This window comes from Arvicanthis niloticus, chromosome 8 (assembly GCF_011762505.2).
Source record: "Arvicanthis niloticus isolate mArvNil1 chromosome 8, mArvNil1.pat.X, whole genome shotgun sequence".
Classification (NCBI taxonomy): Eukaryota; Metazoa; Chordata; class Mammalia; order Rodentia; family Muridae; genus Arvicanthis; species Arvicanthis niloticus.
In genome coordinates this window covers 88,171,696-88,234,701 of record NC_047665.1, presented here as the reverse complement: position 1 = coordinate 88,234,701, position 63,006 = coordinate 88,171,696, and the positions used below count along the sequence as shown (strand labels likewise).

General features: G+C 37.8%; 3 pseudogenes; 1 reads left to right on the top strand and 2 right to left on the bottom strand.

Annotated features, from left to right (window-relative positions):
- Positions 1-9,244: 9,244 nt before the first annotated feature.
- On the bottom strand, positions 9,245-10,180 carry LOC117714254 (vomeronasal type-1 receptor 51-like; annotated as a pseudogene).
- A 736-nt stretch (positions 10,181-10,916) lies between these two features.
- On the bottom strand, positions 10,917-11,677 carry LOC117713449 (proteasome subunit alpha type-1 pseudogene; annotated as a pseudogene).
- Positions 11,678-42,220: 30,543 nt separating this feature from the next.
- LOC117713448 (olfactory receptor 7E24-like) lies at positions 42,221-43,114 on the top strand (annotated as a pseudogene).
- The last annotated feature ends 19,892 nt before the right edge of the window (positions 43,115-63,006 follow it).

Genomic DNA, 63,006 nt, shown 5'->3' with positions numbered 1-63,006 from the left:
CAAAGTAACATATAAAGGCAGACCTATAAGAATTACACCATACTTCTCACCAGAGACTATAAAAGCCAGAAGATCCTGGACTGATATTATACAGAACCTAAGAGAACACAAATGCCAGCCCAGACTACTATACCCAGCAAAACTGTCAATCAATATTGATGGAGAAACCAAAATACTCCATGACAAATCCAAATTTACACAATATCTTACCACAAATCCAGCCCTTCAAAGGATAATTGATGGAAAACTCCAACACAAGGAGGGAAACTACAACCTAGAAAAAGCAAGAAAATAGTCTTCCAACAACCCTAAAAGAAGGTAGCTATAGAAACATAACTCAACTGCCAATAACAAAAATAACAGGAAACAACATTGATTTTTTCCTTAATATCTCTTAATATCAATGGACTCAATTCTCCAATAAAAAGACATAGACTATCAGATTGGGTACATAAACAGGACCCAACATTTTGCTGCATACAGGAAATGCACCTTTGTGAAAAAGACAGACACTACCTCAGAATAAAAGGTTGGAAAACAATCTTCCAAGCAAATGGCCCCAAGAAACAAGCTGGAGTAGCAATTCTAGTATCAAATAAAATCATTTTTCAACCAAAGGTCATCAATAAAGATAAAGAAGGACACTTCAATTAATGAAAGAAAAAAATGTGCCAAGAGAAACTTGCAATTTTGAACATCTATGCTCCAAATGCAAGGGCACCCGCATACATAAAAGAAACATTACTGAAGCGTAAAGCATACATTGCACCTCACACAATAATAGTGGGAGATTTCAACACCCCACTTTCAGCAATGGACAAATCATGGAAACAGAAGCTAAACTGAGACACAATGAAACAAACAGAAGTTATGAACCAAATGGACTTAACTGACATCTATAGAATATTTCATCCTAAAGCAAAAGTGTATACCTTTTTCTCAGCAACTCATGGTACCATCTCCAAAATAGACCATATAATTGGTCACAAAACAGGCCTCAACAGATACAAAAAGATTGAAATAATCCCTTGTACCGAATCAGACCACCATAGACTTAGTCTTGTCTTTGACTTGGACAAAAACAACGGAAATCCCACATACACTTGGCAACTGAACAATGCTCTACTCAATGATAACTTGGTCAAGGAAAAGATAAAGAAACTAAAGACTTTCTACATTTAAATGAAAATAAGGACACATCATATCAAATTGTGGGACTCCATGAAAGCAGTACTAAGAGAAAAAGTCATTCCTCAAAGTGCACACAAAAAGAAAATGGAAAGAGCATACATTAATAACTTGACAGCACACCTTAAAGAGTTAGAACAAAAAGAAGCTAATATACCCAAGAGGAGTAGATGGCAGGAAATAATCAAACTCAGGGCTGAAATCAACCAAGTTGAAACAGAAACAACTATACAAAATATCAAAAAAACCAGGAGCTGGTTCTTTGAGAAAATCAACAAGATAGACAAACCCTTAGCCAGACTAACCAAAGGGCACAGAGAGGGTACTCAAATTAATAAAATCAGAACTGAAAAGGGAGACATAAGAACTGAAACAGAGCATATGAAAAAAATCATCAAATCTTACTACAAAGGCCTATACTCAACAAAATTGGAAAATCTGGATGAAATGGACAATTTTCTAGATAGATACCAGGTACCAAAGTTAAACAAGGGGGAGATAAACCATCTAAACAGTCACATAACCCCTAAAGAAATAGAAGCACTCATTAAAAACCTCCCAACCAAAAAAAAAAAAAGGCTGGGACCAGCTGGTTTTAGTGCAGAATTCTATCAGACCTTCCAGGAAGACCTAATACCAATTCTCTTCAAACTATTCCACAGAATAGAAACAGAAGGAACAATACCTAATTCGTTCTATGAAGCTACAATTACGCCCATACCTAAGCCTCACAAAGATCCAACAAAGAAAGTGAACTACAGACCAATCTCTCTTATGAATATTGATGCGAAAAAACTCACTAAATTCTCGCAAACCAAATCTAACAACACATCAAAGCAATCATCCATCATGATCAAGTAGGCTTTATCCCAGGAATGCAGGGATGGTTAAATATTCAGAAATCCATCAATGTAATCCACTACATAAATAAACTCAGAAAACCACATGATCATCTCACTAGATGCTGAGAAAGCATTTGACAAAATTCAACATCCCTTCATGTTAAAAGTATTGGAAAGATTAGGAATTCAAGGTCCATACCTAAACATAGTAAAAGCAATATACAGCAAGCAGTAGCCAACATCAAACTCAACAGAGAGAAACTTGAAGAAATCCCACTAAGATCAGGGACCAGACAAGGCTGCCAATTCTCACCCTACCTATTCAATATAGTAATGGAAGTCCTAGCTAGAGCAATTAGACAACAAAAGGAAGTCAAAGGAATACAAATAGGAAAAGAAGGAGTCAAAATTTCACTATTTACAGATGATATGAGAGTATGTTAAGTGACTCTAAAACTTCCACCAGAGAACTCCTAAACCTGATAAACAAATTCAGGAAAGTGGATATAAAATCAACTCAAACAAATCAGTAGCCTTCCTATACTTGAAAGATAAACAGGCTGAGAATGAAATTAGGGAAATGACACCCTTCACAATAGTTACAAATAATATAAAATATCGTGGAGTGAATCTAACTAAGCAAGTGAAAGATCTGTATGACAAGAAGTACAAGTCTTTCAAGAAAGAAATCGAAGAAGATCTCAGAAGATGGAAAGATCTCCCATGCTCCTGGGTAGGCAGAGTTAATTTAGTAAAAATGGCCATCTTGCCAAAAGCAATCTATAGATTCAATGCAATCCCCATCAAAATTCCAAATCAATTCTCCATAGAGATAGAAAGAGCAATTTGCATATTTATTTGGAACAACAAAAAACCCAGGATAGTGAGAACTCTTCTCAACAACAAACTTATGGGGGAATCACCATCCCTGACCTCAACCTATACTACAGGGCAATAGTAATAAAAACTGCATGGTATTGGTACAGAGACAGGCATGAAGATCAATGGAATAGAACTGAAGATCCAGAAATGAGCCCACATACCTACGGTTACTTGATCTTTGACAAAGGAGCTAAAACCATCCAGTGGAAAACGGACAGCATTTTCAGCAAATGGTGCTGGTTCAACTGGAGGTCAACATGTAGAAGGATGCAAATCAATCCATTCATATCTCCTTTTACAAAGCTCGAATCCAAGTGGATAAAAGACCTTAACTTAAAAGCAGATACACTGAAACTAGTAGAAGAGAAGGTAGAACAGACCCTCAGGAAAAGTTCCTGAACAGAACACCAATGGCTTATGCTCTAAGATCAAGAATTGACAAATGGGACCTCATAAAATTGTAAAGCTTCTGTAAGGCAAAAGACATTGTCAATGAGACAAAATGGCAATCAACAGATTGGGAAAAGATCTTAACCAATCCTACATCCGATAGAGGGCTAATATCCAAGATATATAAAGAACTCAAGAAATTATACTCCAGACAACCATATAACCCAATTAAAAAATGGAGTACAGAGCTAAACAAAGAATTCTCAACATAGGAAACTTGAATGGCTGAGAAGCACCTTAAGAAATGCTCCACATCCTTAGTCATCAGGAAAATGCAAATCAAAAGAATCCTGAGATACCACCTCACACCAATCAGAATGGATAAGATCAAACACTCAAGTGATAGTAGATGCTGGTGAGGATGTGGAGAAAGAGGAACACTCCTCCATTGTTGGTGAGATTGCAAGCTGCTACAACCACTCTAGAAATCAGTCTGGTGGTTCCTCAGAAAACTGGACATAGCATTACCTGAGCATCAAGCTATAGCACTCCTGGGCAGTATATACCCAGAAGATGCTCCAACATATAATATGGACATATGCTCCACTATGTTCATAGCAGCCTTATTTATAATAGCCAGAAACTGGAAAGAACCAAGATGTCCCTCAACAGAGGAATGGATACAAAAAATGTGGTACATCTACACAATGGAGTGTTATTCAGCTATTAAAAATAATGAATTCAAGAAATTTTTAGGTAAATGGATGGATCTAGAAATTATCATCTTGAGTGTGTTAACCCAATCCCAAAAGAACTCGCAGGGTATTTACTCACTGTTAAGCAGATGATAGCCCAAAAGCTTGGATTAGTGAAGACTCAACCCACAGACCACATGAAGCTCATGAAGAAGGAAGACCAAGAGGGGATGCCTTAGTTCTACTTAGAACAAGTAACAAAAATGCTCAAGGGAGCAAATATGGAAAAAAACATGGGACAAAATCTGAAGGAGGGGCCATCAGGAGACCATTTTACCTGGATATTCATCCCATGTACAGCCACCTAAGCTAAAAACTGTTGTGGATGGATGGAAGTGCATAATGTGAGGAACATGATATAGCTGTCTCCTTAGAGGTCTGCCAAAGACTAACAAACTCAGAGGACCATGCTCACAGTTAACCACTGATATGATCAGAGGTTTCCCAATGGAGAATTTAGAGAGAGGACTGAAGGAGCAGAAAGGGTTTGTGATCCCAGGAGGAAAGCAACAATACCAAACAACCAGAGCCCCCAGGGTCTAAACCACCAGCCTGGGAACACATAGGGAGGGACCCAAGACTCCAGCTGTATATGTAGGGGAGGATGGCCTTGTTGGACATAGGCGAGAGAGGAATTTCTTGGTCCCATAAAAAAATAAACACAGAGTGGGGGGGAATGTGAGGGTGGAAAGGGGATAGTGGGGGTGGGGAGGGGATAGTGGGGGGTAGGTGCGGTCACTGCCTCATAGAAGCATGAGAAGGTGGATGGGATAGGAGGTTTCTGGGTGGTGGGAGGAAGTGGGGTAAGGGGATAAATCTGAAATGTAAATATTACAACCAATTTTAAAAAGGGGAAAAAAAGAAAAGTTGTTACAACCAACATCTTTAAAGAAATATCAGCCTCCTAGGTGGAAAAAAATCTTTTTTTCTTGATACTAAAACTTGCTCTGAGAATTGTATATTGCAGAATACACACCCTTGGTGTATTTCCTCATCAAGCATACTGAGCAGACCTGCCCAAACCTTCAATGTCCTGGAATTCCATCTGGATTCAGTGAAGACACAGCATCAGAGGCTTATCAATTTACTCTTCCCCCCACCCCTCTTCTAATATCTCCATGCCCGTAATCAGCTTGAAGAAGTTAAAGAAGAGTCAGCGCCCTGATTCCCTGGGCTTGGGGACTAATGTGGTTAATAATGGTCTGTCTTTCTAGGGGAAAGTAGTGGTTTTTTTGGAACAGGGATGATTACCTAGGACTTATTGCATAGCCATAACCTATTGGTAGAAATCTGTATAATTATTATCAAGATGAAGTTATAATTTCTTAAATGGTACAAAATTTATTTTGATTTCAAATTTAAGGTTTTCATTGGTATGAGCTTCTTATTAATATAAAAGTCAGATGAATATTAATACTCTCATGGACATTGTGCCTGTATAACACATTTAGGAATACAAGGCCTAGACCCAGTCCTTCTTTAACTTTTTTAACTGATTTGGGATGGTTAACCTATGAGTTAAGGGACTATAGCAAATTCATGGCTTTGAGTTTATTGTTAGGAGGTTTCCCATATTTTATTTAGAAATAGCTGAGAGGAGTGAACAGACAACAGTCCAGGTTACCTTACATGGATAGTTGGTTTTCAAAACATCAGAAGTCCATAGAAATGATGCTACAAATATTTATGTATTAATGTCCATTCTGATTAGAGACCTGTCTGCTCCTGACAGCTTCCTGTCATGGATTCTAAGAAGAAATTGAGCATCCTTGGTGTTACTCCAGTTGTGTGGTGACAGCCACTAGGCAAGAATTGCCTCTCTCCATCTACAGACAAATTACTGTCCAGAAAAGGACACACATGCAGAATAGTCGACTGATTATATCTGCTTAGACAGAGTAATCAGCCCTTAATAATCCTGCATCACTAAGGTCTGTCAGATGACTCTGGGCCAGAAGGCTGAAGATTTGATGCTCCAAATTTCGGTAGTATAGGGGCTTTTCAGGTGTTCAGTGGTCTCTATAAATTGGCTAAGTTTTAGAAGCAATGTTTAGTCCTTCCCAAAATTTCAGTTAACTCAGTCATTCTGGATTTCTGATGGGGTTGAAGACCTATAGTCTCATAGCCAATCCTGGCTATTTACTTTCAGAGAAAAGATCTGAGTAGATGGTTTTCAGCTGACATTCATTCTAAAGTCAAAAAAAAAGCCAGGATCAAAAGTAAGTGTTTTAGTTAGAAGAGATGACAGAGGTTCTGGTTAGTCAACAAAATGATGGACTGGGTATTAGGACTATCTTGTACCTCACTGGTACAACTAGGAATAAGAATGCTCTAATTGTATTTTGAGAGAAAAGTTTTACTTTAACAGGAAGAGTGATATTAGGAGGAGCTAAGTGGGAAGGAGTACTGAGAGGAAGAGTTGGAGTAAGGAAAGAAGATGAAGGAGAGGAGAAGCTAGGTGATGAGAGAGAGAAAGAGAGGGGGGCATGGAGGCAGATGTTCACATGTCTCCACCAGTCAAAGATAGTTTTTATATCTAGGTTGGGTATTGGGTTATGCTTCTGATTGAGCATTACCAAACTTATAAATCCTTTGATTAACATTTTTAAAAATTGTATAAAAGCAAAAAGGAAAGGGGGGCATAAGACAGGGTTTTTCTAGGGAGGGGAAATGGGGAAAGGGGATCGCATCTTAAATGTAAATATAATATAAAATAAAATTTTAAAAAAACATAGTAAATGTAAGATACAGCAAGCCAGTAGTCATTATCAACCTAAATGGAGAGAAATTTGAAGCAATCCCACTAAAATCAGAAACTAGACATGGCTACCGACTCTCTCCCTACCTATTAAATACAGTACTGGAAGTCCTAGCCATAGTAATTAGACAACAAAAGGATGTCAAAAAATACAAATTTGAATGAAAGATGTAAAAATTTCACTATTTGCAGATGATATTGTAGTACACTTAAGTGGCCATAAAACTTCCACTGCAGAACTCCTAAACCTGATAAACAATTTCAGTAAAGTGGCTGGATATAAAATCAAGTCAAACAACTTAGTAGCTTTCTTCTATTCAAAGGATAAACAGGCTGAGAAAAAATTAGAGAAATTACACCCTTCACAATAGTCACATGCAATACAAAATAACTTTGTGTGGATCTAACCAAGCAAGTGAAATATCTGTATATCAAGAATTTCAAGTCTCTGAAGAAAGAAATTGAAGAAGATCTCAGAAGATGGAAAAAACTTCCATGCTCCTGGATTGGCAAGATTAATTTAGTAAAAATGGCCATCTTGCCAAAAGTAATCTACCAATTCAATGGACTCCTCATCAAAATTCCAAACTTAATTCTTCATAGAGATAGAAAGAGCAATTTGCAAATACATTGGAAATAAAAAAACCCAGGATACAGAAAACTATATTCAACAATAAAAGAACTTCTGGGGGAATCACCATCCCTGAATTCAAACTGTACTACAGACCAGTAGTGATAAAAATTGCCTGGTATTGGTACAGAAACAAGCAGGAAGATCAATGGAATAGAATTGAAGACCCAGAAAAGAAGCCACACACCTATGGTCACTTGATCTTTGACAAAGGAGGTAAAACCATCCAGTGGAAAAAGGTCAGCATTTTCCACAAATGGTGCTGGTTCAACTGGAGGTTATCTGTAGGCCGCTGACCCAACTCGGCTGGTCAAGATGGCACTGGCTTCTGGGCTTCTGGTATGATCTACAAGTAAACAAGTGCACTGCACATGCGATCACCCTTGGGCCAACTCAGTTTTGGTGCCAACCCCTCCCGAGTGGGCTATGCAAATGAAGCACTGCAATTTCGACCAATCGCACACCTCCACGTGCTTTCCCCGCCCAGGGCTGAGGGTATATAAGCAGCTCACCCTGGGCACTCGGGGTTCCCTGGAAGAATGATGAAGCGCTTCTACAATAAAGGCTGTTGAGAAGGATCCAGTTGTTCACATCTTCCTTGCTGGTCAAGTGGGACACGACAGTTAGCAGGTAGAGAAATGCAAATCAATCCTGTTTTATCACAAAGCTCAAGTCCAAGTGGATAAAGGACCTTCACATAAAACCAGATACACTGAAATTAATAGAAGAGATGGTGGGGAAGATCGTAGAATAGCTGGGCATGGAGGAAAAGTTCCTAAACAGAACACCAATGGCTAAGATCAAGAATTGACAAATGGTGCAGTCACTGCCTCATAGAAGCATGAGGAGGGCGATGGGATAGGAGGTTTCTGGGTGGTGGGAGGAAATAGGGTAAGGGGATAAAATCTGAAACATAAATACTACAACCAATTTTAACAACTGAAAAAAAAGTTGTGAGAACCAACATCTTTAAAAAAAAATGCCAGCCCCCTGGGGGGGAAATTTTTTTTCTTTTTCTTGATACTAAAACTTGTTCTGAGAATTGTATATTGCAGAATACACAGCCTTGGTGTATCTACTCATCAGGCATACTGAGCAGACCTGCCCAAACCTCTGATGTCCTGGAATTCCATCTGGATTCAGTGAAGACACAGCGTCAGAGGCTTATCAACTTACTCTTCCCCCCACCCCTCTTCTAAAATCTCAATGCCCTTAATCAGCTTGAAGAAGTTAAAGAAGAGTCAGCGCCCCTATTCCCTGAGCTTGGGGACTAATGTGGTTAATAATGGTCTGTCTATCTAGGGGGAAAAAAAGAATTGACAAATGGGACCTCATAAAATTGCAAAGTTTCTGTAAGGCAAAGGACACTGTCAATAGGACAAAATGGCAACCAACAGATTGGGAAATGATCTGTACCAACCCTACATCCAATAGAAGGCTAGTACCCAAAATATACAAAGAACTCAAGAAATTAGACACCAGACTACCAAATAACCCCATTAAAAATGGGGTACAGATCTAAACAAAGATTTCACAACTGAGAAAACTCAAATGGTTGAGAAGTAACTAAAGAAATGCTTAATATTCTTAGTCATTTGAGAAATGCAAATCAAAACAACCCTAAGATTTCACCTCACACCAGTCAGAATGGCTCAGATCAAAAAGTCAGGTGATAGCAAATGCTGGCAAGGATGTGGAGAAACAGCAACACTCCTTCATTGTTGGTGGGATTGCAAGCTAGTACAACCACTCTGGAAATCAGTCTGGCTGTTCCTCAGAAAATTTGACATAGCATTACCTGAGAACCAAGCTATACTACTCCTGGGCATATACTGAAAAGATAATAAAAGAATTTTATTACTGTTCATCAGTATAAATGGGCAGAGAGTGGCGTAAAATGTTGCTGAGATTGCAATAATTGCCCCCAAACTTGGCAATCTTTCCTGTGTACAAAAGCTATCATAAATGGTAAAGAAGTTGTTCAACAAATGAAAGAACACAAAGCAGTTCATAAGCAACAGGATTGTGTGCATGGCTTTGTGTTCAGGAAACCGCTGGGAGGAGAGGCTTGGGTTGTGGAGATGCTGGGTTCTCTTGTGGTGCTGGTAGAGAAGTGTCACCATGTAGAAGCTGGTCCACATGATAATGGCCAGAAAGAGCAAGTCTCTTATTATGATAATGCTCAGGAATAATCCTGGATTGGGGTACTTGAGTGGAAGACTTCCACAGTAAACATGAGAATGTCCATAATCAACATCAGTGTAGTTGGTTTTCGCTATCAGGGTCTCAAAGAGTTGCACATATATGACCAAATTGATGAACCAGGAAAACAGTGAAGAGCAAAAAGTCCATGTCCAGAGTTTAGGCTTAAGCCCTGCCCATGTAGAATTACTGGGAGTGATGGTGATGGCTTGGAATGCACTTAGAATAGACGTGGTCGAGATGGACATAGCCCGGGTAACTCTGTAGATATATGCAACAGCCTTACAGCCAGCATCATCCAGAAACTGTGTACTCTGAAGGATGACATGATATATGGTATCAATGCGAATAAGATTGCCAACATATTGACTATCATCAGGTGCAGGAAAATGGGATCAATAGGTCGGCTAAAGCTAGCTTTGACCAAGAATTTGTACACATACAGCATGAAGAGCAATGAGTTCCCTATGACACCTACACAGAGCTGGGATATGAAGAAAATTCCCAAGAGGGTGTTGCTTGTAAACATCATCTCAGTCAGGCCTTCAGTGAAAATGAATCAGGTTGAAGTATAAAGCTACTTACATACTGATATTTATGGGAACTGATAGAAAGTATTGAAGCAGATAGACTCAAAGCAAAAATCTTTTGAGTGCTGTTATATTAAGAAGCAGAATGTTAATGACCTGAAAGGCAAACTTGCATATTATAAAGAGTTTTTATTCAGTAGATCACAGTGTATAATTTTTAAAAAGTATATATATATATATATATATATATATATATATATATATATATATATATATATATATATGTAGCTATATTCAGACACACCAGAAAAGGGCATCCAATCCCATTGCAGATGGTTGTGAGCAACTAAGAGGTTGCTGGGAATTGAAATCAAGATGTTTGGAAGAACAGCCAGTGCTCTTAATTTCTGAGCCATCTCTCCAGGCCACATTGCATATAAATATATATTTTCATGTTGAACAATTTTATTTCACAGTGGTCTTTAAAACTGCAAAGACACTTTCTTTATATAAAAACATTGGTATAGATACCTATACTTCCTAGGAAATGATTATGTAGACCTTTTCAATGAAAATAGACCCCATTTAAAGGTTTCAGTGAATTTGGTTAAAGAAACCTAACATCTGGACTGATTTCTAAAACATACCACACAATACTCTGCAGCTGTTGGTTTAAAATACAGATGATTGTCACCAGCATATGTCCCTGTATCCTCAAGTCCTTATACCCTTTAGCACTTACTGTTCCATTGTTTCCTCATCTTTTTCTGCAGACTGTGAAGGCTGTGCTTTTCTCTGTGGTCTTTCTTCAAGAACATCCAGGAATGAAGACACATCATCCTCATAGATTATAAATTCCAACAATTCCAATGGAAACATTCTTTGTGGTCAGGTCCTGCTCTACAGGGAGTGTTTCTCTTAAGGCATTCTGACCATGTTTAACCAGTTCATCCAAATTGTACTCCATAAATTCAGACATAAGTCTCTCCATGTAAGTATGAGCTGATTAAGAACAGGCTCTGATAGACATATCTCTGCAGTTAAAATAGTTAGCAAATGGACATGTTTGGAAAATGTGAGGACCCATATCATCATAACCAGCAATAAGCAGCCCAACACTACATGATCTTTGGCCATATCAGTGTGTTGGGATCTGGGTCTTGCTTCAGTTAGAGAAAAAAGCGAGATGCAGGAAGTGGTCTGTCAAATAAAAATCTGGAATCAGACACTCCTGGCATATAAAGTTACATAACAGTCTGGCATCAGCAGTTAGACCTGCAATTGAGATACCAATATGATTATCAACATGGAGAATTTTCTTCTGGTGAGAACAAGCTCTGACTGTGTCCTCTTCAGTGCAACCAACACTGTATCTGTTTTTGACTTCATACTATCTGTTGCTGAACCTTGCTTAACAGCTTCTATTGCAGATTCAATTTGATGAATCCTGCCCTGATGGATCCAATCAGTGACATCACATCATGCCTGTTGAGAAACATCTGCCATGAAGTCACAAGCAGACACAGCAGCAGACATAAGAACACAGCTCCAATTTCACACTGTATATATTTAAAACTCCATTTGAAAGTTCTAATCTTTCCAAAGTAGACAGTAACATACATGTATGAACACTTTTGGAGGTTCAGTTGCACTCTTAAACTCACCCAAGCTATTTAACTTTAAATTCACAACAGAAATAAGGGATCACTCAATGGCAAAGAGCACCAGCTGCTCTTCCAGGAACACAGCAGAATCTAGCACTCACTTGGAAGCTTAACACTGTACATTCATTTCCAGGGGATCTGATACTTTTTCCTGCCTCTGTGGAACCAGACATGCACACACATAACAAATGTACATGCTCACACACTTTACATATATACATGCAAGCCAAATATTGTACACATAAAAAGAAAAATTAAATTAAAAAACAATTTTCAAAGGAAGATTTTTCAATTGGGATTTGTTTCTTAGCCCAACTCTTGGGTCATTTGGGGGGCTCACTTCCTATGTAAAGCTTCTGTGATTCAGAACACAAAGAGCTGGTTGATGCAATACATAGCCCAATGTTGAGTACATTCTCAGAAAAATTTATTTTCCTGTCACTCTTTCATTATTTGTAAAGGAATGAAGAGAATTTCAGATCATCGTGTTATGTGAAATAAAGCATTCTCAAACAGATAAACATGACATATATCATCAAATATGGAATCTGGAGGAGAAATTCAAACACCAATTTCTTAGCTATATGTGAGAAATGGAAGTAACAGAGTAATACAGTAGAGAATTATTGGCAAATGTCATGAAAGTCATGCTTGCTCGTGTAATCAAATTCATAGTACAATATACAGATAAGATATGTATTTGTCAACAAGGTCTCATAAAGCATCAATGAATCAACAACAATAAACACAAAATTGGACTGAATACACTAAATGTATAATGTTTTCTATTGCATTTCAAATATGTCATAAATCATCACCAAAATATTACATTCTGGTGACCTGTTAGTATGTCCATATTTTAACAAAGATACAAATACATCAGAGGTAATTGATGGGTAAAGTGTAAATGCTAATGAGCACATAGCTCCAGTGCCCAAAGGAAATTAGAAATGTAAACTTTACTACACTGTGTGTGCTATATGAGATTTAACTCTAATGAAACTATAGATAGTTTAGGTGGAAATAGAAGGGTAAAGGGCATGGGGAGATAACTTCAACAGAAGCAAATGAATAGATGAATAAGCAAATAAAAGTAGAAAAATAATGAAAATATTATGAACTAAAGACAAAGATTTGTAAGAAAAACAAGAAAGATACAATTTAGTTTTCAGGAAAGAAAAATAGGAGTAAAAGAAATCTGAAGGAAAAACATCCAAAGTCTAAGACAGGGTAGATTGGAAAAGAGGATCAGTGTGAAGCTTCTCATACCTTACTCTGGTTCTGAGCACTGAGCACTGGGAGCTCTGAGGACAGTGTGAATCTCATGGATGGGATGAGTCTTGGAAAGGCTGCTTACCAGGAGGCCTGGCTAAATCAAGGCCTGGATGACAGGACCCTTCCTCCCAGTGGACATGAACCAGCTTTTCACCCATGGCGGCAATGAATTTGTTTACTGAGCATTACTTAGATGTACCCAGAGGAAAAAACCACTCTCCCAGATAACTTTAACATACTAAGTGTAAAATATATTTTTGAAGCTGTGCATTTTCCCAGTATTTACCATATCAGAAAGTGAACTTGAGGACTGAGGAAGTCATTAAAAGTTTTAAGACAGTGGTGGGAATTATTACAACTGTTAAAACAAAAGCTAAACTCCAAGAAGGGCTACAGAGAACACTCAAACTCTTCCAGTGGAGACCACTGTGCCTTCTGCTCTTAAGGTGTGTTTTAAGATTCCATAGAGAATACGATAGCATATTTGGAGTTATTTTGACCACATAGTGCATGGATTAGTCATGGTATTACATCTTGGCTCAACAATATAGTTGGACTCTAAGATTTCTCAGTTTTGCAAACCACACACTAGTCAATCTGCCATCCAAATATTATGCTTATACCCACAGACAAGTCTTAGTTCATCCCAGATCACAAAAACTTCTTATCAGAGGTCAATATTTAATATGGAGACTGACAAGTGTTCAAAGCGCTTGGAATAACTGGCCATTAAGTCTGGATACCTAATTATGACATCTATTATATCTTTTTTGAGACCCAAGAACATTGCAAGGAGAGAGCAATGATTTCAAAGTTCCAAAGGAACAATATCATGAAACACTGTCTACTTGTTATGACAAGGCAGTGACAACCATGAATATCCAATAGTGGTGTTCAACTACTCAAGACATGAATACAGACAAGACAGCAAAAAAGGAGAAGTGGATGGATGTGGTGGGTCCCTTTATTCCCAGGTTCTGGTGATACCTTATTTTCATGGAGAGGCTTTCTAGGAGGTTGAACTAGTAACTTTCCCAAGGAATATGGGATGTTCCTCAGGTAGACTGTGGTGTTGGGATCCCTAGTAAGATAGAAAAGAGGAAGCCTTGCAGAAAAAAGGAGTCCTCTCTTTTTGTGCTGAGCTCAGGGGAGCTATGTGAACATGGTAGCTTCAACCGTAACAATAAATCACCACAATCAAGTAGGTTTCATCCTATGGATGCAGGAATTATTCAATATATAAAAATTCATTAACATAATCCACTACATAAACAAACTCAAAGAAAAAATCACATGATCATTTTATTAGAGGCTGAAAAATCATTTGACAAAAAATCTAATATCTCATCATGTGAAAAGTCTTGGAAAGATCATGAATTCAAGGTCCATACCTAAACGTAGTAAAAGTGATATACAATAAACCAGCAATATACAGTAAAATGGAACACCAATGGTTTATGCTTTAAGATCAAGAATCACCTCCTTCTGGTCTGGGCCCAGGAACTGAGCAGGTCCAAGACTACAGCTCTGCCCCCAATCTCTAAGAACCCAGAGGAAGCAGGGATCCCAGGTGCTCTAAGCAGTATCTTAGGAAAGCAGACAGCAAGGCCCACCCCAAACAGGGTGTAACTGGGACCCACAAGGACCAAGGAAGTCACTCCCAGCCCGGAACCCTGGTTCCCTTTCGTCTGGGCCAGAGCACTGAGCAGATCTTGGGTGGCAGCTCTGGCCCCAATCTCTAAGAACCCAGAAAAAACAGGGCTCCCAGAGCTCTAACCTGGGCAGCATCCTGTCTACTCTTGAGCACTGAGCAAATTTTGGGCCTCAGCATTTACACCAGTAGTTACACCCACCCCACAAAATTCTGATACAACCAAGATAATAGGAAAGACAGGCTCCAGTCAGGGACAGGGCAGGTAGCACTAAGGAGATACAGATGGCAAAAGGCAAGCACAAGAACATAAGCATCAGTAACCCAAGGTACTTGACATCATTAGAACCTAGTTCTCCCAAACTAGAAAGTCCTGAATTCCCCATATCACCAGGAAAGCAAGATTCAGATTTAAAATCACTTCTAATGATGATGATAGAGGACTTTAAGGACATAAATAACACTCTCAAAGAATTTGAGGAGAACACACATAAACAGGTAGAAGCCCTTAAAGAGGAAACTCAAAAATCCCTTAAAGAATTACAAGAGAACACAACCAAACAGGAGAAGGAATTGAACAAAACCATCCAGGACATAAAAGTGGAATTAGAAACAATCAAGAAATCACAAAGGGAGAATATGCTGGAGATAGAAAACCTAAAAAACAGATCAGGAGTCACAGACACAAACATCGCCAACAGAATACAAGAGATAGAAGAAAGAATCTCAAGTGCAGAAGATACCATAGAAAATATTGACACAACTGTCAAAGAAAATGCAAAATGCAAGAAGTTCTTAACACAAAATGTCCAGGAAATCCAGGACACAACGAGGAGACCAAACCTAAGGATAATAGGTATAGATGAGAGTGAAGATTCCCAACTTAAAGGGCCAATAAATATCTTCAACAAAATTATAGAAGAAAACTTCCCTAATCTAAAGAACGAGATGCTCATAAACATACAAGAAGCCTATAGAATGCCAAATAGACTAGACCAGAAAAGAAATACCTCCCTTCACATAATAATCAAAACACCAAGTGCACAAAACATAGAAAGCATATTAAATGCTGTAAGGGAGAAAGGCCAAGTAACATATAAAGGCAGACCTATCAGAATTACACCAGATTTCTCACCAGATACTATAAAAGCTAGAAGATGCTGGACAGGTGTCATACAGACCCTAAGAGAACACAAATGCCAGCCCAGGCTACTATACCCAGCAAAACTCTCAATTACCATAGATGGAGAAATCAAGATATACCATGACAAAACCAAATTTACACAATATCTTTCCGTAAACCCAGCATTACAAAGGATAATAGCAGGAAAGCTCCAATACAAGGAGGGAAATTATACCCTAGAAAGAGCAAGAAAGTAACCCTCTTCCAACAAATCCAAAAGAAGATAGCCACACGAAGATAACTTCACCTCTAATAACAAAAATAACAGGAGACAACAATCACTGTTCCTTAATATCTCTTAATATCAATGGACTCAGTTCCCCAATTAAAAGACATAGGCTAATGGACTGAATACATAAACGGGACCCAGCATTTTGCTGCATACAGCAAACCGACCTCAGGGACAAAGACAGACTCTACCTTAGAGTAAAAGGCTGGAAAACAATTTTTCAAGCAAATGGTCCTAAGAAACAAGCTGTAGTAGACATTCTAAAATCTCCAGCCTGAGAACACAAAGGGGGGAAATCATGACTCCACCTGTATAATAGTTGAAGGTGGCCTTGCCAGGCATCACTGGAAGTGGACAGCCTTGGTACCTGAAAGTTTGGATTCTCTAGTGTTGGGGAATTGCAAAAGCAGGGAGGTAGGAATGAGAGGATGGTCGGAGTACACCCTCAAAGTAATTGGAGGGGGGAATGGGGTAAGGGGTTAGGCATCAGTGGAAATGGAGGGCCTAGGTGCCCAAAAGTTTGGATTTCCTGATGTTGGGAAATTTGAGAGCAGGAAGGCAAAAATGGGAGGATGGTGGGAGCACACCCTCATAGAAACTCCCAGAATTATATGGATTAGACATGACAGAGGCAGGCCGCCAGAAGACTAAATTCCAGAATTCAAACAAGCAATTATCTTGATACTAAAATTTGTTTTGAGAATTGTATATTGCAGAATACATAGCCTTGGTGTATCTACTCATCAGGCAAGCTGAGCAGACCTCCTCGAACCTGTGATGTCCTGGAATTCCAGCTGGATGCAGTGAAGACACAGTGTCAGGGGCTTATCAATTTACTCTTCCCCCAACACCTCTTCTAATATCTCAACATCCATAATCAGCTTGAAGAAGTTAATGAAGAGTCAGTGCCCCTATTCCCTGGGCTTGGGGACTGAGGTGGTTTATATTGGGCTGTCTTTCTAGGGAAAAGTAGTGGTTTTGGTAGAACAGGAAGGATTAGCTAGGATTTATTGGATAGCCATAACCTACTGGTAGAAATATGTATAATTGTTGTCAAGATGAAGTTATAATTTCTTAAATGGTACAAAATTTACTTTGATTTCAAATTTAAGATTTTCATTGGTACGAGCTTCTTATTAATATAAAAGTGAGATGAATATTGTTACTATCATAGGCATTGCACCTGTATAACTCATTTAGGAATACAAGGCTTAGACCCAGTCCTTCTTTAACTTTTTTAATTTATTTGAGATGGTTAGCCTGTGAGTTAAGGGCCTATAGTAAATTCATGGCTTTGAGTTTATTGTTAGGGTGTTTTCTATATTTTATTTAGAAATAGCTGAGAGGAGTTAACAGACAACAGTCCAGATTGCCTTACATAAATAGATTGTTTGCAAAACATCAGAAATTCACAGAATTGACGTTACAAACATTTCTGTATTAATGTTCATTTTGATTAGAGACCTGTCTGCTCCTGACAGCTTCCTGTCTTGGATTCTAAGAAGAAATTGAGCATCTTTGGAGTTATTCCAGTTGTGGTGAGACAGACACTAGGCAAGAATTGCCTCTTTCCATCTACAGACAAATTACTGTCCAGAAAAGGACACACTTGTGGAATAGTCGACTGATTATATCTGCCAAGACAGAGTAATCAACCCTTAATAATTCTGCATCACTAAGGTCTGTCAGATGATCCTGGGCCAGGAGGCTGAAGATTGGATGCCCCAATGTTCTGTAGTATAGGGACTGTTCAGGTGTTCAGCAGTCTCTATAAATTGGCTATGTTTTAGAAGCTATGCTTTTTGCTTCCCATAATTTCAGTTAACTCAGTCATTCTGGATTTCTGATGGGCATGAAAACTTATAGTCTCATAGCCAATCCTTGCTATTTACTTTAAGAGAAAAAGATTTGAGAGGATGGTTTTCAACTGACATTCATTCTAAAGCCAAGAAAAAAGGCCAGGTTCAGAACTAAGTCTTTGCCAGGTGGTGGTGGTGCACGCCTTTAATCCCAGCACTTGAGAGGCAGAGGCAGGTGGATTTCTAAGTTTGAGGCCAGCCTGAGACCTAAGTTTGAGGTCTACAGAGTGAGTTCCAGGACATCCAGGGCTACATGGAGAAACCCTGTCTCGAAAAAACAAAAAAACAAAACAAAAAAAAAAAAGAACTAAGTCTTTTATTTAGGAGAGATGACAGAGGTTCTCCTTAGTCAACAAAATGATGGACTGGGTTTTAGGTCTATCTTGCACCTTACTGATATAAATTGGAACAGATATGCTCTAACTGTATTTTGAGAGAAAAGTTTTATTTTAACAGGAAGGGTGATATGTAGGAGGAGCTAAGGTGGGAGGAGTAAGAAGATGAGGAGTAAGGAGAGGAAGAGGAAAAGGAGAGGAGGAGCTAGGTGATGAGAGAGAAAGAGAAGGGGTGCAGACATGGAGGCAGATATTCACATGTCTCCACCAGTCAAAGATATTTGATATACCTAGGTTGGGTATTAGGTTACACTTCTGATTGATAAGCAAAAAGGAGAAAGGGGTGTGGGTTAGGGGTTTTCAAGGGAGGGGAAATGAAGAAAAGGGATGGCATCTGAAATATAAATAAAATATCCAATAAAAAGTCAAAAAAAAGAAGAAAAAAAGAATCACCAAATGGAATCTCATAAAATTGCAAAGCTTCTGTAAGACAAAGGATACTGTTAATAAGACAAAATGGCACCCAACAGATTGGAAAAATATCTTTACCAATCTTACATGTGAGAGGGTTAGTATCAACTATTCTCAACAATAAAATCTTCTAAAGAAATTACTATCCCTGACCTCAAACTGTACTACAAAGCAATAGTGATAAAAACTGCATGGGATTGGTACAGAGACTGGCAGGAAGACCAATGTAATAGACTTGAAAACCCACAAATAAAGCCACACATCTATGGTCACTTGATATACCTTGAATACTTGGGCACAGGGGGAAATTTCCTGAACAGAATACCAATGGCTTATGCTCTAAGATCAAGAATTGACAAATGGGACCTCATAAAATTGCAAAGTTTCTGTAAGGCAAAGGACACTGTCAATAGGAAAAATGGGAACCAACAGATTGGGAAAAGATCTGTACCAATCCCACATCCAATAGAGGGCTAATATCCAATATACACTAAGAACTCAAGAAATTAGACTCCAGATAACCAAATAACCCTATTAAAAAATGGGGTATAGAGCTAAACAAAAATTTCTCAACTGAGGAAACTCAAATGCTTCAGAAGCACCTAAAGAAATGTTCAGCATCCTTAGTCATTAAGGAAATGCAAATCAAAACAACCCTGAGATACCACCTCAAACCAATCAAAATGGCTAAGATCAAAAACTCAGATAATAATAGATACTGGGAAGGATGTGGACAAAGAGGAACAAACCCCCCCCTTTATTAGTGGGATTGCAAGTTTGTGCAACCACTCTGAAAATCAGTCTGTCAGTACCTCAGAAAATTCAACATAACATTACCTGAGGACCCAGCTATACCACTCCTGGGTATATACCCAGAAGATGCTCCAACATATAAGAAGGACATGTTCTCCACTATGTTTATAGCAGCCTTATTTATAAAAGCCAGAAGCTGGAAAGAACCCAGATGTCCTTCAACAGAGGAATGGATACAAAAAATGTGGTACACTTACACAATAGAGTATTATTCAGCTATTAAAAACAATGAATTCAAGAAATACTTAGATAAATGGATGGAACTAGAAAGTATTATCTCAAGTGAAGTAACACAATTGCAAAAGAACACATATGGTATTCACTCACAGATAATTGAATATTAGTCCAGAAGCTTGAAATACCCAAGATTCAACTCACAGACCACATGAAGCTCATGAAAAAGGAAGACCGTGTGGGTGTTTCAATCCTTCTTAGAAGGAGTAACAAAATACTCAAGGGAGCAAATATGGAGACAATATGTGGGACAGAAACTGCAGGAGGGGCCATCTGGAGACCATTCTACCTGAGTATCCATCCCATGTCACCAATGATAGACGCTGATGTCGATGTCAGAAAGTTCATGCTGTGTTCATGCGTCTCCACCAGTCAAAGATAGTTGATATATCTAGGTTGGGTATTGGGACACACTTCTGATTGAGCAATACCCAACTTATAAAGCCTTTGATTAACATTTTTTAAAAAGTGTATAAAAGCAAAAAGGAAAAGGGGGCATGGGATAGGGGTTTTCTAGGGAGGGGAAATGGGGAAAGGGGATGGCATCTGAAATGTAAATAAAATATCCAATAAAAATAAATAAAAAAGAAAAAAAAAAGAAAGTTCATGCTGACAGGAGCCTGATATAAGTGTCTCTTAAGAGGTCTGACAGAGTTTGACATATTCAGAGGCATATGTTCACAGCTAATCATTAAACTGATCATGGGGTTCTCAATGGAGGAGTTAGAGAGAAGAAGCTAAAGGAGCTGAAACTGTGGCCCCATGAGGAAAGCAACAATACCAACTAGCCAGAGCTCCCACTGTCTAAACCACCAGTCTAGGAGCACATAGGGAGGGACCCATGGCTCCAGCTGTATATGTAGGGGAAGACTGCCTTGTCATGCATAGGTGGGAGAGGAGATTCTTGGTCCCATGAAGTCTGGACACTCAGTGTGGGAGAATTCGAGGGTAGAAAGGTAGGTGGATAGGGGCACACCGTCCTAGAAGTAAAAGGAGGGGGAATGGGATAGGGGGTTCCTGAGCAGGGAGAGGAGTATTGGGTAAGGGAATAGCCAAAGGCAGGGAAAGGAGATAAGAGGAGGAGAGCCGTTGGAGGAGAGGGGCAGCTTGTGGAAGCAGAGGAGTGGGCAGTTGGTGGAAGCAGAGGGCAGTTGGTGGAGAGAGAGAAGACAAAGAAGACCTTGACCTAGGAAACCACAAGTTGTTAAGAGTTCTCATAGCCAGGGAATAGTGTAGTTTAATGGTAAATCTGCCCAATCTAGGCATGCAGAATTCATTTGATATTTATTGACTTGTGTCTTTATTCTATGGACTCCCCATGGGCAAGAGATTTACTGCAACAAATTGGCACCCAACATATTATTTAGAACTCAACTAACTTGAGATAAAAGTGTATTGAAAGCTGAATAGGTTTGAGGACCTACAAAGTTACAAAGTACAAAAACTTCCCAACGGTCAAGGTCAGGAGCAGCACTCAACTTACAGCTGGGCTTGCTCACTGCCCTGTGAAAACTGAAAGAAGGGTCTTCTGAAAATTCAACAGTGAAACAAAAGTTATTGTAGCCAGACCAGTAGGTCATTTAAATTAAAAAATTAAAAAATTAAATTAAAAAAAAGTGAATAGACACAGATAAATAAATGTAAAGGTTTTAAGGTTGCGAGGAGTAAATTGCAGGCTGCTCTGAGTCAAGAGAGCCAAACAGATAAATAGAAAGGTTATAGTAACGAATTGTAACGAGGGACTGCTGATCCTAGAACACAACTGCCTGCATGGTAGTTTTCAGGTAGAAACAGTGAATTGAGGGCTCCAGACCAGATAATTTTTTAATATAAAAAAAGAAACATTTTGATACTTAAAGATGACAAAAACAATGGATATCTTTTGGGCTTTATATGATGATATTTCAAATGGTTTGACATAAATCAACTTAGAGAACACTTTATTATTTATCAGTATTGTTATATTTATTTTTTGATATTCTATGTCTTCTCAAAAGACAGAGCTCTAGATAAAAAATTCTTTGCCTTAGAAAAGATGATCAAACAGAGCATGCAACAGCTCACAGATCAGATGGATAAACAGATAGAAAATAATAAGGAATGGAAGCAGGGCTTAGAACAGAAGTTACAGGAGCTAGAAAAGATGATCAAACAGAGCATACAACAGCTCACAGATCAGATGGAGAAACAGATAGAAAATAATGAGGAATGGAAACAATTACAATATAAAGAAACATATGAAGCATGTATACAAACCTTAAGGGAGGAATTTAAATTTTCAGCTGAGGAAAATACTGAGGTTAAGACAGAAGTAAATAGAGAAAATCAACCAAAAGTTATTAGAAAACACACCTTGGTCTATCTGGTTACTGTACAACAAAGACCTCCAAACGTTTACCCACAGGGTTATGAGGAATTTGAATGGCAACCTGTGGATGTGTTAGATCTGAGAAAATTTAAGGAAAGTGTCACTAATTTTGGTATGCACTCACCATTTGTTAAACATATTCTAACTTCTTGGGCTATTAAAAATAGAATAATCCCCCAAGACTGGAAAGATATGGCAAGGGCTATATTAGAACCTGCCACAAATTTACAATGGGTTGCATGGTGGAGAGATGAGGCGAGGGAGATAGCATGACAAAATAGAGCCAGAGGAAGAGAGATTTCCATAGACCAACTTCTTGGTGAAGGTCTTTTTGCTGAACTAGAGGTGCAGGCTGTATATGGTGAAGAAACTCTGGCATTGTGTAGATTGTCAGCCTTAAATGCCTGGGACAAAGTTGCAGAATCCGGGAAGAGACTTGAACCATTTACTCAAGTCATACAAGGGCCAAAAGAAACCTTCCCTGACTTTTTACAAAGGCTAACCTCAGCTGTCGAAAGGAGTATATCAGATTCAGTAGCAAGAAATGCAATAATTGAGTCTTTAGCCTTTGAAATGCAACTGCTGAATGCAAGAGAGTAATCAGACCACTGAGGGCAAGGTCAGCATCAATAGATGAATGGATTAGATACACAGCTGATGTTGGATCTCATTCAGCTGATATGTCAGTAATAGGAAAAGCTGCAACTAGAAACCTAGAGTTGACCCAGGATTTCAAATGTTTTAATTGTGGTAAATGGGGTCATCTCAGATATGACAACAGGACAAATAAAAATAATACTAAATGGGGGCCTAAGCTTTCTGGAATTTGTCAAAGATGTGGCAAAGGCCTACATCTGATTAAGGATTGTAGAGCAACAACAGACACATGGGGAAATACCCTGCCAAAAAACTTTCAGGGGGTCCTCTTGCAGGCCCCAATGCCAGACAAAGAGAGTTCTCTTTCCCAGGAAAATTAAATGTCACTGCTTCAAAAACAAATGTTGTAAGACCAGATAAGGCTGAGGAAGGTTTTATAGACAATTCAGAAGGCCTCACAGGGAGTCAAAAGCAAATATTTTGGCAAACTTCTATAGAAGATCAAAGACAAAAACTAAGAATACTAGTGAATAATATTGAGATTGAGGGGATGGTTGACACAGGAGCAGATGTCACTGTTATTTCTCCAAATTCTTGGCCTGAAAGTTGGCCACTTCATGAAGTAGACATCCATTTTCAAGGACTTGGAACTTTATCCAAAATAAAACAAAGCACCAGATGACTTAAATGTATAGGACCAGAAGGTCAGCTAGGAAAACTGAGGCCATACGTGGCTGATATAGCCATTAACTTGTGTGGAAGATATCTATTACAACAGTGGAAAACCTAGATTAATATCCCCTCAGTGTCAATGTTTAATCATGAAATTCATCAGGCTCCTAATAAAAATTTAAAATTTGTTAAGAAACATTATTTAAGGCAGTCTCACACTGTCCAAGCTGTTCATAAACAACATATGGTAGAAGCTGACAATTTAGTTCTACTCCAAAGAGCCATTGCTACCAAGACACCAACAACATTATCACTAAAGTGGTTGTCTAATCAACCCATTTGGATTGAGCAGTGGTCTATGACAAAAGAAAAATTACAGGTATTAGAACAGCTGGTCCAGGAACAACTGGAGGCTCAGCATATTGAAGAGTCTACCAGTCCTTGGAATTCTCCAGTATTTGTCATTAAAAAGAAATCTGGCAAACAGAGGATGGTGACAGATCTCAGAGCAATTAATAAGATTATTCAGCCTATGGGTTCTTTGCAGCCTGGTATCCCATTGCCTTCCTGGTTGCCTAAGGATTGGCCCATTATAGTGATTGATATGAAAGATTGTTTCTTCACAATTCCTCTACATGAATGTGATAGGGAAAGGTTTGCTTTCTCAGTACCTACCTTTAATAAAGGTTGCCCAGTAAAGAGATATCATTGGAAAGTCTTACCACAAGGAATGGTAAATAGTCCTACCTTGTGTCAATACTTTGTACAACAGCCATTGGAGATAATTCGCAAAAGGTTTCCCAAATCCATTATTTATCATTATATAGATGATATTTTATTGGCTGATTCAGATATTACTATCATGGAAAAAATGTTTAATGAAGTAAAGAAAATCTTGCCTTGCTGGGGATTGCAAATAGCCCCCGAAAAAATACAAAGAGGAGATTCTATTAATTATCTAGGGTATAAGATAAGTCTACAAATGGTTAAGCCACAAAGGTACAAATTAGAAGAAACCAGTTAAGAACCCTAAATGATTTTCAGAAGCTACTTGGACATATAAACTGGCTGTGACCAGCAATTGGCTTGACCACTCAAGAACTAAGTAATTTATTTCAAACCTTACAAGGCGATAAAGATTTAAGTAGTCCTAGGAAATTGACTCCTGATGCTGAGAAGGAGTTAGTCTTGGTAGAAAGAAAACTGCAGGATACACATCTAGATTGTATTGATCCAAAATTGGCCTTAGTTATTTTACCTTCTACTCACTCTCCTACTAAATTGCATCTTAGTTATTTTACCTTCTACTCACTCTCCTACTGGAATTCTTATGCAGAGAGAAGATTATATCCTAGAGTGGATATTTTTAGCTCATAAACAGAGTAAAAAGTTAAAAACCTATGTTGAGAAGGTTTCTGAATTAATACTGAAAGGAAAAATGAGACTTAGACAATTAGTTGGAATGGACCCGGCTGAAATTGTTGTACCTTTTACTAATACAGAAATTACCTCATTATGGGCACAAGATGAACATTGGCAAAGAGCATGTAGTAACTTTTTGGGAGAGATTAACAACAAATATCCTAAAAGCAAGCGGCTTCAGTTCATATAAAGAACTAATTGGATTATCCCTCGTATTTTAAAAGGAGCTCCGATATCTGGAGCCCCTACATTTTACACTGATGCTAGTAAATCAGGAAAGGTAGGATATAAATCAGAAGACATAAGTAAGGTGGCTGAGAGTCCCTATAAATCAGTTCAAAATCTGAATTATATGCAATAATCATGGTATTGTCAGATTTTCAAGAATCCCTTAATATAGTAACTGACTCTCAATATGCCGAAAGGGTTGTTTTACACATAGAGACTGCTGAACTTATTCAAGATAATTCTGAATTGACCTCATTATTTATTCAACTACAACAAATTATTAGAAATAGAAGTAACCCAATATATATAACACACATAAGATCCCATACAGGTCTACCAGGCCCTCTAGCACAAGGTAATAATGATATCGACCAGCTATTGATAGGAAACATGCTAGAGGCTTCAGAATTTCATAAAAAACATCATGTTAATAGCAAAGGTTTAAAGAAAGGATTCTCTATTACTTGGCAACAAGCCAAGGAAATTGTGAGGCAATGCCCTACTTGCTTATTATATAACCAAACTCCTTTGCCTACAGGAACTAACCCTAAGGGTACCCAAAGAAATGACATTTAGCAAATGGATGTCTTTCATTTTACAGAGTTTGGTAAACTGAAATATGTGCACCATACTATAGACACATATTCAGGATTTCAATGGGCAACTGCCTTGGCATCAGAAAAGGCTGATTCTGTAATTACACATTTGTTAGAAGTCATGGCCATTATGGGAATACCCATACAAATTAAAACAGACAATGGTCCAGCATATACCTCTAATAAGATGGAGAAGTTTTTTACATATTATAATATAAAACATGTTACAGGCATATCACATAATCCTATGGGACAAGCAGTTGTTGAGAGATCTAATCGAACTCTAAAGGAGAAGCTTAATAGGCAAAAGGGATCAATAAGAACCCCCAAAGATAGATTACATAGTGCTTTATTAACTCTAAATTTTTTAAATGTTAATGAACAAAACACCACAGCTGCTGAGAGACACTGGATGGTGGAAAAAACTTCTGAACTAAATCAACCTGTTTACATTAAGGATATTATGACATCAGAATGGAAATTGGGAAATGTGTTACTCTGGGGGAGAAGTTATACTTATGTTTCCACAGGAAAAGAAAAGCTGTGGGTTCCTTCCAAGTTGATAAAGATCAGAAATGACAAAGGGAGACCCCCTGAAGCACTAGTCGACACAGAAGAAAAGGGAGACTAACTCAACCAACCAAATGGGTGATGTATATATGGTGTTATGTCTCTTATATGGACTTAACTGGCTGGGACTAAAATGTCAATACAAAGCCAAGAACATTTAATTGGGTAATAATTTCTCATGACTTAATACATGCCATCCTTTATGAGAGCATGTATATAAGTTATATTATAGTTTGATTAAGTGATCAAACTAACCTGAAGAGGGCAGTGGCCTTTCTTTATTGATCTTCATTGACAAAGCTGTGTGCCCTACATGTTCCACGTGAATGTTTTTATAAAACTACCTGTTGCTTTTAAGTTTTATATGTTACATGATGAAAGAAGAGAAACTCATCCCTAGCATGATTTATACTCGGGGATGCTGAGTCTCTGGGACCTCCTATTCCAGCTTCGTGCTTGATTCTACTGCAACTGCATCAAAGCTGCTTCTTTTAAGGACTTGCTTCCAGAACTTTTCCAGAACAGCTAGCTTGCCTGTCCAGCCTTTCTGACTGTCACAGTTATGGTGTCAGCTAAACTATGAACTTTCTCAGTACATAGAGACTTCAAGGCAAATGATGCCAGCTAGCTCTCCTTTGACTAAGCCAATTTTCCTGTTTCTCTTTGGGCCCCCAGATGGGAATTCTTCACCCCAATTCAGCTAGAAGCAGACAAAAGGAGATCATCGCCCCAGTTCCTTATGTTAAGGTGGATGGTTCTGGTTACTTTGTAAATTATACATGTGTTGTAATTTAAGGAATACTTTACAAATGTAGCTTCAGACAGGAAAGGAATTAGAGAGCTAAATCTCAGGAATTAAGTGGGATTAATATTTTACTCTTATATAGGCATTGTGCCTGTATAACTCATTTAGAAATACAAAGCTTAGACCCAGTTTAAAATATATATATATATATATATATATATATATATATATATATATATATGCTATATCTTACATTGGTAAGAAATCTTTATGATATTTACAAGGTTGAAATTATAATCTCTTACATTGATATGGAATTTATTTTATACAAACTTAGGGTTTTCACTGGCATAAGTTTCTTATTAATACAAAAGTGGAATTAATATATTACTCTCATGTAGGCATTGTGCCTATATATCTTATTTAGAAATACAAGGCTTAGACCCAGTCCTTTTAATCAAAAAAAAAATAGTGGAAAGGAATTAACAGACAACTGTTCAGATTGCCTTACATAGTTGATTTTCAAAAATGTCAGAAATCCATAGAATTGACATTACAAACATTCTTATATAAACATTTATTTTATTGGAGACCTATCTGATCCTGACAGCTTCCCAGTCTTGGATTCTAAGAAGAAATTGAACATCTTTAGAGTTACACCAGTTGTGGTGAGACAGCCACTAGGCAAGAATTGCCTCTTTTCATCTACAGAGGAAATATTGTGCAAAAAAGAAACACACTTGCAGAATAGTCGACTGATTATATCTGCCAGGACAGAGTAATCAGCCCTTAGTAATTCTGCATTACTAGGTCTGTCAGATGATTCCTGGGCCAGAAGGCTGAAGATGAGATGCTCCAACGTTTTGAAATAAGGAACTGTCTAGATGTTCAGTGGTCTATTTAAATTGGTTGAGTTTTAGAAGCCACGCTTTGTGCTTCCCATATCTTTATTTAACTGAGTCATTCTGGATTTCTGATGGGGTTGAAGATTCATAATCTCACAGCCAACCCAGGCTATTTACTTTGAGAGGATGGTTTTCAGATGCTATTCATTCTGAAGACAGGACATAATCCAGGTTCAGAACTAAGTTTTTTTTTTAATTGAGAGAGATGGCAAGGTTCTATTTAGTTAGCAAAAATGATGGACAGGGTATTAGGTTTATCTTGTTCTTTAACAATCACAACATGGTAATTTAGTTAGAGTTCAATTAATATGTGAAAAAAAATTTTATTGGACAAAAAGGGGGAAATGTGATGGATAGCTCTAGCCTCTTGTTGTCATGGTAATTCCACTCCTGGGAGGGGTTGCGAAGGAGGAGTGAATCTTGTAAACCTTCTGTCCAATCAAATTTGTTAAATAAAGGCTACAGCCAGTGATTGGGCAGTGGAAGAGGAGTGGGAGGAGCCAGATGCAGGAAAAGGAGATAAGAGGAGAGCCGTTGAAGGAGAGGGGCAGCTGGTGGATGCAGAGGAGTGGGCAGTTGGTGGAAGCAGAGGGCAGTTGGTGGAGAGAGAGAAGACGAAGAAGACCTTGACCTAGGAAACCGCAAGTTGTTAAGAGCTCTCATAGCCGGGGAATAGTGTAGTTTAATGGTAAATCTGCCCAAATCTAGGCATGCAGCATTCATTTGATATTTATTGACTTGTGTCTTTATTCTATGGACTCCCCATGGGCAAGAGATTTACCGCAACAGGGAATAACATCTGAAATGTAAATAAAATATTCAATAAAAATAGAAAAAAATGAGGCAAAAATAATAAACATGAATAGAAAAGAAGACAAATTATCCCTATTTACAAATGATGTGAATTTATAATTAAAACCCCTTAATGAGATTACTGGAAAACTTTTTATTTTTTATAACTTTAATTAATATAGTATGGTATAATATCAAGAGACAAACATTAGTAACTTTTATATGCAATAATAGTGAGCATGCTCATAAACAAGCCAGAAAACTCCCAATCATGATATCCTAAAACTAAAATGCTTGGAAAACCCACCTTAGCTCTTTCCTGCTGAGCCTCTCAGTCACACCTTCTGGCCATCTTCATTACTTTCTGTGAGGCACTGATCAGCAGAAACACATTTAGAAAATCCCAGGGAGACACTAGGTTGAGATTCAAGAAGGAGATGCTCACTATTCTCTTCATTTTCCATTACACTGACTTCCTATAAATCCTGTAGCAGGCTGCTTGCAGGATCCCCTCTTTCCACCATGTGTCCACTCCCTGAGTACTCCACTCCTTGGTGCAGACTTGACCCCTACCTCTTTCCCAAAGCCCTTCTTTGTATTTCCTCCTAAACCACCTCCCTTCCTTTCTGCCACCCACTGACATACAGAAGCATTCTCTACCAAGGACTCCACAGCTGCTACAGCTGCCTACAGTCTAGAGAGGACAACAGAAATAAAAAAAACAGAACTCCCACACAACGAAAACAAGACAAGATATCAACATCAAGAAAGTACTCAAACATCATAACTCCACATGCTCAAAAATACAGAAAAGAATAAGCAAAACAATATGCTTCCACCATAACCCACTATCCTTATGATAGTAGGCTCTGAGATTTGCAATATAGTGGAAGGAGTAGAGAAGGACTTCAAAATATCTCTTATGAATACGTTCAAGGAATTTGAAGAGTGTATGAGTAAATCTCTTAATGAAGTTTGTGAAAACAGAAAGAAATAGTTGAGTAAAATAATGAAAGCATTTCAAGATGTAAAGGTAGAAATAGAATCAGTAAAGAAAATCCAAACTGAAATATAAGTGTAAATGAAAACTTTATGATTTAAAACAAAAATCTCAGAGGTTAACCTCACCAACAGAGTACAAGGCAGAGAGGAGAGAATCCTGGGAGTTGAAGACAGAAGAAATGGATAGTTCAGTCAAAGAAAATCTTAAGTCCTTTAAAAATGCATGCATTAACCCTGTGGAAACCTGATATACCAGGATAGGGAGATACCCAGCAGGACCCAAACACTTTCAGAAGAGAAGGGGAGTGGGAGGGGAAAGGATTGTGTGAGGAGGGGCATGGAGGCAGCAGTAATCAGGGTGTAAAATGAATAAATAAATTTGCTAATAGAAAATGTATAGGCATAAAATGCCCAGGAAATGCAAGAAACTATCAAAAGATCAAATCTGTGAATGATAGGAATAGGAAAGGAGAAGAAACCTAAATCAACATTGCAGAAAATATTTTTAAAAGTACCATAAAAGAAAATTCTCCTAGTCTAAAAATAGAGGTTCCTATCAAGATAAAAGAAGAACAAAATTCTAAATATACTGGGTTAGAAAAGAAATTCCCAGAACTGAAGATCCAGAAATGAGCCCACATACCTACGGTCACTTGATCTTTGACAAAGGAGCTAAAACCATCCAGTGGAAAACAGACAGCATTTTCAGCAAATGGTGCTGGTTCAACTGGAAGTCAACATGTAGAAGGATGCAAATCAATCCATTCATATCTCCTTGTACAAAGCTCGAATCCAAGTGGATAAAAGACCTTAACTTAAAACCAGATACATTGAAACTAATAGAAGAGAAGGTAGGAAAGACCCTCGAATACCTAGGCACAGGGGAAAAGTTCCTGAACAGAACACCAATGGCTTATGCTCTAACATCAAAAATCAACAAATGGGACCTCATCAAATTGCAAAGCTTCTGTAAGGCAAAGGACATTGTCAATAAGACAAAACGGCAACCAACAGATTGGGAAAAGATCCTAACCAATCCTACATCCGATAGAGGCCTAATATCCAAGATATACAAAGAACTCAAGAAATTAGACTCCACACAACCATATAACCCTATTAAAAATGGGGTACAGAGCTAAACAAAGAATTCTCAACAGAGGAAACTCGAATGGCTGAGAAGCACCTTAAGAAATGCTCCACATCCTTAGTCATCAGGGAAATGCAAATCAAAACAACCCTGAGATACCACCTCACACCAATCAGAATGGCTAAGATCAAAAAATCAGGTGATAGTAGATGTTGGCGAGGATGTGGAGAAAGAGGAACACTCCTCCATTGTTGGTGGGATTGCAAGCTGGTACAACCACTCTGGAAATCAGTCTGGCAGTTTCTCAGAAAGCTGGACATAGCATTACCTGAGCATCAAGCTATAGCACTTCTGGGCATATACCCAGAAGATGCTTCAACATATAATATGGACATATGCTCCACTATGTTCATAGCAGCCTTATTTATAATAGCCAGAAGCTGGAAAGAACCAAGATGTCCCTCAACAGAGGAATGGATACAAAAAATGTGGTACATCTACACAATGGAGTGTTATTCAGCTATTAAAAATAATGAATTCAAGAAATTTTTAGGTAAATGGATGGATCTAGAAATTATCATCTTAAGTTAGTTAACCGAATACCAAAAGAACACACAGGGTATTTACTCACTGTTAAGCAGATGTTAGCCCAAAAGCTTGGATTATCGAAGACTCAACCCACAGACTACATGAAGCTCATGAAGAAGGAAGACCAAGAGGGGATGCCTCAGTTCTACTTAGAACTAGTAACAAAAATGCTCAAGGGAGCAAATAGGGAAACAAAACATGGGACAAAATCTGAAGGAGGGGCCATCAGGAGACCGTTTTACCTGGATATTCATCCCATGTACAGCCACCTAAGCTAAAAACTGTTGTGGATGGATGGAAGTGCATAATGTGAGGAACATGATATAGCTGTCTCCTTAGAGGTCTGCCAAAGACTAACAAACTCAGAGGACCATGCTCACAGTTAACCACTGATATGCTCAGGGGTTTCCCAATGGAGAACTTAGAGAGAGGACTGAAGGAGCAAAAAGGGTTTGTGAACCCAGGAGGAAAGCAACAGTACCAAACAACCAGAGCCCCCAGGGTCTAAACCACCAGCCTGGGAACACATAGGGAGGGACCCAAGACTCCAGCGGTATATGTAGGGGAGGATGGCCTTGTAGGGCATAGGTGGGAGAGGAATTTCTTGGTCCCATAAAAAATAAACACAGAGTGGGAGGGAATGTGAGGATGGGGAGGAAATAGTGGGAGGGTAGATGCGGTCACTGCCTCATAGAAGCATGAGGAGGGGGATGGGATAGGAGGTTTCTGGGTGGTGGGAAGAAGTGGGGTAAGGGGATAAAATCTGAAATGTAAATATTACAACCAATTTTTAAAAGAGAAAAAAAGAAAAGTTGTTAGAACCAACATCTTTAAAAATATGTCAACCCCCTAGGGGGGAAAAATATTTTTCTTGATTCTAAAACTTGTTCTGAGAATTGTATATTGCAGAATACACAGCCTTGGTGTATCTACTCATCAAGCATACTGAGCAGACCTGCCCAAACCTCCGATGTCCAGGAATTCCATCTGGATTCAGTGAAGACACAGCATCAGAGGCTTATCAACTTACTCTTCCCCCCACCCCTCTTCTAATATCTCAATGCCTGTAATCAGTTTGAAGAAGTTAAAGAAGAGTCAGCACCACTATTCCCTGGGCTTGGGGAGTAATGTGGTTAATAATGGTCTGTCTTTTTAGGGTAAAGTAGTGGTTTTGTTGGAACAGGGAGGATTAGCCAGGACTTATTGCATAGTCATAACCTATTGGTAGAAATCAGTATAATTAATATCAAGATGAAGGTATAATATCTTAAATGGTACAAAATGCACTTTGATTTAAAATTTAAAGTTTTCATTGGTATGAGCTTCTTATTGATATAAAAGTGAGATGAATATTGATACTCTCATGGGCATTGTGCCTGTATAACACATTTAGGAATACAAGGCTTAGACCCAGTCCTTCTTTAACTTTTTTAACTGGTTTGAGATGGTTAGCCTGTGAGTTAAGGGACTATAGCAAATTTATAGCTTTGAGTTTATTGTTAGGGTGTTTTCCATATTTTATTTGAAATAGCTGAGTAGAGTTAACAGACAACAGTCCAGATTACCTTACATGGATAGTTGGTTTTCAAAATGCCAGAAGTCCACAGAATTGATGTTACAAATATTTATATATTAATGTGCATTTTGATTAGAGACATGTCTGCTCCTGAAAGCTTCCTGTCATGGATTCTAAGAAGAAATTGAGCATCCTTGGAGTTACTCCAGTTGTGTGGTGACAGCCACTAGGCAAGAATTGCCTCTTTCCATCTACAGACAAATTACTGTCCAGAAAAGGACACACTTGCAGAATAGTGGACTGATTATATCTGCCTAGACAGAGTAATCAGCCCTTAATAATTCTGCATCACTAAGGTCTGTCAGATGATTCTGGGCCGGAAGACTGAAGATTTGATGCTCCAACATTCAGTCGTATAGGGGCTTTCCAGGTGTTCAGTGGTCTCTATAAATTGGCTAAATTTTAGAAGCTATGCTTTGTGCTTCCCATAATTTCAGTTAACCCAGTCATTCTGGATTTCTGACGGGGTGAAGACCTCTAGTCTCATAGCCAATCCTGGCTATTTACTTTGAGAGAACAGATCTGAGTGGACAGTTTTCAGCTGACATGCATTCAAAAGCCAAGAAAAAAAGCCAGGTTCAAAACTAAGTGTTTTAGTTAGGACAGATGACAGAGGTTCTGCTTAGTCAACAAAATGATGGACTGGGTATTAGGACTATCTTGTACCTCACTGGTACAATTAGGAATAACTATGCTCTAATTGCATTTTGAGAGAAAAGTTTTATTTTAACAGGAAGGGTGAAGCTAGGTGATGAGAGAAAGAAAGAGAGAGAAAGTGGGGGGGCATGGAGGCAGATGTTCACGTGTCTCCACCAGTCAAAGATAGTTGATATATCTAGGTTGGGTATTGGGTTACACTTCTGATTGAGCATTGCCAAACTTATAAAGCCTTTGATTAACAGTTTATAAAAATTGTATAAAAGCAAAAAGGAAGAGGGGGAATAGGATAGGGCTTTCTATGGAGGGGAAATGGGGAAAGGGGATGGCATCTGAAATGTAAATAAAATAATAAATAAATAAATAAATAAATAAATAAATAAATAGAATAAGCAAGCCAAGAAAAAGTTAGGGAAACGACACTCTTCACAATAGTCACAAATAATATAAAATATCTCGGTTTAAATCTAACCAAACAAGTGACAGAACTTGAGTCCTTGAAGAAAGAAATCAAAGATCTCAGAAGATGGAAATCTCTCCCATGCTCATGGATTTTCAGTATTAATACAGTAAAACTGGCCATCTTGCCAAGAGCAATCTACAAAGGCAAAGGACACTGTCAATAGGACAAAACAGCAACCAACAGATTGGGAAAAGATCTTTACCACTCCTACATCTGACAGAGGGCTAGTATCCAAATAACAAATAACTCAAGAAATTAGACTCCAGACAATCAAATAACCCTATTAAAAATGGGGTACAGAGCTTAACAAAGAATTTTCAACTAAGGAATATTGAATGGCCAAGAAGCACCTAAAATATGTTCAACATCTTTAGTAATCAGGGAAATACAAATCAAAACAATCCTGTAATTCCACCTCACACCAGTCAAAATGGCTAAGATTAAAACTAGATGACATCAGATGCTGTTGAGAATGTGGAGAAAGAGAAACATACCTTTATTGTTGGTGGGATTGTAGGCTGGCCCAACCACTCTCGAAATCATTCTAGTGGTTCCTCAGAAAATGGACATAGCATTACCTGTGAATCCAGTGATATCTCTCCTGGGCATATACCCAAAAGTTGCTCCAACATATAACAAGGACATATACTCCACTATGTTCATCACAGCCTCATTTATAATAGCCAGAAGCTGGAAAGAACCCAGATGTCCTTCAACAGAGGAATGGATACAGAAAATGTGGTACATTTACACAATGGAGTATTACTCAGCTATTAAAAATAATGAACTCATAAAATTCTTAGGCAACTGTGTAGAACTAGAACATGCATCCTAAGTGAGTTAACCCAATCACAAAAGAACACACATGGTCTGCACTCACTGATAAGTGGATATTAGCCCCAAATCTCACAATACCCAAGACACAACTCACAGACCACATGAATCCCAAGAAAAAGAAAGACCAAAATGTGGGCACTTCAGCCCTTCTTAGAACGAGTAATAAAATACTCACAGAAGCAAATATGAGACAATGTGTGGGGCAAAGACTGGGTGAGGGACCATGCCGAGAGTGCCCCACCTAGGGATCCATCCCAGGTGCAATTACCATACACACAGTTATGGATTATAGGAAGTGCATGCTGAAAGGAGCCTGATATACATGTCTCCTGAGAGGCTCTGCCAGAGCCTGACAGATACACAGGAAGATTCTTGCAACTAACCATTTAACTGACCACCAGGTCCCCAATGGAGGAGTTAGAGAGAAGAATGAAGGAATTGAAGGGTCCTGCTGTCCCTCATATTGCAGGAATAGTAATTTGCTTACCTCATTGTTGTAAAAAAATCTCTTGCCCACAAATTTATGGGTATGTCAGCCACATAAGGTTTCAACTTCCATATTCACCCTTCTTGTCCCAGAAAGTTAATCCATCTAACACTTTTTCTTATTCCTGATAATTTACTAATTCCTATAATCTATGTGTAAAACTTTTGAAGTAGCTTATCTGGATTCCAAGATTTGGGGGAAAGTGTACTTACATCAGATCTTATATCTATCAAACCTTCTATGTCAAACACCATTTATTTGTACCATTAATTTGGGTCTCCAATCATTAATCAATTATTGCAGAACACACAATTTCCCATAGTCCCAAAAGCTCCTTGTTTTTTCTACTGGAGCAGCCCTGGCCTTAATGTAAGAAAACAATAACAGTTGAGCAAATCTATCCCCACAGCAATTTGCATCTACTTTCTAACATATGCCATGATTTTAATTCCTTTGTTGCTATCTCCATGTACAATACTAGCATAGACAACAAATCATTGAGAAGTGAACCCACTTCTTCCCAAGATTCCCAGTGTTCCTGTGGGTAAAGGACCATATACATCTGTGGTTATCTTGTAACATTTTACTTTTGGGAATAGGCTAAGAGCCATATATGTGGGCAGATCCAAAGCTGCACTCCCTTCTGTAGCATGCATAAAATCAAAATCACATAATCTTGATTTTCTTTCCTACTTGGTACTTTCTGGCTGACAAAAGGAAGATTGCTCATCTTGTTTACTGTGGGACCCTGAGCTGAGAGGCCCCTCTTTTCATTTCATAGTGGCATGAGATTACCTCATATATCCCTCTTGGACCGGCTATACTTTGACCAATGTTTGCTTTTTCCACCACAGATAAATACCCACGAAATGTTTGTCATTCATAATAGCCAAATCTGCTTGTTCTCTTCTATGACTACTATACTCTCAATAGTCAATGTACCAGCTATTTTGAGTTATGAATCCTCTAGCCTTTCAATCTCTTTGGAAATGACCAAATTCACCACAATTAAAGCATCAGGCATTTTAATTTCTAAGACTTCTAACTATGGCTTGCCCTATGGTATTAGCATGATGTTCCTGAAAACTAATGCCAGTTGTCTTGTCTCTCTTATCCATTCATCTATATGAGCTCCTTGTACTTTCAATGGTCTGATTGCTCTCTTACATTTAATATTCACATTTTCACAGGCTAATATGTCTATTAATGACTGTCTGATTTAGGGCCTGATATGAGTTTTCTTTACATTGGAACTCAATATGTCTAAAAAGTTGTTGATGCTTCTGTTAGTTCCCATATTACCTTCTTAACTTATGTAGATTTTTTTCTAACTTCTCAATCATATTCCAGGCTCTTAAAGCCACAACAAAACAATTGCTCCATCACCAGATTAGATTTGTTCTTGTAAATCAGCATAAGGCCATTCACCAAGCAGTTGGTCTTTAGTAATATTTATACCCCTTGCTATATTCTTTTGTTATATTTTGTGGCTTAATTCCTCCATCATGTTATCCACTGTAGTTGTTGTCCAGCTTCTAGAACAGTTGACAACAATCCCTTTCAATCTTGGGGTATAACCATACTGTTTGCAACCTACATATTTAAATTGTCAAATAGAGAGTACAAGCTATACAAAAGCATAGCCTGCTTTAAAATGTTTTAGATCTAGCATTTCTATAGGACAATAGGTCAATTCACTATTGGAAGGAGCACCATCATTAGCAGGCATAAGCTACACAAAGACTGTGAATGGTGAAGGTGCCTATGTAGGTTCAAGCAAATTTTCTGGTGGTGCACTTGTCTGAACACTAACCTGTTGTCCCTATACCATCTCCTGTTCTTCCCAGCCCCTGGTTTCATAAAGATGTTCTGGGTGTTTGGCAGGGAAAATGTATGGAGCAAGGCAAGATAGCAGTTCACCTTCCAGCCTACTTTGTTTCCCATTTTCATCATGCAGTAAATTCTTCATCCTGCACATAAAACCTAAAACAACTTGTTCTCCCACTGGCTCCTTTTGCTTCCCAAGCACTTCTAAGTCTATTTGTAAACTTTTTGCATGCTTACCCAACTCTAAACCCTCTCTAACTTAAGAAAGTTGTGAACTTTTCTGGAAATCTTTTTCAAAATTGCATATACTAAAACCACAAAACAAAACAACCACAATAAAACCAACTCTCTGGAAACAAGGTAAGAGACCACTCAGAAGACATAGCTTTAATTTTGCTGATCTCCTTAAAAAATATTGCTAACCCCTTATTACCTGACCTTTTCTCTACCACATTCAAAGTAGAATTACACATTTTGCCATGTTGGGTAGACTTATATTTTTACAAAACCTACTTTAATAAGGGTTTTCAAGCACTGTGACCCACCTTCTAGCCCATCATCCAAAGCTAAAAAAGAAAAGATGGTAAGTAGGATAGGAGGATGTGGGCCTATTTAGATGCAGTTCTTTGGGACTATGCCAATCTTCTTTGTCAGGATACTATCAGTCTAGTTTAGTAGTGTTAGGATGCCAAATACAAATACACACAGCAGTGGCAGGATCCAGAACAAAAAACAGACCTCCAATGAATTGGCATGAGTGAGCAAGAATGACCAGGCCCAGCTGGAATGCTTTTAGAAGTTCTCTGACATGTGTCTCTCAACAAAGTAAGAATCAGTAAAGACACAAGACAAATGAAGACTTGCATACCTACCTTGCAAGTGTTACACAATCACTATCCATTGAGTCCTATTTTTACTCTCTCCAAACATCACATGTCCTCTCATGGGTCTTGTCATGAGAGTCTGCCTCAGCAAAACACTATGAGATTTTGCACCACAGGAAACAAACAGAAACTTCCACTTTACCAAATGGCTATCTATAAGTCAAAGCTGCCTCCATTTATTATGGCATCAGGACCTAAACCTGGGTGTAAGACTTATCAGAATGGAGTCTAATGGGTGGCCAATACTCATGAATAAATATTGATGCCTGGGTACTTTTATTGGCACATATGTTATTTGGATTATACTTCCTCTCAAATTTACCCTTCTCAAATCTCTAATGGTGTGGAATATATCAGTCTAAGGTAGTTATTGTTAGGTCAAAAGTGGGAACACCAAAATGGCAGTGCTGGTGACAATGACCTAAACAAAAGGACTCAGACCAGGTAAGCACAAGGTCTGTGGTTGGGTAAAGAGAAGTCCAAACTTAACATTCCTTAAGAATCTCACAAGGTCAGTTTCTGTTTACCAATAAAACAAATATAACAAGATGGGTATCTGTTTACCAGGGCCTTGCATAATATATCCACAATGGTCAAGTACTTCATTTATGGCCATCTAGTTCTAGTCAACTTAACAGACTATGTCACCTCAGAGACTCCCATATTACTGACTGTCATATAATTTCTACTTGCTTTATTGACATTTTACTTGTCTCAGTACCCAGAAAGACAGTCATGGCAGTTTGATACTCAATAACCCCTTCGCTCTACCCATAGACGAGTTTAAATCATAGTGTCAACTGTAATCCAATATGTTTTACAAACTCATGAAAGAAAAAAATGTATAATTTTATTTTTTTCTGTCAAAATGAATCTTCAATAGGATAGATTGATGTCCCCTTAATATTATCTGAAAAGATAAAGATCACCAGAATTAACAAAATTTATTATTTTAAAAACAAAAAACAAAAGGAAAAATGAGAAAGTGAAAATTCTCCAAACTATATATTTACAAAATACACAGGTGAAGGTGTCAAAAATTTTGTCTTCTGAGAGGATAATGTGGAATATGGCATCATTATCTTAATGTTTTCCCATACGATGATATGTGAAAGTGTTAAAAATACAGAACAAGTCACTGACATACCTAACTTTTTTGTTTTTACATTTACATTTTAGACTCAAAACTCAGTTTGGCAGTCAGAAGGTTTTAAATCAGAATTCTCAGCACAAATGACTGTGTTCAGTGTAACATGATCCTGTTGCATAATCATTAAAAAATCTCAATTTTTAAAATTTAATTTTATATATGTGTGTGTATCTTTATCTCTATCTTTATAGGTTATATGTGCATATGTGTGCATGTATATATGTATATATTATTGTGTGTATATATATGTAGTCCTTCCATTTTGTCTTCATAAAGTTTACTCTCTACAATTATATGCACAAATGTAATTATTATACTTTTCCCTCTGTCCAAATTAAGAGGTGTCTGACTTTTCCTCATGTCAGTAAACTAAAAATCAACCTTTCGGCTATTCACACCTAAAGTTGTAATTCAAGACATTCCAAAAATACAAACTGAAATATGCTGTAGAAGATAATTTTTATTAAGTCTCCATCATTACACTCTATATTCTAAAGACATTTTCCAAATACTGAGGTGTTAAACATAGAGATTACCAAAGCCTCTCATTTCTATAAACCCACTACCCAGTAGACCAAGGCAGAAGGATCTCAAGATTGAAAACAGCTCCTTATGCATAATGAAATGCTAATGAGGTAGTAGGAAATGACAGTGAGGCAAAAAGAAAAAAAGAGAAAATTTTATTAAAATAGAAATGAATCATCTTTGAGTATGATTCAGAATCTCAAATGATTTGAATCTAACTAGAGAATGTCATCTTTTCTTGACATTAATTAATGAAGAAAGTTAGAAAGCAAAATTTGTTCTCACAGATATCAACTGAAAAATAGAAATTGTATCAGATAATTTATGTGGAAAACTTAATTATTTATAAATTACATTAGTCATTCAATAAAATTGCAGTTATTGAACCTCATACAGCTTCATTTAATTGAAAATATTTATTTTAGTTTTGTAATATCTCTACAACCTGGAGGTCAGCTTCTTCCTGAGATAGAAAGGATTATACCTTTGCCAATATATTCACTTTCCTCTTTCTCTTCTAGATTACTATTAAGTGATCCTTAGAGATTTAACTAGTTTAAAGCCTAATTATTAGCTCTGTGAATTGAGCCTGAAAACCTCATAAATAACCCTCTTGTGTTCCAGCTTTAGAGTTTAAAAATTCTAATCCAGAATACCTTATACCTTATATGTATGTTTTCTTCTCCTCACATATTTATCAACCAAATGGGAAATGTCATCAATGACTGTCTTTCTACCAGTCCTGAACATAGAACCTGGGCCAAAATCACACCCCAGCAAGAGTGCAAAAGTATACAGCTCACCTATAGTTATTCTCTGTGGAAATAATTTACAGCCTAGTAAGGATTAATCTATGTGAGACACAAAAGAGAGACAGGGGTTATTACATCATTGTTACCAGAAAGTTAATGGTATGTTGTGTGGGGTAATCAGTGACAAAAATGTATCAACAAGCAAAATTAAATCACACAGTGCTATGAAGTTTATGTTATTTGTTAAGATTATTAAGTTTATTTATAAGTTAATGTGAGAAGTTTCATATAGTTTAGTTTTCTGCTCTTGTAGATTCTAGCTTCTGTAAGAATGTTTTCATCCAGAACAAGAAATTGATGCCTCTCTAATCTCTCTGCTTTTAAAATTTTCAAGTACCTGGTGATAAAAATAAAGACGATCATAGGAAATAAATATCAAGAACCAGTAAGTAGGGTGTGGCACACATTTGATTACAGTATTTAACAAGCAGAGATAGGAATATTTTGAGTTTCAGATCAATCTGGAATTCTGGAATTTTAAGCCATGCCCAGAAATTGGACTACATAGCCAGAAATTATAGGAAAATAAAAGACAAAGTTAAATGAATAGTGAAACTTTACCCAGGATGTCTAAATATCAAACTATGTATTTTCTTTGAACATGTACATTTATATATGTTCAACTTTTGTCCTATAAAACATATAAGAGTATCATCATGTTAAATTGAATTAAGAAGTGTATTTTATGTAACTATTTTAACTTATTTAATATTTGAGATTTTAATTTAATTTCAACATTTCTCCCTTGCTTTTCTTTCCTTCAAACCCTCAAATAGAATCTTCTTCATACTAAAGTGACATTGTTCATTAGTTAGTCTGTTTTGTATTATCAGAATGTTCAAGACAGGTAAGTTTTTAGACAAAAGGAGTTTATGTACCTCACAGCTTTGTATTCTACAAATTCAAACCATGAAGTCCTGGCTTTTCTGAATGGCAGAAATGAAAATGTATTGAAGAGGAAGTCATAATATGTTATAAGATGAATCCAGATGGTCTGGAGTCTCTTAATCTCTAAAAGCGGCCTACCTTAATGGTGGAGTTCCACTAAGATTCTTTTTCTTTTCTTTTATATCTTTTCTGTTCTGAACTGTTCAGTTCTTTCCTTTCCTCTTCTTTTCTCTTCTCTTCTATTTTCTTTGTCCCTTCCTTACTTGCTTTACTCTTTCCTGCCTTCTATCCATTCTACTTTCCTTTCTTTCTTATTTTCCTCTTTCCTTTCTATTTTCTACCTCTTTTTCTGCTGGAATTGAAATAAGGTGTTTACATTGACAAGACATGGCCTAAACCACTGATCTACATTTAAATCATGGATTCCACTTTTTAAATAATCAAAGTAACTACCAAAAAATGACAAAGCTCCTAGCCTATGAACATTTTTGGAATAAATATATTAAATCTAAACATTAACAGTTCTCAAATATCAATGCTTTCTTATAAATTATTGGGTTACAAAAACATAGACATGTAGTCAGTTGCTTTCATAGCACTTAATTAACTATGACAGTATTATTTTTGTTTCTAAAAAACATTCCAGCACCATGGAACCACATAATTTAACAGGTACCTTGGAATTAGTTCTCCTTGGGCTCTCAGAGGACCCTGAACTGCAGCTTATCTTATTTGTACTATTCCTGCTCATATATCTGCTCATTGTTCTAGGAAATGTGCTCATCATCTTGGCCATTAGTTCTGATTGCCACCTCCACAGCCCTATGTACATCTTTCTTTACAAACTTTCATTGTCTGACATGGGTTTCAGCAGCACCACTGTACCCAAAATGCTGATAAATATGTAGACCCATAAAAAATTTATAACTTATGCTGCTTACCTTACTCAGGTGTGTTTCTACTTTCTTTTTGGGTGTATGAAGAGCCTACTATTGACTGTGATGGCCTATGACTAATGGGTTGCAATTTGTCACCCTCTACACTACCAAGTCATTCTGAACCCTTGCCAATGTAGATGTTTGGTCATAGTATCATTTTTCATTAGCTGTATGAATTCACAGGCACACTGCTTCATGGTGTCACAACTAAAATTTTGCACTTATTTAGAAATCCCTCATCTCTTCTGTGACGTTACAGAGCTTCTAAAACTTGCATGTACTGACACTACTATCAGCAACTTAGTCATATTTCTTGCCAGCATCATTGTTGGTTTTCTCCCTACCTCAGGAATCATTTACTCCTACTATAAAATTACTTCATCCATTGTTAGAGCTCCATCATCATTAGAAAAATATAAAGCCTTCTTTACTTGTGGATCTCATCTTTCAGGTATTTGCTTATTTTATGGAACAGGTATAAGTGTGTACCTTAGTTCCTCTATTTCTAGTTCTTTCAAAAATAGTGTGGTGGCTTCAGTAATATATACCATGGTGGTTCCCATGATAAACCCCTTCATCTACAGGGTGGTGTATCTCAGGGACTGATTGATTTCCATAGTGGTTTAACTAGTTTGCTTTCCTACCTGCAATGGAGGAGTACTCCTCTTTCTTGACATTCTTGTGACCATGTGCTGTCATGTTAGTTTTTTATCTTAGCCATTCTGATTAGTGTAAGGTAGAATATCAGGGTCATTTTGATTCACATTGCCCTGATGACTTAAGACTTTGAACATTTCTTTAAGTGTTTTTCAGCCATTCAAGATTACTCATTTATGAATTCTCTATTTAGTTCTTTATCCCATTTTTGATTGGGTTATTTATGTGGTTCTTTGATGATGAGCTTTTTGAGTTCTTCATATATTTTGGATATTAGCCTTCTATCGAATGTTGGGTTAGTGAAGATATTTTGCAAATCTGTAGGTTGCTGATTTGTCCTATTGATTATATCCTTTGCCTTACAGAAGCTTTTCAGTTTTATGAGGTCCCATTTATTTATTTGTGATCTTAGAGCCTGAGCCATTGGAGTTCTGTTTAAGAAATTTTCCCCAGCTTTGTGCAAGGTGACAAATATAGATCTATTTTCATTTTTCTACATACTGACTGCCAGTTAGACTAGCACCATTTAAGATGCTTTCTTTTTTTGTATATTTTTGGGTTCTTTGTAAAAGGTCAAGTGTCCATAAGTGTGTGGTTTTATTTCTGTCTCTGTACCAATACCATACTGCTTTAATCACTACAGCAAATTTTTGTTCAGTTTCTATTTTGTGAAATAATTTGAGGAATATTAATGCTAATTCTTCTTTGAAGAAGGGGTAGAATTCTGCACTTAATTCATCTGGACCTGTGATGTTTTGTTTGGCAGACTTTAGTTACTGCTTCAATATTTCTAGGAGTTACATGTCTGTGTTAATTTGTTGGGGGCCGACTTTTAGCAGAAAGTGGCTATCAGCTTTGCAGCCATCTTGAGTCATATACCCTGACATGAGACTTGTATTACAATAGCCTACAACAGCTGAGCACACTCTGATAACATATTGCTTTGGATACCCAGGACTTGGGTGTGTGAGATTAAAGCTGTGTGAGATTAAAGGTGTGTGACTTAAGAGTGTGACCTAGAGATCAAATTTAGAGACAAGACCTAAGGGCATGATTAAAGGTGTAACTTAGAGGCAATGCTTAGAAGTGAGACATATAAAAGGCAGAGGCAGAAGGCAGAGAGATATACTCTTTAGGGAGACTCTTTAGAGAGTACAGCTAGACTTGGGACTTGGACTAGGAAGAGAGACTGAAGAATAAATGGGATTGAATCACACTCTGTCTGGTCTCCATTCTTCGAGTCCATCCTCACTCTCTCTCTTGCTGAACCCCGACCCACGGACCGGAGCTACAGCTTGGGCCAGGATACCATGGCCGCCAAGTGTGGAGTGGAGAGGGCCCAACATTTTTGACCCCCCAACGTGGGTCAGCCCGGGTTTCAACATTTTTTGGTGCCTAACGTGGGGCAGCGAGAACAAGAGATCCAGTGAGGGACTTTACCGGAAGAAGGATCTGTTGATTGTCACAGGAATCTGCCGTGTTGAGAAAGGTAAGGAAAATGGGACAAGAAATTAGTCAGCCTGAATTCAACTCTCTGTTTTGGTTTTGTTGTTTGCTGCTCACATGTGTTAATTTTCTGCTTTTGTTCTTGAATGCTGTCTTTTTGTTCAAAATAAAAAGAAGCATAAGGTAGAATCCAAAATACAACCAAAGGTTGATGACAATTTGTCAGAGCCAGATTGTGCTGACCAAGAGGAAGAGGAAGTGAAATTTTATGATGCTGAAATGCCCCCTCCCTCTGCACCTCCACCTCCAAATGCTACCGCAATGGAGATAGTAGTTATAGATCCCATAAGGGAGTTACAGGAAAAATATCTGTTCTTAAACAACAAATAGAGTTAGAAAAAGAGTATCAGGACTTAATTAATCAGCTACAAAAATTAAAGACAGGAAAGATGTCTCAAGAGGTAAACTTCGAAAATCCCCTGGCTCCTTGTGTTCTTCAACCAGGAGTCCAAAGACAGTCTCTGTCGTCTAGCTTAAGATTAGCCACAGATCATCCAGAGAAGGGAAACACTGAGGCTTTCCCTGTATCAGAGACCAGAGACAGTCAAGGGATTGCTTGGAGACATCACACAGGGTTTAATTTTCAAATTATTAAAATATTAAAAAATGCCACTGCTCCCTTTACTCGTGCAATTTTAGAGTTTGTGGCAGAGGAGTGGTTGACTCCTACTGATTGGAATATGTTACTGAGAGCAGTTCTTAGCAGTGGTGACTATCTAATTTGGAAATCAGAGTATCATGAGAATTGTAAAGAAATAGCTAGGAGAAATATTCAGGCAGGCAATGGTTGGTCCTTTGATGCCTTAGTAGGAGAAGGGCAATTTGCTTCTAGTGATAACCAGATGCAATATGACCCAGGTTTATATGCTCAAATTCAAAATGCAGCCATGAAGGCTTGGTGTAAACTTCCAGTAAAGGGAGACCCTGGTGCATCTTTAACAACAGTCAGGCAAGGGCCTGATGAGCGATTTTCTGACTTTGTTCATTGATTACTGACATCAGGAAGGAGGATTTTTGGTAATGCAGAGGCAGGTGTAGATTATGTGAAACAACTTGCATATGAAAATGCTAATCCTGCCTGCCAAGCAGCCATTAGACCTTACAGGAAGAAGACAGACCTTACAGGGTATATCAGACTTTGTTCTGACATAGGTCCCTCTTACCAACAGGGCTTAGCTATGACGGCTGCTATGCAAGGAAAATCTGTAAGAGATTTTTTGGCAAGTAAAGACAGAAAGGCATGTTTTAAATGTGGTAAGCCTGGACACTTTGCAAGAGATTGCAGGGTAGAAAATGAGTTAAGTCAGAGACAGCCCAGAAAACAGCCTGGGCTCTGCCCACATTGCAAACGTGGAAGGCATTGGGCTACTGATTGTAGGTCTAAACAAGACGCACAAGGTAACACCCTTTCCCATAATCAGGGAAATGGGAACAGGGGCCAGCTCCAGGCCCTGAACCGACGCAAGCCAAAACAGGCTTATGGAGCAGTCAGTGTCCTACCAGCAAACACCAATCCCTTTCTGAACTTAGTCGAGCAACACCAGGAAGCACAGGACTGGACCTCAGTTCTGCCACCCACACAGTATTAACCCCAGAAATGGGACCTCAGGCCTTACCCACTGGAGTGTTTGGACCACTCTATCCAAATGTGTTTGGCCTGATAGTGGGAAGAAGCAGTGCTACTATGCAGGGACTACAAATTTTTCCTGGAGTTATAGATAATGATTATCAGGGTGAGATTAAGGTAATGGCACAGGCAATTCAGACTATACTCACCATTCCTACAGGAAAGAGGACAGCTCAACTATTGTTACTTCCATTGTACCCTGCTAATCACAAATATAAGAATCCTAAAAGAGGGGATCAAGGTTTTGGTTCCTCTGATGCATACTGGGTACAGCCTATAGTTAGGCAAAAACCTATGATGACAATTTGGCTAAATGGAAAGGCATTCCAAGGCTTGGTTGACACAGGAGCTGATGTGACTATCCTAAAACAAAGTGATTGGCCTGCCAACTGGCCTCTTACACCAACCTTAACCAATTTAAGGGGTATTGGCCAAAGTCAAAACCCACTACAAAGCTCTAAGGTGCTGACGTGGAAAGATAAAGAAAGAAATACAGGAAATATACAACCCTATGTCATCTCAGGCCTTCCCATTAATCTCTGGGGCAGAGATCTGTTATCCCATTTGGGATCTATTATGTGCAGCCCTAATGAAGTAATCACGGCTCAAATGATAAACTCTGAATTTTCCCCCAGGGAAAGGATTAGGAAAAAGTAAAAGAAGGGATTATCTAACTTGGATCAGGCCATAAAGGCTCATGAGTTACATCATCTTAATTCTAAAACTTTAAAAGTTATGTTTAAAATTACCAGAGAACAAGCTAGACAAATTGTCAAACAATGTCAATCATGTGTTAAACTTTTATCAGTTCCTCATTTGGGTGTAAATCCAAAGGGACTGATACCAAACAGTCTCTGGCAAATGGATGTTACTCATTATAATGAATTTGGAAAACAGAAATATATACATGTATGTGTAGATACATACAGTGGTTTCATTTATGCAACATTACAAACTGGAGAAGCAAGCAAGCATGTGATCGCTCATATGCTTGCTACAATCGCTGTATTGGGTGTGCCTAAACAGATAAAAACTGACAATGTCCCAGGTTATACAAGCTCCAGTTTCCACCAATTTTGTGAAAACTTGGGAATACTACATAAAACAGGTATTCCATATAATCCACAGGGCCAAGGTATGGTAGAAAGGGCACATCAAACCATTAAATGTCAATTTGAAAAAATTTTAAAAAGGGGAATGGTATCCTACCAAGGGATCCCCCAGAAATATTCTTCATCATGCACTCTTTATTTTAAATTTTTTAACTTTGGATTCTGAAAGAAAATCTGCTGCAGATAGATTCTGGCATCCTGATACCAAAAAGAATTTTGCAACAGTCCTCTGGAAAGACCCATTAACTGGAACCTGAATGGGCCAGATCCAGTGCTTACCTGGGGAAGGGGTTCTGTTTGCATATATTCCCAAACTGCAGATGCTGAATGTTGGCTGCCAGAGAGACTGATTAAACAAATAGACAACAATAACAAATCCAGGGAGGAGAAACCCCCTGAGAAGAGTATTTTTTCTTTGCAGGAAATATGAAGGAAACATGAATATGCTTCACAATTGCCTTCAAACTGGAACAGATCAACAAGTAAACCTGACTTGGGAAGTTATCAGTGTTGAAGGAGACATCACCACCTGAATCTCCAGGGTGGCTCTATTGGACTCTTGATTCCCTGACTTATGATTTAGTGGGGAACTAGATTGTTTTAGATTTAGTAGGAATTTAGATTATTTAGACCCAGGAGAAAACCCACTACCACAGTTACTATAGTTGTTTTTTGGGTTTGAGATTGACTAGAGCAGGAACAGGGATTTCCTTACTTGTTTTCTTTAGATCAAAGCTATGATCAGTTTTGTATTTCTATAGATTTAGATTCTGATATAAGACATTTATAAACAGAATAGAAGAAGCTTACACTTTTTACTCCTCTGATAGAGGGAGTTATGTGTTGCCCTTAAAAAAGAGTATTGCTGTCATACTGACTGTTCAGGCATTGTTAAGTCTCTTGTCTCTTGGGTTGATGTGGTTCAACTGACTAATGGCTTTGTATGACAACAGATATACTCTATTCAAATGAAACCCACACAGGTCTATTATTACAGGCTGGAAGTAGGGGATTGTAAAACCTCTGTCATCAAGACTAATGAGGTATATTCCCTAACTTACGGGCTAAGCCGGATAGTCAAAGACAGGTAAGAGAGCATACCGAGACCCTTGCCCCTAAAAGAAGGGAGGCCTCACCATCCTAAGACAGAAGCTCAACCAATGGCTGTTGAGTATCCAATGACGAGAAAGGGAGGCTGGGGTCCTTTGTTCCAACCTAGGACAGGCACAGTTTCCATAAGTTTTCCCAGCCTTCCCTTTTGAAAAAAAATTTAGAAAGGGGGACCTGTTTGGGACCGACTTTTAGCAGAAAGCGGCTATCAGCTTTGCAGCCATCTTGAGTCATATACCCTGACATGAGACTTGTATTACAATAGCCTACAACAGCTGAACACACTCTGATAACATCTTGCTTTGGATACCCAGGACTTTCCTTGGGTGTGTGAGAGTAAAGGTGTGTGAGAGTAAAGGTGTGTGAGATTAAAGGTGTGTGACTTAAGAGTGTGACCTAGAGATCAAATTTAGAGACAAGACCTAAGGGCATGATTAAAGGTGTAACTTAGAGGCAATGCTTAGAAGTGAGACATATAAAAGGCAGAGGCAGAAGGCAGAGAGATATACTCTTTAGGGAGACTCTTTAGAGAGTACAGCTAGACTTGGGACTTGGACTAGGAAGAGAGACTGAAGAATAAATGGGATTGAATCACACTCTGTCTGGTCTCCATTCTTCGAGTCCATCCTCACTCTCTCTCTTGCTGAACCCCGACCCACGGACCGGAGCTACAGCTTGGGCCAGGATACAGTGACCACCAAGCGTGGAGTGGAGAGGGCCCAACATTTTTGGCCCCCCAACGTGGGTCAGCCCGGGTCTCAACATTAATTGCCCATCTTATCTGGACTTATGCTGGTATGTCATATTCACTGATATTTTTACACAGATCCAAAAAGGATGGAAGAAAATAATTTCTGCATAGTTTCTCCTAAAGTGGCAGCTGTTATCCTAACAATAACAACAGAAAATTGTATTTTTAAATTTCTAAACTGCTTTAAATTCCCTCTTTCTCACATTTTCTTCTTGGTCTCTACTCTAACATTTATAAGCTTTCTATATGGTAAAACAAATGAGGATGCCCTTGGGTATATTATGTAAATCTCAAATGAAATATCATATATGATAATAATATGACTGTTGTCTAATTCTTAATTTTCAAGGGCTTCACATGGTTTTTTAACTGTAACCTCATTCCATGTAGCAGCAAAGTCATCTTCCTTCTTACTTCAGTAGAATAATTCAGATTCTTTCCTCAACTTCAATCTGAAATTTAAGCAATGATGAGCAAAGCTCAAGTGAATAAGTCAAGTAAGTAAGGGAAGAAAAATGGAAAGGAGATAGTAGGAGATATAGGCAGAAGAAACAGTGAATGGAAGAAAAAGTCAGGGGAAGAAGAAAATGAGAAAAAGAGGGAATGGAAAAAAACAAAAAGAAGAAATGAAAATTCAACATTGAAATAAATGAATTTTTTGATTGTTTGTTTTGCAGCTCAGGTAAATAAAAATAAGTCACTAAATGCTAACTGGTCATTTCATCTGTGTAGTGGGTAGGCCTAATACTGCTTGTATTCTTATACTTATTTGAGCCTCCAAACTGGTTGTCCCAGAAATAAGAGAGTCTGCATATAGACACTAGCTAACTGTCTCTGCTCCAAGTTCTTTGTGTTTGATAAATAAAGGTGCCAGCAGCCAATAGCTGGACAGAAGAGACAGAGGCTTAGGTTTCAAGGAATTGAACAAGAGAAAAAATATTCTGGAAGGAGGAAGAAAAGCCTCCTTGCATTAAAGATCATAAAGCATTGCCCTGTGGGCTGCCTGACTGGAGCTAAGAGCAGCCCAGATCGAACATAGTAAATAGTAATAACTCAGGGTTTTCAATAGGAAAGTACATTCTAATAGCTTAAAAGCTGGATATCTGCCCAGATCTTGTGGTGCTTAAGGTTTACTGTAAATAAGGGTGTGTGTGTGTGTGTGTGTGTGTGTGTGTGTGTGTGTGTACACATCTGAGTTTAAGGAAGGGTGCAGCTAAAAGACAACAGCTAATGGTGTTGATTAATTGATATTAAAATAAATTCTTATCATAAAATACCTTTTTGTTATATTTAAGGCTATTACATGAAATAGAACACATATATGACACAGTGAACATGACCAAAAACCTGATACTTAGGTAGCTCATGAGCATGGAGAGAGGGATACTTATTACTAACTGACTGATATGATACAGTCTCAGTTCCAAAGAAATTCATGCAGAAAAAAATGCATACTTTATTTAACTGTTTATAAACAGTGGACTATTTTATAACAAAACTACAACAATAAGTTATGCTCAAACAGAAAGCTGGAGAGGCTCATCTACAGCATATCAGATGTAAGAATATAGGTAAAACTCTATAAATGTTAAAAAGGGCCATGACTGAGGTTATATCATCTATGGTCAATCTATGATTAACCAGTATTCATAAACAAAAGGAATGACGTATGTAAGTTTTAACTGATTTGTTTGCCAACTCTTTTGTCCAAGCAAAGCAAAAACTAGGATTTCATAAGAAAGAAGTTTGAGATACTATTCATCAATATTACAGTGTTTTAAATCCAAAACAAAAGTAAGAGAGAAAGTAACTTCAGGTCACGGAATGTTTTTATTTTTAATATAAAGACTATCTTCTTATTAACATAATTTTATTGATTATTTAGGAAATTTATACAATGCATTCCTATCACACTCACTTCCCATTCCCATTTCCATTCTCAGTCCACTCTCTCACCATTTTGCCCTCTACCCCCACCAAAAAATTTTAAAAATACAAGTACAATTTGGGTTGCTCATATACTCATTGGAACATGATCAGACTTCTAGTGGCCAGCCCCTTTAGAATAATTGAGTCTGGCAACCCTCACCAGAAGCCATCTACTATGAGTGGCTATACTTCAGCATTCCTATCACAATTTTTAAGGGCTCTTCCCAATGGATTTCTCTCTAAACTGTTTCTTTTGAGGGGTGTTGTTGTTATAGAAACCTTCAATGTCTTTTATTCTCAATTATGCATCTAGAGTCATTGATGCCAGTGTAATAGAAGCTTCCTTGGCCATAGCAGACAGCAGCAGTACAGATCATGAATTTTCACATGGTCTCAGGGCATCATGAACTACAGACTACATCATTGCTTTCCAGCATGGCTCCAGAACATATGATCATTGACATAGATTCTGGCAGAGGCAAGGGCCAATACAATATCATGTCCCTCTGTGGAAGTATAAAACATGGACCTTATTTATGGCCTCTAGCAGGTGAACGGACTTCTGATATCAACAGGACTCTCATCCACAGCATGGATCATAGACAACTATATAGTACTGGTGGCAGAAAAAAACCACAAAAAATATAACTTCCACTGGAAACACAGACTATGAATATTAATATGGCTCCAGATGGCAGCACAGATCATGGAGGAATTTTGGGAAGTCCTAAATCATAAAATGAACCATTATCCATCTTGGACATCTTGCTATCACTCACAGCTAGTGTGATCTTGTAGCTGAGCAGCACATTCCAAAGCAGAGCCTGTGTGAGCTCCAGCCTGCTGCTCACCACCCTTCTGGACTACTTTGCGAAGAATGACATGCTCTTTTTCACAGCAACTGTACTCCTGTACCTGTAGTCACTTCCACATCTATAGTTCTGCTTCTCCCTGCTGTGTTTACACAGCTATATTATGCCACCACTACTACGTCTCTATTGTGCATTTGTTCAATGATGCAGCATTGTTTTCTTGTACCAATGAAAAAATAATATAAAGCAATATTTGATCTGATTTTATGTAGTTCCCACTTAATGCCAAAGCAGTTTGTTGTTATTATTCTTCAAGGCCAACTTTTCATCTGAAAACATCCTCAAAGGACTAAGCTTGAACTCAAAACTATGAATTACTATCCTGGAGGCAGAAGAATTATAAATAGTGCCAACAGGTTTATAAATTAAATGTTTCTATCCTACATCCAGTCTACTAAATATGTTTTAAAGAAACAGAAAGACTTAAAGAAATACTTAGTTCTTCATGTCAGGCTCATCATCATATTTTTAGCACTTCTAAGTTGCTGAATAGGAATGAAACTAGTACCTAATTATCAACTACACTGGAGATTAAATGATGTTTACATTCATGGAGGGTGATGGACATAACTCCAGGAATATACCAGAGTTACAGCAAAGAAAAACAAAAGGAAAACTTCTTTTAGTTAAGATATGCCTATTCTTCCTTTAATCTTTGCTGTGATTCAAAGTGTTCTTCCTATAAAACATGCATATGGTACAACCATAATCTTTCATGAATACTTCAAAGAACCAAAAGAGAAAGAAAATGATCAAGGGTACTACTTAAAATAACAGATAAATGAAATGTTTAGCTCACTAGCCAATAATATATTCTATGTTGTGTGAATGAGCAGACAGGGCAAAGAAATCATGCCCTTGCTATACTCCACCTAACAATATACAACAGGAAGAACAATAATAATGTTCTGTTTCATTTCATATAACATAAAAACCTGTACTTTTTAAAAAATTTTATCTTTTTCCCCACTCCTTTCTTCAACTCTCCTATATACTCCTCTTGCTTTCATTCAAGTAGTAGCATGGATATTTTAAAAAGTTTTGAAAAATACATTTAAAACTACCATAAAACCAAGAAAATACAATCTGTTTTCCTCATGAGTGGTAATACACATATATTCACCTGATAATGCAAACAATTTTAATAATTAGTATGACTAAGCAGTACTTCCAATAGCCTTGCTACATGTGCGGGCTCCTTTTGCACTTATTGCATTATGCTTCTTTTCTGCTGGATCACAAGCATATGTAAAGATCCACAATCATCCTCATTGTGGGTTTCCAAATATGGCTGAATTTGAGGTTAGACTTAAGGATTGTAATAAATCCATTAGAATGATCTATTTATTAAATAGCCCACAGAAATACATAATCGTGTAGTCAAACATACAAGATATATCCAATAGAAGGACTAGAGATGTAGGTTGAATAGTCACTACTGCATAACATTGTAGGCTCTGTGCTTAGAGCCCATCATTAGCTATATTGGTACATAGCTAGCCCACTCTTTAAGGAGTTTCTAATTTCTAGAAAAAAAAAAGAGAAAAAAAATTAATGGTCACGAATGTTTTGGATCCTCTCTTCTACTCAATAACATACTCACGTACACACCCACATACAGACACACATGCATGGACAAAGAAATAAAATTGTATGTAATAGTTGAGTACTCACATTCATTGCAGAATACTTTTATAAACATTCCATAAATAAAATCCAATCTTCTGAAAATCCTGTTTGCAATTTTTTCTTATTATTTTCCTTTGCTCATTAACTTGTTCACAGACCAAAACTGAGTACTACTAGAAACTAAGATAACTACGGATAATCATCCCATCATAAATTCAGAAAGCAGCCCATGTTTTACAGAAAAATTCATGACAAATTATTTTTTACATAAAATCCACACAAGAAAATTCTAAGTAGTGAAATATAATTCGTTGTATCTGAGACAATGGCAAAAGTTCCCTTCATTTTGCCTATTCACAAACATTGAATGGTTGCTTAGACTATATTTAGTGCCATCTGAATTAGAGTTGGTATTTCACAACTAGAAAATATTATTTTAATAATTTTTAGTAAAATCAATAATGTTATCCCTTCATATTTTAGTTATCTTTTATGTACAGTGTTACACATAACTCTTAATCTTGATTTGCTATATGTTAAATTTTGAAAAAATATTTAACTCTAATTAAATTTAGTCTTCATTAAAATCATTTACTTAGAATTATTTTCTCATATTCTTGAAACTTTTCATTTTTTAAAAGCATTCTATAGTTTTCAGTCAATGTTGTCTTCCTTTCTCATCTAGACCTATTATTCCAAGATGTTAAGGGTACTTGCATTTATTGAGTTAATTTTAATACTTTTCAAATTTTTCCAAAATATAGAAACAGAAGGAATATTTCCTGATTCATTTTAAGGACCATAGTTACCCTGATACTTAAACCACATAAAGAACTAACAAAAAATGTTACAGATAAATTTCCCTTATGAACATTGGTACAAATATTCCCAATAAAATATTTACAAACCAAATCCAAGAATACATCAAAAATATTATCTATCATGATCAAATAATTTTATCCCAAAGATGTAGGTATGGTTTAACAGACATAAATCAATAAATGTAAACCACAATATGAAGAAAACTTTTTAAAAATCATCTCTATAAATACATTGAAGTCCTTTGAGGAAACTGAACAACCCCTACATGACAAAAGTACTGGAGAGATTAGATATAAAAAAACATACTCAACATAATAAAGATAGTTTAGAGTGAGTGCACAGATAACAATTTAAATGGGGATAATTCAAAGCAATTAGGAATAGGCCAAAATAACATTATTTGTAGATAATATGATAGTATGGTTATTTAAATAAGATTGCCCCACATAGGCTCATATATTTGAACACTTAAGAACCATAGGAGGTGTGGACATTTTATGTGTAGCCTTGGAAAAAAATCTGTAACTAGAAGTGGGCTTTGAGGTTTCAAATTCTCAACATAGGCCTAGTCTTTCTCTCCCTCTCCTTGCTGCCTGTTTATCCAGATGTAGATTATTTGGCTTCTCAAATACCATGTCTACCTGGATACTACCATGCTTCCTACCAGGGTAATAATGGAATAAACCTCTGAACTTGTAGGCTAGCCCCAATTAAATGTTTTATTTTATAAGAGTATCTCCTGAGGAAATAGCCAACCAATGTCTGCCCCAAATTCAGACTCATCCAGTAAGCAAGAGTCAGTCCCTGACATTATTAATAATACTGTGTTATACTTTGTACACAGGAACCTAGCATAACTGTCTTCTGAAAAGCTCCACCCTGAAGCCAATGAAAAGAGATAAGGAGACTCACACCTAAACACTGGATGGAGCTTGGGGAGTCTTAAAGAAGAGTAGGGAGAAGGATTGAGGAATCTGAAGAAGACAGAGATTTCACAGAAAGATCAACAGAATCAACTTATCTTGACCATTAGGGACTACCAATAACGGAATAACTTATCAGAGTGATCATGGACTCCACCTAGGTCCCCTGCACATATATAGCAGATAAACAGCTTGGTCTCCATGTGGGGGCCCCCCAACAACTGAAGCAGGGGCTGTCCCTAAGCATAATGTCTGTCTGTCTGCCTGTGGATCCCACACCTCTAAAGATACAGACATATCTGGTCTCAGTGTGAGAGGATGTGCCTAGTCCCCCAGCAACTTGATATACAGTCATTGGGTGGGGTAGTTTAGTGGGCAGGGGTGTTTAATAGGGGAGTTTACACCCAGAGAGAGAGACTTCCCATTTTCTGTTGAGAAACAGAAGGAGGAATTGGGGTAGAACTTGTTGAGGGGGTGCTGGGAGAAGAGGAGGAGCTGTTATTGGGAAGAAAAGTTAATTAAAAGTGCATTTTTTAAAAAGTTCCAGAAGAGTTGGGAGGTCTGTGATTAGGTGGCCTGCCTGGAGTTCTGGAGGATAAAGTGAAGGAATTAATGTGTTACTTCTTAAGGACGTCTATCATCTTCATATGGTTGGTTTTAAGGTATTTTTCTTGTGCTTCAGCCATGTTAAAATATTCTGAACCTGCTATGGTAGAATATCTGGATTCTGCTGGTAATATATTTCCCTGGCTCTTATCAATTGCAGTTTTACAATGGTATCTCTGAATCTAGGTTTGTGGTGATTACAGTTCAAGGTGCCATTTTCTGGCTTTGTCTTTATTAGATTTGTCTTTCTCTTCTTGGATTTTGTATTCTCTAGCATGTTCAGAGTGTGCTGTTTATGGGGTACCTATTTTAATGTTCTTCTTAGCCAGTGTGCCTACAAGAAGTACTTGCTGGTATTAGAGTCTGTTCTTCTAACAGGCATGTCCTGGAATTCAAGAGGGAATGTCTGCCCAGGTGGGGCCTAGGACATAGCAATAAGGTATGGAGAGAAGGTTAGGGATAATGGTCTTTGTGATCTGTACGAGGATGAGGGCATGGTTAATGAAAAGGGAATGTAGCTGGTATTTTTTGTTTGTTTGTTTGTTTGTTTGCAGTAGCACTAGGGGCAACTCTGAAATTGTGTCTGCAGTTACAGAGAGTAGGGTAAGTCCATCAGCAGCCTACCTGGTCTGCTTGCAGGCATAGTCTGAAGTTGTTCTGGGGTTGTCCTGCTTGGGTGCTTTTTACATAAAAATAAATAAAATTTAAGCCTAAACAAAAATTAAAGAATTAAATAATTAGTACTTCTATGTATGTGTGTGATATACAATTTTAAGGATCATTCAGTACTGTAACCCATATAATTTAGCAACATTTTATATCTATGAGAAACTCAATATTTCTGGGTTCAACTCACTACTGTTCTATTTACCTTGTTTCTATACATCTAGCATACAAACAACAAAGTAATAATAGAAACCAAAAACATTAGCAGGAAAAGCCCCCATTATCTTAGTAGGACACAGGAAAGCATTACCAAAAAAAATAGACTTTGAAATTTATATTTTAAAAAGTAGAAAATTTTAAATATAATATAATTTACTCTTGATTAATGGTACAGATTCACTTACAATAAACATTGGTAGACACAATAAAAAATAGTATCTAAAATAACTCAACACATCAATGGGCCAGGCTTGGAATTATATACTGAAAATCACTGTTATTTTCCTATAATATTTTTTTCAAATCCCAATTGTGTTTTATAATTAAAGTACACAAAAACAAAAAGACCACACAGACATTATGAAATCAGTTTTATGTTTGCCTACACAGTTTCAAAACAGACAAAAAATCCTATCACTGAGAAGAAATGGACATAAACTTCCACCTGAAGAACCTATTTAAAATTATTTTCTATTATGAAAGAGAAAATCATGTTTTTCCAATAAAGCATATCAATGAGTATATCATCCATAAATCAGGACATGATTTATTCCCAGAGGTCATTGGTCAATAACTACTTTTTACTTCCTGAATATTTTTATTGGTTATTTATTTGATTTATTTACATTTCAGATGGCATCCCCTTTCCCCACTTCTCATCCCTAGAAACTCCCTGTAGCATTCCTCCCTTCCTTTTTTCTTTTATACCATTTTAATTACATGCAAGGATTAAGGTCAGTTCTAGGTTGAGGAATTTGGCAATACAATAGATGCCAATAGTTAAGGAAAAAGCAAGACAATAAACACAAATAGTCAAAGAATAATTAAGGCAATAAACAGAATTCTATGAACACTCCCTTTTGATTACTGTTTCTAAGAGCTTATCAGAATGACCAAAATATATGAGCCAACTTCCCTGTCCTAGTCCATAGTCATTTTCATGTCAGAAGCCTACTTCCTAGTTCTTACTTAAAATTTAGGTTCCTGCCTGAAATTACTTCTTTGTTCTAGCCTAAGATTTAGGTTCCTGCCTGAAATTACTTCTTTGTTCTAGCCTAATGTCAGATTTCTGCCTGAAGTGACTTCCTTATCCTTGGCCAATGTCAGATTCCTGCCAAGCAGTCACAAAAGCACTCTGCCTTTCCCCCTTTTTTTACTTCATTAACAGGACTGAGCCTGTCTTAGGTCTGTAGGTCTTCTGCCAAGAATGCTTTCCTTACCTGTTGTGGAATATGCATCATAAAAAGCAATGCACTTCTGTCTTAGGTTGGTTATGCTCTGTGCAGAATCTTACCCATCCTTGGCTTGCCAGCCTGTTAATTTAATAATTCTGTCTGGGGGTTCATTTTCAGGTTCAAGCCAAGTACTTTGGCTTCCAACATGTTCATTTTGTTAAAAAAAAAAAAAAAAAGCTTTAACACAATGGGCAGGAATAAAATTATTCCCAGGGGGAAAAAGGCTAGCATGATCAAGTTATATATGCCATTCTTAAAGCTTGAACAAAATAGAAATTAGACTCCAGACAAATAACCTTATTAAAAATGGGTAAACAGAGCTCAACAAAGAATTTTCAACTGAGGAATATTGAATGTTCGAGAAGCATCTAAAGAAATGTTAAACATCTTTAGCCATCAGGGAAATGCAAATCAAAACAACCCTGAGATTCAACTTCACACCAGTCAGAATGGCTAAAATTAAAAACTCGGATGACAGAAGATGCTAGTGAGAATGTGGAGAAAGAGGAACACTCCTCCATTGTTGGTGGGGTTGCAAGCTGGTACAACCACTCTGGAAATCAGTCTGGCAGTTTATCAGAAAATTGGACATAGCATTACCTGAGGACCAAGCTATACCACTCCTGGCCATATACCCAAAAGATGCTCCAACATATAACAAGGACACATGCTCCACTATGTTCATCATAGCCTTATTTATAATAGCCAGAAGCTGGAAAGAACCCAGATGTCCCTCAACAGAGGGATGGATAAAGAAAATGTGGTACATTTAAACAATGGAGTACTACTCAGCTACTAAAAACAATGAATTCATGAAATTCTTTGGCAACCAGGTAGAACTAGAACATACATCCTAAGTGAGGTAACCCAATCACAAAAGAACACACATGGTATGCACCTATTTATAAGTGGATATTAGCCCAAAATCTCACAATACCCAAGACATAACTCACAGACCACATGAATCCCAAGAAGAAGAAAGACCAAAATGTGGGCGCTTCAGCCCTTCTTAGAAGGAGTAACAAAATACTCACAGGAGCAAATATGAGACAATGTGTGGGGCAGAGACTGGGTGAGGGACCATCTAGATACTGCCCCACCTGGGGATCAATTCCAGGTACAAACACACAAACACAGTTGTGGATGATAGGAAGTGCATGCTGACAGGAGCCTGATATACATGTCTCCTGAGAGGCTCTGCCAGAGCCTGACATATACAGAGAAAGATGCTCACAGCTAACCGTTGAACTGATCACCAGGTCACCAATGAAGGAGTCAGTGGAAAGACTGAAGGAGTTGAAGGGGCCTGTGGCCCGATAGGGAGAGTGACAATACCAACCAACCAGAGCTCCAAGGATCTTAATAGTTAGCTGGGGAACACAAATGGAGGGACCCATGGCTCCAGATGTATATGTAGTGGAGGACTGCCTTGTAGGGCATCAGTGGGAGAGGAGGGCCTTGTTCCTTTGAAGGCCGGATGCCCCAGTGAGTGGGAATTCAAGGGCAGGGAGGTAGGAGTGGGTAGATGGTTGTGGGCACACTCTCACAGATATAGGAGTAGAAAAGATGGGATAAGGGGTTTCAGGGAGGGGGAATGGAGAAAGGGAATAACATCTGAAATGCAGATAAATAAACTATCCAATAATAAAAAGAACAAACAGAAAAGAATAACAAACAAACAAAAACTAGATAATGATACTGGCTATCACAGTCGAGCATTTGAGACTTTTTGGCAGAAATTTAATATTACCCACATTACTGGGATTCCTTATAATTGTCAAGGACAAGGGACTGTGGAAGGGGACCATGGAACTTTAAAACAGTATCTTCATAAAATAAAAAAGGGGGAGGTATATCCCCCAAACAACACAATTTTTTAAAATCATGTTCTTTTTATTTTGAATTTTAAAAAAATGAATGCCAATGAACTTTCTGCTGAGTGTCTATGGTACTCTACAACTTGTAATACTTATGCACAGGTGAAAGGGAAGGATACACTTACTGGCATATGGCATGATCACGATCAGGTATTTAATATGGGGAAGAAATCATGTTTTATTTTTTCTGCAGGATGCTTGAAGGAGCATGGTGTCTTCCAGAGTGATGGATGAGACATGCTGATGCCAGGACAAAGAATGAGCCTGACCTGTGAGCTTGCTGAGTGCCCTGACAATGGTGACTGGGAAGCTGGACATATGTTCCTGACTCACCTTTGCTTACCTTTACCCCTGTTGGGACAAGTTGTCTTGCCTCAAGTTTATAGACCTCTTGGAACAGAGAATCAAAAACAGAAGTTATAATGACTCTTGTATTTTTCTTAAATATGACCAGTCATTCAGATTCCATCATGTATTGGTCTAGAAATCCATCCAATATTGGAAATAAAAGTCTTCATTTGGAAGGATATTTCTGGACATTTTCAGAGACATATTTGGAAGTTAGCTGCAGCTCTCTATGATGTTATGTTAGCAGAAGATAAAGTTGGGGCAGGATCTGGATTTCAAACAAGTATTAGTACATGTGTTGAGGCTCTTTTAATTGTCAAGTTAAAATTACTTTTGTTTCTTCTACAGTATTTAATATAAGTTGGATTGATTGTATACCTTCTAATTTTGTTAGTGTTGAAATCCAGCATGTCAGTTATGGAGGTCTATCAACCAGCTTTTGTTTTATTGCCCTGAGTATCATAAAACCTTGGCCTTCTGAAAAAAACTTGCAAGTACTGGAAGAAATGAGTCAGGCTTTAAGCAGAAGCAAAAGGGTAGTGGGCTTGATTACTGCTGGCATAACAACTTTAATTACATTAACTGCTAGCACCACTGCTTTTGCAATTGCTTTGACACAAGAAGTTAAGACAGCTACTTTTGTTAATCATTTAGCAAAAAAATATTACGAATGTGTTGAATATACAAGAGGATTTAAATAGGCATTTGGAACAATAGATTGATGCTCTTTTTCCTATTCAAATTATTGGAAAGAGGTTCAGAGCTTAAGAGTAAAGAGCCATCTCAAGTATCATGCCAAGTACTACTGGATACTTGTTAGTTCTAAAATTACAGTGGTAGTCATTATAGTTAGGAAAAAGGTTAAAGACACCTGCAGTGTATTTGGCATAATTCTAACATCTCTCTGGATGTTTGAACTTTGCATAGTGAGCTTATGTATTTAAAGAATGCTGTTCTACTGAGTGTTGGTGTGACAGATACTGCCAATAAATTACCCATGGCCTGACGTCAGTATTTCTATTTTGGACTTAATGAGTATTAAATATTGATTATGTTATTGATTTAATTTCATGTCAAACTGATGCACTTGCACAAGCAAGTGAAAGATCTATATGACAAGAACTTCAAGTCTCTGAAGAAAGAAATTGAAGAACATCTCAGAAGATGGAAAGATCTCCCGTGCTCCTTGATTGGCAGGATTAACTTAGTAAAAATGGCTATCATGCCAAAAGCAATCTACAGATTCAATGCAATACCCATCAAAATTCCAAATCAATTCTTCATAGAAATAGAAAGAACAATTTACAAATTCATTTGGAATAACAAAAATCCTAGGATAGCGAGAACTATTCTCAACAATAAAAGAACCTCTAGGGGAATCACCATTCCAGACCTCAAACTGTACTACAGAGCAGTAGTGATAAAAACTGCATGGTATTGGTACAGAGATAGACAGGATGATCAATGGAATAGAATTGAAAACCCAGAAATGAACCCGCATACCTATGGTCACTTGATATTTGACAAGGGAGCTAAATACATCCAGTGGAAAAAGGACAGCATTTTCAACAAGTGGTGCTGGCTCAACTGGAGGTCAACATGTAGAAGAATGCAAATTAATCCATTCTTATCCCCTTGCACAAAGCTCAACTCCAAGTGGATAAAGGACCTTCACATAAAGCCAGATACACTGAAACTAATAGAAGAGAAGTTGGGGAAGACCCTCGAATACCTAGGCACAGGGGAAAAGTTCCTGAACAGAACACCAATGGCCTATGCTCTAAGATCAAGAATCGACAAATGAGACCTCATCAAATTGCAAAGCTTCTGTAAGGCAAAGGACACTGTCAACAAGACAAAACAGCAACCAACAGATTGGGAAAAGATCATTACCAATCCTCCATTCGATAGGGGGCTAATATCGAATATATACAAAGAACTCAAGAAATTAGATGTCAAACAACAAAATAACCCCATTAAAAAATGGGGTACAGAGCTAAACAAAGAATTCTCAACTGAGGAAACTCGAATGGCCAAGAAGCACCTTAAGAAATGCTCAACATCCTTAGTCATCAGGGAAATGCAAATCAAAACAACCCTGAGATACCACCTCACACCAATCAGAATGGCTAAGATCAAAAACTCAGGTGATAGTAGATGTAAGGAATATCTGACCACCATTGAGAATAAACTACTCCAGACCACGCAGTTCTAAGTGGGAAAAGGTTTATTCAGGGGAAAGGGCAAAGGTGGGGAGAGAAGAGAAGTAGAGGCCGGCCATGACCACGTGGAGAGAGAGAAAGATGGGGGAGGGGACAGAGAGGCAAGAGGGTAAGAGAGGAAGAGAGCAAGAGAAGAAGAGAGGGAGTAAGAGAGAGAGGAGGGGGCAAGCAGCCCCTTTTATAGTGGATCAGGCTACCTGGCGGTTGCCAGGTAACTGTGGGGAGGAGCATACCTGGCTATTGCCAGGTAACTGGGGATGTGGAGTTTAGACGAAATACTAACAGATGCTGGCAAGGATGTGAAGAAAGAGGAACACTCCTGCATTGTTGGTGGGGTTGCAAGCTGGTACAACCACTTTGGAAGTCAATCTGGTGGTTCCTCAGAAA